This window comes from Mercenaria mercenaria, chromosome 6 (genome assembly GCF_021730395.1).
Source record: "Mercenaria mercenaria strain notata chromosome 6, MADL_Memer_1, whole genome shotgun sequence".
NCBI lineage: Eukaryota > Metazoa > Mollusca > Bivalvia > Venerida > Veneridae > Mercenaria > Mercenaria mercenaria.
The window spans coordinates 69178310-69250398 of NC_069366.1; the positions used below are offsets into that span (position 1 = coordinate 69178310).

General features: G+C 34.3%; 1 protein-coding gene across 3 annotated transcripts; it reads left to right on the forward strand.

Annotated features, from left to right (window-relative positions):
• The first annotated feature begins 30812 nt into the window (after positions 1-30812).
• Positions 30813-59138, forward strand: LOC123548675 (leukemia inhibitory factor receptor-like). Of its 3 annotated transcripts, none has more exons than XM_053546261.1 (13): positions 30813-30938; positions 35051-35181; positions 36070-36212; positions 36661-36829; positions 37189-37286; positions 37626-37851; positions 38013-38146; positions 39117-39276; positions 39558-39713; positions 40224-40373; positions 48802-48889; positions 49605-49692; positions 58940-59138. In XM_053546261.1, exons 4-13 carry the CDS (start codon positions 36661-36663, stop codon positions 59054-59056), a joined length of 1386 nt encoding a protein of 461 aa, XP_053402236.1. In that variant the 5' UTR covers positions 30813-30938; positions 35051-35181; positions 36070-36212; the 3' UTR covers positions 59057-59138. The 3 variants fall into 3 exon arrangements, with proteins under 3 accessions (XP_053402236.1, XP_053402234.1, XP_053402235.1); XM_053546259.1 differs by lacking the exon at positions 58940-59138 and adding an exon at positions 50218-54877 and having other exon boundaries at positions 30815-30938; XM_053546260.1 differs by lacking the exons at positions 30813-30938; positions 58940-59138 and adding exons at positions 31083-31212; positions 50218-54877.
• The last annotated feature ends 12951 nt before the right edge of the window (positions 59139-72089 follow it).

Consider the following 72089-nt stretch of genomic DNA (forward strand, 5'->3'; position numbering starts at 1 on the left):
GTGATGACGGCTTCCTTGGCTTTATTTTATAGCAGTCAAACAGCTTCCAACACCTGGGAGCGGCTTTGGCGCTTGGATGGTCATATATTGTTTCCAGGTCTTCCGAAACAGAAGTAGGGAGGATTTTTGTGTTAAAGTTTTCTTCATCGCATGTGCTGGAAGCCATATTTGTATAAGAGTAGTATCCATCTGTACCGATTCCATGTTTTGCCATGAACACCATATTATTTACAGAGCATGTCAACAAAAGGTTGCATTAAGTAAATTTGATTTTATCCTGAAATAATAAAATAGATTATTTTGTTGATTTTGCATATTTATTGAAAATTTCGTCTGAATTGTATAATTGATTGTGTTAGGAAGCTATCCTGCTGACTTGAGGAAGGTCGGTGCTTCAGGCCAATTGCCTGTCCATGCCTAAAACAGTGAAGCACTGGCCGGAGGGGCACACATCATTAACCTCCAAAAAGTGGAGATTTCGTAATAAGTAATTCGTAATAAAATATATTATCGACTGATGGTCCTTGCACGATTCCGTAGATTCAGTATTTTTTATACGAACGTCATTTAGAAAATATGGCTGATATGTCCTGCTCTTAAATGTAGAACTCTCTGACATCTGAGGCATGTACTGACACTTTGAGGACACGTCAAAGCTTATCTTAAGAACGGTTAACATCTTAATGTAGTGATTTGATATGCAAACAGTTTACGTCTTCGCACAAAACAAACTTAGTGGTCATTGATCAAGTAATTCATGACTGTAATTTAGTAGTATCTGTCCTAAATCCCATGAGTGTGACATCCGGGCATTCGATGCGTGAATTTGTTGCGCACAATAAGAGGCTCGCAATTGGGTTTGTTTTCACATATTGACCATGCATTCGAAGGTAACGGCGCATGTTAACCTTTGTGGCAAATAAGATGTTTGGCATGTTTCAACAACGCCACTTTTCCATCCTCGGGTTTAGTAATATGTAATACGCGGAGCGCGTTCAGCCAGAAAATCGTTTCCATTTGGAAAGAATAATTCTTACGTCAGAGGTTATTTCTTAGGTCACGGATTTGTATTGGCCAACTCGTAACGACAACAGTTTTTGCGGCCAGTTGCTCAGTCGTGTGTGACTTAAAAATTACAAGGTGTCTTCAGTCAGTACATACGATTTTTCTACTTTGTATACGGCTTTACCTCATAACTTAATAAATGAAAAACTAACTGCCCCGATTCAAAAGACTTTTGCCAGGGAAAATGCTACTTTTCTCGCTTGCAATCTCGATAAAGAATTTTATACTAGTTGCATTGTGAAGAATTGTACTACTATGTAGACCTGTGACGAAGTTGGTAAAGCCCTTTCCTTTTTATTGAACAATATTTACGTCAGGTTTGAGAATGCAGTTTTCAGGCAAGTAATTGGTATTCCCATGGGAACAAATTGTGCACCCCTTGTCGCAGATTTGTTTTTATATTGTTATGAAAGAGATTTTATGTTGAGCCTTTCTCCAGATACACAGGCAGACTTTATTACTGCATTTGATAATACATCACCCTATCTGGATGATATACTTATTAAGTACTAAGTTAATATGGATAATCCGTTTTTTGATCAGTTAGTGGAAAAAATTTATCCCAGGGAGCTGCAGTTAAATTAAACTAACAACTCGGAAAATACTGCTTCATTTCTAGATTTACATCTCTCTATTTACGACAATTTTATACATACCAAAATTTATGACAAGAGGGATGATTTTAATTTCAGTATTGTAAATTTCCCCCATTTGGATTGGGATGTACCCCAGGCTATATCTTACGGGGTATATATTTCTTATTTAATTCGGTTTGCAAGAGCGTGTACTCATGTTGAGGATTTTAATGAACGTAACTTATATATATCAAATAAGCTTATTTAACAGGGCTACCGTTATTATTAATTACGTAAATACTTTTCCAAATTTTGCTATCGTAATTCAGATTTGATTTTTGAAATACAATAGCAATTTAAAGACACTTCTGCGAAAAGGTATATCAAAATCCGCTTTTTATGGGGATGTGGTTTACAAACCAAGATTTTGGATTATGGCAATTTTCTAAATGTATTTAGTAAAGTCATTAAACGTTTTATGAAAAGAGGTTATGACTCAACTGTTTTGAGACACACCGCATGTTTGGTGTTCAGCCCATTTACAGTTGGACGCTACGTTTTCCTCTTTGATTGTGTCTGACGGACATCATTAAAATTGGAAAGTCACCATATGACCTATCATGTGTCGGTGCGACGTTAAATCTAACAAAAAAAAATTCACACTCGACATAAATATAACAGGTGGATGCCATTGCTTTTGTTTGTATTGTATACTCTAATAAAGATTATTTAGAAGAACAATTATTGTACATCACAAATATGTGACCTTACATCATAAAAAATATTTAGAAGAAAAGTTATTGTATATCACAAATAATGTTATCTTATAACTTACAAATATAGACATGGCAGTATAAATCTGTACCAGTGTCTCAATAGCCTTACTTGCCAGGGTGATTTTTTTGTAAATTTTAACTATATGGCTTGTGTTGAAATATATATAATATTATACTATCTGCATAGTTATACATGTGGCACCTTAATAAACAATAACATTGTAAAACTGTAAATATATCTGAATATACTATATATTATATTGTTTCATATAACGCAGATAAATTGAAACATACAAAGATGATCGTCTGATGGTAGAATGCAGATAAAAAAAACTTGTAATGCTCAACTAACACCTTTTTGGCGGCTCGTATAGTTGACACCTTGTCCACCCGTCAGGTATCCTGGTGGTCTGTCCGTCCGTCCCGAAATCGTTGCCCGGATAACTCCTTGTACAGTTTTCAAGGGAATTATATACTTATATAGTATTGGAGTTAATTTGGATTTCAAACTAAAGCCAGGACATATACATTATTGTGTATGATGGTATATGTTGAGGAAGTATAGTTACTTCTGGAAGGACATAAACTCATATGTCCATATGTAGTATGGATACTTGTTCCGGTCGTAGATACTCAAACCTAGTTGAAAATCGTACAGATATACCTCTGGAGCAATTCCAGTACTGTCCGCTTGCTTAGCTTAGTAGGGAGAATGCAGGTCTACGGATCGCGGGGTCATGAGTTTGAACACGAGGCGTATGTTCTCTGTGACGAAATCATTCGCCCACCACCTCTGATTCGGGTGGTGAAGTTGGCAGATACTTGCGGAGAACAGGTTTGTACTGGTACAGATTCCAGGAACACTGGTTAGGTTAACTGCCCGCCGTTATATAACTGGAATACTGTTGAGAAATGGTGTTAAAACCCAAAACAAAAACAAACAACTTTTCTGTGCATGATTTTTGTCTCAAACGGTAGGCAGTACCTATAACTACACATTCGTGTAGGGCTTCGTATAGGCTATATTTCCTTCGCAAAGAGAACCAAACCGGAACGAAAACAAAAAGTGATATGTTTAAGTGCTTACACTACTCGGTCATTTTCTATGACCTAAGACCGGCCAGGATATATACGTCTGCGTATATATGTGATATTTATTAAGTCGAAATCTCGAGTTGTTACGTGGAATTTTCGAGTTTCGAGTTAGATAAAAACACATACCTGGTAGTTATTACCTAAGCAATAATCTATGCGTACTGTAGTTCACTATGGCGTGAACAGAAACGGGGAAACTAATTTGAATTTACTTTCCGACAAAATATGACAGAGTTACAGTTAATTACGCATTGTATTGAAAAAAAACCCAAAAACACACACACACACCTGATGCATGGCGACCGAGAACGTGGTTTTTCCGTGTAGGAAATCTGAAAACCAGCGAGACTGTTTAGAACAAGAGACGAAAGAAAGTTTTCGGATTTATATTGCAACGTTACGTTAAATCGCGCGCGTAAAAATATCATGTCGTAATTTACATAATTCCATAATCAATTATACAGCACATGTACTGGAGAATCGTATGGTGTGAGAACTTCGTGATATAATAAGATAATATTACTGGGTATTGATCTCCCGTTTAGATACAGAAAAGACTTCAGTTATAAGGCTATTATTAGAACCTTCGTCGCAACTCATTAAATGCATTTTCTCATTTTCGCATTAGAAGAGATCAGTTTCAGAATCTAATAAGGAATATAACGACTACAATTCGCAATTTTTCTGTAAGAGAGATTGTGCGAATCATCGACAAATATGTAATTCAATGTCAGTAGGGAATCTTAAATTCTAAACAAATGGTCAAAATGCATTAGTTTTACATCTATTTAGATGTTTTCCGATAATAACACGTGCAGAGCGGAAAGAATTGATATTAGAATTACGTGACTTGCTCAGTTTTCTAAACTTTTTAATTTAAGAAATTACTCAAGGCGAATGTGCATTATTTCTTTAGTAAAATGTTCAATTTAATCAACTCCATAAGTATAAAAAAGTAAACTTGTATGACCGCTTTTTATCGGTGGAAATGTATAGTGGACGCAAGTTGTCCGCGGTGGTTGACCTTTGTATCATAATACGTAATGAGGCAAAACCTACTACTGAAAAGGAGTGTACGTAAAACGCTTGTACGGTAACGCTTCTATATACACAGTATTGTCGAGCAAAATTTGTTGGAAAAAAACACGAGCTGGACGAGAAATTGAAAAGAAATGTACACATTGTAAAGTTTTAACTGATCCAATGTAAGGACATATTTGATACACTAATCTGATATACGGCTACATCCCTTATTTCTACAATGAAATGATCGATATGAATTATCAGCCAAAAGACAAACCATCGCGGTCAAGTGTGCGACTACTATAATTGTAACTGATTGAGTGTTTTTTTTTTTTTGCAAACATAAAATTTACATTAGTCCTTCTGCATATGCGCAAATTTGTCAGCGCATGTTTGTGTGTATGTGTATGTATATCTGTCAGCTTTATCGCACTTTTCTTTCCATATTGCTGTCAATAAACAAATTTAAACCTTTAGTTAGTATATCTACGTTTTTTAAGTAATTAGTAGCTCTAGCCTCAAGCTTTTATACTTGCTTGTGTTGTAAACAATATAACTGGTGTAACTCGTGCCAATCTTTTTTCTCTCCCACATAAAATTAAATAGTCCTAGCTTTAGCCGAGTACATGCTTTGTCTTTTTTCTAAATGCACCTGAAACAATTAACTCACCTCTTAGACTGCATCGCGAATAATCCTGTTTGTAATATCTAAACTTAGCCCTGAATCACACACTAACGCACATGTTGACACAGTAACGCGAGGTCAAAACTTAAAAGTTTATTTCTATATAATTCTACTTAGTTTAGTATTTTCTTGAATTAGAATCAGGCTATTAAAAGTTTACCATTGGTCGCGGGATAATTACCGTAACATTTCAGCATCTCTGTTCGTTCCATTTACCGTTACATTTTATATATAAACAGTAATTTATACATCAGACTGATAAGCAAAACAATTACAATGATTACTATACATTTTGTTATTACATGCATTTTGTACATATGTCTTCTTGATAAAATCACCATGTCATGTTGAATATGTTTATCTCTTGCATTGTATCAGGGCGGGTGATTACGTGACTTTTGTTTATGATCACATTGTGTCCTCCTTAATGGCTGTCCCTATATACTAGAAGGTGTTTTTGTATTTTTCTGCAATTTTCCATCATATTTGAATATAGTTTACTGACCATGTTCCAGCCAACAATTTTCCGGTTCCAACGATGTATCATTTTGCTATGTGAGTGTTGCCGTTTTTCCATTTACCCTTTAGAGATTTTCGAAGCGGTGATTTTTCTTCTGAAAAAGTGTGGTCACATTGAGACCAAAATAAAAAGAAGAAAACAACACATTTTTATGGATTGTAACAGGTTTGTTGTTGATAGTCCACTGAAAATGCACCGCAATCGTGTATTTTGCTTCACATGCGACTTGTAAATGTATATGCCTGTTTTCTACAATGTTCCAGGGATTCATGTCTGAATGGTCACATTATGTCATGGTCACATTGTGTCCAATAAATTTAATAAATGGTGTATATAGGAAGTTATTCCAATCTTCTACATAATAGAAGTAATGATGTCCAATGTTTATGTAAATATTACTTCCTTACGCACTATTCTGTAGACTTAATAGGTATATCTATCCACAAAATGTTGCCCACGTTAATGTTAGTGACTACATTTGTATCGTGTTTTTGTATGTATATACAACTGGGAGTATATGAAGAAAAAAAACTTTGTGATTTGTGAACTTTGTGTCCAACCAGCACGGCATCTTCGTACTGAATTTTCAGTTAAAAGCTAGTTAGTTTTTTTAAGCATTGCAAAATTATGTTATATATCGAACACCTGATATAAAATTAAACATTATTTCTTCCCGGAACATTATACTTCCAAAAAGCAATGACTGATCAAACGAATGTTTTTTCATATGTCGATATGGTTAAATTGTTCGTATATCGTCGTCATAGAATAACAGTCGTGTTTGGTCAAATAACAAAACAAAATATCGCTAGCACTGCATTGAAGTCTTTCTAAATTCATTTCAGAGCTAAATAAATTAAATAAAATTTGTAAAAAGATCCTTTGGAAAGACAAGTCGTCAAAGTGTATCCGGCGAAAACATATACATATTCATCGCCAGTACATACTCATATCACAGAGAAGTATCAGTCCTATATGGTATGAGTGGAAAGAACAATCAGCAATACATATAATAGATATACATAAAAGCAAATAGCATTGCATTCATTACATTATCATAAAAGTTGTCATCCAGTTGCTTTATTTCCCTCAAGCGTCGCGAAGTAAATATCTTTTCGTAAACTGACAAGCTTAGTTCTTAAGCTGAACTCATAATAGATTTGAATTTATGAATACTAGGCCACGTTTCCTTAAATCATAATAAAAGGGACTAACCAATAAAAGCAAAAAAGTTTAATTTCAACCCTGTAATTAAAAAATAGGATTGAACCTAGGTTTTAGTCCTGTTAGTTTGCATTTAGCCAGTTCTGACCGCTTGTAACGTTATTTTCAACTGGCACGGTCTACTTGATGTGTTTTAGGGAGAAGATTTTGACGCAAAAAAGGTGCGAGATTTATTCGGATAAAGAGAAAACTACTGCTTTGTACACCGTTGCTCGCTTGTTGTGCATAGATGGTTTTCAACTAGGCTTTGAAGTTAACTTTTTCTGAAAGATTACTTCCTCGCCCAAAAGACAGTCAATCATTGATAAGGATTTTTTAAACTGCGGATCTGGAAACAATAGGCATGCCAAAATGCTGATTTACTAATGGCTCATTCTCACTGGGGCAAAAAAAAAAACACATCAAAATTAAGTTTTGGACTTTTTTTCTCTCAGGAAACATTATCATTATAATGTATTCAAGTGTATATGGCGCATGGACTCATACTGTATCCTAGACACATTACTTCCAATTGTGAGAGCATAAATACAACTTTGAAAGACACATCATTAAGCAACTTGAACCTAATACCATTCCCATATATCATATCAAAACATTTTTGGAAATCTATGAATGATGAATAAACCTTCTTTTCATGTTTAACAACTTTATCAATAATAGAGCATAGACCAAAATACAATCTACCGTACTTTTATCTTTTCTACAGCCGTATCGAAATTTGGTCAGTTCAGCCCATTTGCGCAGTCGCATATTTAACAGTACAGAAACTGTTTTAGAAAATATACTGGTAAGAGTAATACCCCAATAATTATTTACATTTTTTAAGTTGCATTTTTAGGTACTTGTACTGCAAAACCTTTACGTCAAGATTCAAGATAAGTGCATGACTTTTTATTGTATTAAATGTATAATTGAACAACTTACATAAAAACAGGCAATATAACGGCCTTATCTTGTATGAATAATTCAGAGACGAGCTTATGAAAGTGCCTGGTTTACATAAAATATTGGTTAGTTCCAGTCATCTGGGTCTTATAGCCGCAGACCATGTCTTGGCTGGAAAGCACTATTGAGGAATGAGAAATGAGTGGTCAGAGAGAGAGAGAGATGAGGAATGAGAAATGAGTGGTCAGAGAGAGAGAGACAGAGAGAGAGAGAGAGAGAGAGAGAGAGAGAGAGAGAGAGATTAACTTACATGCGACATTAATGGAAATGAGGTATTCTGAGAACACAGGAAATCTCGTTGTTGAATTGCAAAACAACAACTTTGGAGGCCACTTTGACAATGTTGTTAAGAATAATCAAAGTCCTAACTTTCAGTTTTGATTGACATACCTGGAAATGGTTTCAGTGTTTGTTTCTGCTGTTCACGTCCGTGTTTACAAATAGATACTAATGTGGCTATGATTTTGTATTTTGGAGTATAATGTGGCTAAAATATCTTAGGTGGCTAGCCACATAAGAACCATATACAAACTGTATAAAACAGCTAAGGGGGGTAACCCTTGTACATTAAGAGTTTAGCATCTTTATGTTATGGTGTTTATGTTTCCATCTAGTTGGATGTGCAAAGTGTCCTTAAAGATCATTATGTGGCTGTCTATCCAAATATACTGAGGCTAGCTAGCCTCAGAATATTTGGACTGACAGCCACATAATGGCAGTGACCATAGGAAAACAGAATTTCATTCAGTGCAAACCTGCATTATCTACTAACCTTTACCTTAGCAACATAAATTCTTCTAATAGCAACAACCCTAATCTTAATTGGGGTACTTAAGCTTAATTTTGAATTGACAGCCACATTAAATATTTCTATTGATGGACTTTTTGGCTACTTAAGAGATATGGACAGTGGAAGCCACTAAAACATGGATGGTTTAGCCACATAAAAATAGTAGCCACATGATATCTTTTAGACACATAATGTTTTAGATGTTGTAGCCACCTAAGTACTTATTTGTTAGTCCGTGCGAGCTATAATGGATAGTCTTTTGAATCTATATCTCTACGCATTTTGGTGCATGCTGCTTTTTATTTCATAGATATGATCATACAAATTGTGCACATTTGGGAACTGTATATCTTGCCGATGCACATTAGCTGCCTCAAAAAGTCATGCAAGAGTTCAGAAGTGGAAACTTTATGGTAAAGCGGTCAAATACCAGATTCATTCAGGTGGATCCTGATCAAATCCAATAATGATTTAATTCGATTTGGAATAAACATGGGGGAGTAATTGGTAAAACTAGAACCACATATGGTTTATATCATACAACCCGAGGTCTCACATAAGCCTTCTGACCAAGTGTATGTACAAATTCAATGACAAAGATATACATGTGCACAAAGAAACATCAAAGAGTAGGCAAGCTGTGGACGAACAGGCTGAAGAATCAGTGTTTCTAATATATTACAAAGATATATTGTGGCTGATTCACATTTGTAAGGTTAAACTTTGCTGAATGTAGTAACTAAAGCCATTGCCACTGACACCATAGAAAAGTCTTTATTGTCTACCCTGAAATTAACCCAGGAACAAGGTGATAATTTTGTCACAGAGAAACTCGGTGAGAATGTATCAAAAGTTCGGCTATGTGATATTTGCATCGTTTAGTGACTGATAAACACAGAATAAAACTGACTGTGTCAACTTTTATTGTATGACAAATGTAGCTGTGTTTGCAAACTTTATTTATATATCTAGTAAAGCATAATACTTTGAATGAGGATTTTATAAATTTGAAGTAAATATTTTAATAACAGATGGCCATTTGATATCTTTAAATAAATAGGTAGAGATAGTTTAAACGTTTGTATATCTGCTATGTTCGGAGAAGAATGATAATAAATGGTGTTAAACTATATCAATAGGAATAGCGTAGCATGTTTGCATGTAACTTCTTCTATAAAAACAATAAATAAATAAAAAGAAATAAGAAAAAGTAATAGTAAATGTAAATAATAATAATAATAATAATAACAAGAACAACAACATCATAAAACAAAAAAAAAAAAAAATACAACTAGTTCACTCGCGTACAAAATACAACCAGTCGCTATTATTTAAAGTGAATTCTTTGATTTTCGAATTTTGTCATACTTGAATACTGCCTTTCCTTTTTTACATACAAGACGCTATACGAACTAAGATACTGTCGGTGTGTCCAAAAAAAAAGAAAAGAAAAAAAAGAGAAAACACGAATGAAATCAAGTCGGTCTAAATTTAAAGAGAATACATTATCTTTCAGCGGATGTTATGCTTTAATAACGGAAAATGTTCGCACCTTAAGTTGATCTGGAAACAGTGACGACAAAGGCGACTTTCATTTTTTGTATTTTACTTTAAAAATGACTTTCATAATTTAGTGCATGTTCTATAATGTACAACAGGATAGGGTAAACGAACTTTCATTTGCAGTTGTTATAAAACTTGTACTCTGAATATATATATATCTGAATATATTATAGTCAGGCAATATGCTTTGAGCTTATTTTATTTTCCCATCGCCGTTACAACACTAGTCACTGATAAAACTTTAATGGGACAACACAACTATGAAATGCAACTGCAATCCTTCAAACTTTCAGTTTCAGAGTGTTTTTGTCCTTAGTTACTAGGCGTGTGCGTTGAATTTCTAACGATATTGTTTGGTGTTCACCATTGCTTTGATTGGTCGTTCCTTTCCCTTGAGAAAATTTTACTACAGATAATTATAAAAGGGAAACATGTCCAATATAAAAATAATAATGAATAAATAAATAACTAGAATGTGTCTGTAGGACATAGGGTGTGGTCTCTATTGGTACATTTGTCACAAATAAGGGGCATTAATTCAAATGTTTGCAGTGTTAATGGGGTTTGGTTTACACTAATCAAACATTTTATGACAAGGACTAATTATTCTAGGCCATATACTTTTTGAGCTATGAGCATCACAAACAAAAAACCCACTGTTTTAGCTACTTCAAGGGCCATAACTCTGTAATAAGCGCAAAGATTCTCAAGAAGAATGCCACATGTGAAAGGTCACATCATGATAAAGATTCAAGCAAGGTTTCATGAATTTACATTAAACACTTTTTGAGCCAGGCACATAATTATTATGAAACTGTGCATATTTTTACTATTTCAGGGGCCATAACTTAAAAAATAGAGGGTGGAGCCGGCCGAAAAGTAAGAGGTGTGCAAGTTTATATCATGATAAAGACATGTGCAAGTTTTCAACCATTTATATTAAATGCTTTTTGAGCTAGGTGCGTCAAAAAGTGAAATTGTGCATTTTTGACTATTTTAGGGGCCATAACTCTGAAAATAGGGGGCGGAGCCAGACAAAAAATAAGATGTGCGCAGGTTCATATCATGACAAAGATTCATACAAGGTTAAATCAATTTATATGAAATACTTTTTGAGCTAAGCACTTCACAAGGTGAAAATGTGCATTTTTCAAGGGCCATACAACTCTGAAAATAGGGGCGGAGCCAGACAAAAATAAGAGGTGCACAAGTTCATATCATGATAAAGACCCATACAAGGTTTAATCAATTTATATGGAATACTTTTTGAGCTAGGCACGTCACAAGATTAAAATGTGCATTTTTGCCTATTTCAGGGGCCATAACTCTGAAATAGGGGGCAGACCAAAAACGAAATATAGAAAGTGCGCAAGTTTATATTATGATTAAGACTCATGCAAGGTTTCATGAATCTATATTAAATGCTTTTTGAGCTAGGCGTGTCACAAGGTGAAAATGTGCGTTTTTTTACTATTTCAGGGGTCATAACTCTAAAAATGGGGGCCGGAGCCAGACGAAAAATAGGTTGCGCAAGTTCATATTATGATAAAGACTCATGCAAGGTTTCATCAATTTATATCAAATACTTTTTGAGCTAGGCGCGTCACGAACTTCGGACGGAAGGACGTGCGGACGGACGCACGCACGGACAAGACCAAATCTATATACCCTCACCACTCGTGGGGGGCACAAAAACACGATGTTAGGACGCAGCCCCTTGGAACCGAAACACTACAGTTACTGTAGTGTTTGTACGAATATTATTAAGCTATACACAAAATACATAGATAAACAATAAAGGCAATTTAGAACGTACGAAAAAATAAAAACAAAAACTGGTAGGCATCGTCATTAGCAAGTATGATCCACTAGTATACATCTATATAGAAATGTGATAAACTAAACTATCCGCCTATTAGCACAATATAGCAACCACTTAATACTCATCCTATCACTTAACTTTATTCTGACAGATCATGGAACTATCCCTTCCACGAGAAAGTGCTAATGGTGAATTTAGATGCTTCAATGAACGTGCCTCATGTGATACTGAAATAATAGCAACCCACTCTGAAATATTGTAGGAATACATTAATCGAACATGGAATAATGAATTCAGTCTCACTGACATTTTCCATAACAAGCATAGATTAATGAACTGTATCCTAACATACATGTATTAATTACGGTTTCTGAGTTCATAGGATACATTTTCATTTGACGACAGAAGACACTGTCATGCTAAATTCCCGCGTGCAAATTAAAGTTTAACTGTTATTGAAGCTGTCGCTGTATGTAAACATATTTTGTGCTGCATTTGTAAAAGTGAAACAAGGGCAGGAAAAGACAAAAACAGACATATTTACACTTCAATAAAGTACTGATTAAAATTTAAACTGCAGCAAAAGAGCAGTTACATTATTCTTGTATAGAAGGAGCTCCATTTGCTACCCGTGAGATCTAGAACTCAATAGAAACTCTGGTACAAGTACAAGATATACATGATCATTCCAAGTTCTGTATAAGGGGCATAATAGAAGCATGTGGGCTGGGCTAAGGTAACTCTATTCAGAAACTATGGCGCGCACACACACACATATACGCACTCGCACACATAAAAACGAGATATTAGAATACACTTGAACTTTGAAGTCAATTACATGCAAATCCGAACTTTGGAATTAAAACAGACCAAATGATTTTTAAACTAGCAGATTAACATGCAATAAGAAACAGGAAGAAAGTAAACCAGAAGCTAAATATCAATGTAGAAAGGCACATACAGGCGTACATAAAGCTACCTAAGAAGCTACGGTCTTTAGAATATACTTTTATTTGATTAAAAGACATCTAACTACCTCATTTCAATGATTATGATTTAGAACTGCCACTGAAAAAAAAAACAACTACAAAAAAAACAACAGACACAGGTTACTTAATATAAAAACACATTTATCCAGCGCCAATCAGTAAATGCACCAGTTTCCAAAAAAAAAAGAGCATTTATAATTAGCAGGTGTGAAATCATTAATTAAAAGAAAATTTGTGAAATTTTCAAAACTTGACACTAAACAATGTAAAAAGGTCGGTTGGAGGGCCTCCGTTAATGTCGTTAACTTTAAACCAGTTGCCCCTCACACTAGGCGCATTGAATACTTCATGCGAGGAAGCCATCTAGCCGATGAAATAATGCAAGGAGGGGCTTCCACCGTCAAAGCTGGGAAGTCGCCATATGATTTTTATGCCGGTGCGACGTTAAACCAACTAGGTTCGGTCTAAAAGCTGATATTCAGTTAATAGCAAAGACGTTTATTATAGGTGGAACTGGTTCAGTAATTTTGAAAAGCATTTCTGTTCTATTTCCTTATTATTCATCTGCATCAGAATCTTGCTTTATACCTATAAAAATAAATGTATGAGAAAAGAGGGTTGTAAATGTTAAGTTAAAATATTCCGTAATTTAAACGTACAGTTTACATAATGTCACTGTTCTAACTTACATGTATATATTATTACTGATTTTAGAGGGACTCAGTACAAGCAGTTTCAAAGGAATTTCATCTTGTTCACTCTAAATACCACAATTGGTTTAGTAAAATGTAAGTCGGTACATGTTTCATACCTTTACAACAAAAGCGTGATTTATATATAGACAAGCATACAGTTATGCAAAGGCAAAAAAAGAAGATTGAGTTTCTACGATCAAAGTTTTCTAAACAGTCGATAAATTACAATGTGTTTGCATAACTGGTGTGCGCCTTTTTCAACATTTACTACACCATAACCATAGATACAAACGATCTACGTCAGGCTAAAAAAATGCCTACAATTTTCCACAGACATATACCGATAAAATAACTAGCAACTAACATCATATGTACTTTTACAAAATTTCAAACAACGTAACTCAGACATATCCCAGCGAAATTTCAAACGGTTTACTAGCATTTAGGAGTGACCTGTCGCTTTTATGTTTAGATTTGGATTTTCCAGACTGTTCCATTGATTAAATAAGGGGTTGACAGATATTTGACTTATTTAAAACTATAAATATAGTTCAAATAACAGATCGAAATTGCCTCGATAGCCTAGTTGAAAGAATTGAGGAATCTTGTTACTCATTGAACTTTTGCGATTAGGAGGCTGTGGGTTCAAATCCCACACAGGGAGATTTGTTTTATGATTGAATTTGTTTTTATTTCATTTTATTTTATCATTTCAATTACATTTTTGATTTCATTCATACAATTTCAATACATTTAATACATTTCAAACACACTCGCTGGCGGTGTCGGTTTCCTCCGAATCAGTGTCATCAGCTAGTTGAATAACCAAATTGTCAAGAGCTATGTCAACCGCAATGTCCCTTGACCGGTAGCCGTCTTCAACTTTCTGTGAATATTCACAAGCTTTTACCCAGTGATATGGACCGATCTCTTCAAACACCTTGCAAGTACATACCATGTTGAATAATTCACAATCAAGAAGATATTTGAAAAACCTATGTTATATGCGAAAATAACAAAATGATACAAATAATGCAATTCAAATACATATTTAAAATTATCATCATTTTAAAGCGTATGATAGCAAAATATAAAATGAAAAATAAAAATGATCTCCGTTGGAATTCGAACTCACAAAAGTTAGATTCTAGAGACGTCACGCTTGCCACTGCACCACGGCGTCTAATTGTCGAAGGAGGCAGTCATTTAAATATTTATTATGAAAATAAGTTATAGAAAAGGTAGGGTACCCCTTTACTGAAGTGGTTTATTCCAGTAACCGTTCAAATCTATTAATAAAAGCGACAGGTCACTCCTAGATGCTAGTACGTCAGGCATACATAAAACTGTATTAATTATTTATCTTACGAATAAAGCAACATATTTTCTAGCGCTAACGCTTTATCTCAGGCATACACTTACAAAACTACTAACGATTTATAACAAATCTGCAAGCGATTTGCCTCAGGCATACACGAAGTTCAACATAATTTGCTAAAGATTTATCTCAGGCATACAACAACAAAACGGCTAACGATACTCCTCAGACATACACCAACAAAACGGCTAACGAAACACCTCGGACATACACCAACAAAATGGCTAACGAAGCACCTCGGACATACACCAACAAAATGGCTAACGAAGCACCTCGGACATACACCAACAAAATGGCTAAAGATTTATATCAGGCATACATTTACAAAACTGCTAACGATTTATCTCAAGCATTCCCCAGCAAATCTGCTAACGATTTACCTCAGGCAATCACGAAGTTCAACATAATTTGCAAACGAATTATATCAGGCATACATGAACAAAACGGCTAAAGATTTATCTCAGACATACACCAACAAAAACGACTAACGATTTATCTCAGGCATACACCAACAAATCTTCTAACCAATTACCTCAGGCAATCACGAAGTTCAACCTTATTTGCCAACGATTTACCTCAGGCATACACCAACAAAACGGCTAACGATTTATCTCAGGCATACACCAACAAAACGACTAACGAAACATCTCAAGCATACACCAACAAAATGGCTAAAGATTCAAATCAGGCATTCACTTACAAAACTGCTAATAGGCTAGTCAACGAAACAATTGAGGTAGAACTAATTGCAACAGAATTTTTATTTACACTGTCCGAAAGAACCTACATTTATGTATAGTATGTAAAAAGTCCTGCTCATTTTCTATGTAATAACTCGGGAAAAGGAGTTTAAAAATGAAAAATACCAATTTTTTTAAAGATGTCGTGAACGGTACACCATACCCGAGATTTTTACTGTCACGCGCTAAAAGAGATGACGTCATTGTGAAAGTATCATGGCGGCACCCGTGTAAAATTTTGAAAGGTTCCCATATCATCGTAGAAACACCACATTTAGCATAAAGTGAAGGTATCTATAGTTATAGAACTGTTTTATATAACATATGAATATCTTCGTTTCATTATCAAGTCATTTCTTCTAGGAATGAGAAAATGATGAACGATCTTCAATCGCACAGAGTTGTACAGTATTTGTTTATATTTGAGATTAATATTGAGTTTTAAAAAATATTTTTATATGAAATATAATTAAATAATAATTAAGCGCCATGTTACTAAGCTCTATTGTATATTTTTTGAAAAATCCGCAATTTGAATGGGTAATTCTTGTCCGATTTTTTAAACTACGGAAGCGGATACGGACCATAATTTTGTTATTTATTACAAAATATAAAAACGTCGATTTAAATTGTTTGTGTGTCATCTTTTCGGTAGATTAACACTCTTACATTCTTATTCAGGTAGAAGAAAGCTGGTATCGAACAGAACTGTTTTGTGAATGTGTAGAATTTGGCAATACAACGAATTATTTCAACAAAATGTAAGTTAAATATGTAAATTTGGTGAGCGCCACTACATATAAAAGTATAACTTATCAGAAATAATAATTAAGGAGGCTACACAACAGGGTATTCCCAATCTTTCATATACAGCTTAATGCATTATTTACATACTAGATATTATATATTAAATCAGGAACAATGTACGCAATGTAAATGAAAATCTGTTTTAAAGTTTATTCGGAACGTATCAACATGATGAGAATTTGAAGATAGTATCATATTTATAAAAAGCAGTTTTAGGTCTTTCTGATTGTATGTTGAACACTTGTTGATTTTTCAATTTATGGAAGCGTGTATTGACCATAATTTGTTAATTTTCAGCAGAAAAATAAAAACATCTATTTAGATTATATGTATTTGTTCAGTATTTACACTTATACATTTTTATCTAGGTAGAAGGCAGCTGGTATTGAAGAGGATGGTTTCGTGAATGTCTAAGATGTGGCGAATCAGTGGAAAAGATGAATTAAATGTAAGTTCTGTAATGTTGAGTTAAAATGTAAAGAATGGGTATTGCCAAAAGTCATATTAAAGTTCACTTAAAAACATGAAAAAAGACATCAATCTGATAGCAGCACATTATCTGGAAATCCGTTTCATGAAAGATATTTGATAAAAAATGTTTGTTTAAGAAAAGTATATGGTTTGAAATAAAGACACAACATGTATATATATTGTACAGTTATTGTTCACTTTCTAACAAACCTATTCTTGAGAAATTAATTTTTTGGACATTAAAGTTGTTTTCCTTCAATATTAAATTGTAAGAATTATGCATTGTTTCAGGTGAGAAACGTAGATGGTTTAGGAAACGCTTAAATGTCATGAGAAGAGAGATTACAGCAAGAAGGTATATTTTGTGTCATGCAATTATTTTTGTCTCATATTTAAAACGATTAGTCGACATGCATTATCGAGTTTATGAAGGTCACCACGTAGAGTCAAAGATGACTAAATTCTCTTATTTCCATTTGGTACACAAATAATAAATAATCATACAGATATGTCAGATTTCATTGATATAGTAGTAACGATATATGCCAACTATACTAACCTCTACACAACCGACTACTGTTTGAAATAGTTTCACAAGCCTGACTTTTTTTGTATTTTAACCTTACCTTATAAGGCATACTTGTATACTTACAGATGGAGGACTGTCCTATTTGTCAGAAAAACATAGAAGATTGTGATTCACCCACTGTGCGTCTTGGAGAGAAAGGCTGTACTGGAATTATCATTGCCAACAGCAGAAATGAACGTCCGGTGGAGGTGAAACCTGGGGATATAGTCCACACTCAATGTCGGAAAGACTTTACAAGACCTCGAAAAAACTCGAAAGCATTGACACCTATCATTTTTTCTCCCCCAAGAGTTCTTAGATCTGACACTGAACAATTTGATTTTAAATCAAAATGCTTATTTTGTGCTTCATTTGCTAAATGTTCTTCATTTTCAAGAAAAAGATCGCATGATGTCTATCTCGTTCGTAGCTTTGATTTTCAAAATAAAATTCTGCAACATTGTGTGGAAAGAAATGACAAATGGGCAAATGAAATTCATTCCAGGTTGATTCAAGTGCTGGACCTCCCGGCAGCAGAGGCAGTGTATCACCAATCATGTAGTGTGAATTTTAGGACAGGTAAAAAAGCCTTTAATTCAATTGACCAAGGTCCGATTGCAAAGGAAATGAAATCCCCTGGTAGACCACAGGCAACAGATCAGGCAATGGCTTTTAAACAAATAATTGAAACAATTGAAACTTGCGAAAATGCAACATTGACTGTCAATGAATTGGTAAGGCAAATGTCGGAAATATGTGGTGATAATTGCTATTCATCTAAGCACATGAAAAAGAAGATATTAGATCACTTTGGCGAGTCAGTGATTGTAAGCAGCATTGGTGGAAAAAATGACATCATAACTTTAAGGCAAAGTGTATCGTCTATTGTTCATGCCTTCTATGAAAATTCAAGAGAGGTGTCTGAAGTAGAACAGAAACGGAAAATCATTGAAACTGCTGCCTTATTAATCAAAAATGACATCAACAATGTAGTAAATGCAAAAGACGTCTATCCTTCCTTTACTGACATATCATCAACAGAGAAAAACATTGAGTTCTTACCAGAAAGCCTGAAAACATTTCTCGGAAAGTTATTTCCTGAAAAGTGTACTGTAAAAACAGCTTCAGTTGGACAGAGCATAATACAGTCATGTCGCCCTAAAGGTTTGCTCACTCCTCTGCAGTTAGGTCTTGGCGTGCAGCTACATCATCATTTCGGATCAAGGTTTCTGGTTGACACCTTGAACAGTCTTGGGTTTTGTTGTTCATATTCTGAAGTACAGAAATATGAGTCAAATGCTGCTGCTGTGTTATCAACACACATACCATGTCAAGAAACAGGCATACCCTTTCTGCAATTTGTTGCTGACAATGTTGACCACAACCTTAGAACATTAGATGGGCATAATACATTCCACGGGATGGGCATCATAGCGACATCAACACCAGGCTCAGATGTTTCAGTTCCAGTCCCAAGGAAAGATGTATCAATGGATGAAGTATCTTCACTCGGCAAGATTAACATCCAGTACTTTGTACAACCGCCATTTTCAGAGGGCATTCAGTTTCAAGAACTACCCGAAATGCAGCCATCACATCAGTGTGAACCATTAGACTTGCTGTGCAAATTTGTTTGGCCTTTAAGACAATCCAGACCAAGCTGGTCAGGCTTTATGCAGATGTTTGAAAAGCCTTCAAAGTATTTCTCGAAGAAATCAGCCATCACCTTCATGCCAATGATTGATATCAACCCCAGTGATGCCACATGTATATATTCAACTCTTCATTTTGTTTGTGCCCAGTCTAAAAGGTATGGAAAGACACCAGTGCTGACGTTTGATCAACCTCTCTATCAGAAGGCTATCGACATTGTCTGTTCCCAAGTACCATCAAGTCCTCTGAAGATGATTGTGTTACGTTTAGGAGGATTTCACACTGAAATGAGTTTCCTTGGAAGCATTGGTCATATAATGACAAGTTCTGGTCTGCAAGACATCCTGGAGACAATATATGCCCCAAATGCAGTTACACATATGATGTCAGGAAAAGCCGTACAGCGAGCCATAAGAGGTCACATGCTATTAGACAACGCGTTAACTATTTTGCTTCTTGAGAACGGTTTTCAGATACAAAACCAGACTGACAGTGATAAAGTACATACTTTAAACATTCAACAGTTACCCAGTACCTATGATAGTGAAATAGGAGCCAAGGCACAACTTTCTCAAGACATGTTACAAGACAATAACCTTATTAATTTGACCAAAGTGTATGACAGTTTGGGAAAAGAAAACTCAATCATGCAGACAGTGGGTGAATGTAAAAATCTACAAACCCTCAATAATATGATTCATTCTGAAAGACAGCGGCTTTCCAGAAACCGTACTGCCAGACTCTGGATACAGTACATGGACATGGTGTCAATATTACAACAATTCATACGAGCTGAAAGAACAGGGAATTGGGAGCTCCATTTAACCATACTGCCCAAGATGCTTCCATATTATGCAGCCTCAGGTCATAATCTTTACCTGAAGAGCGCCCATATATACCTGCAAAGTATGCTTCAGTTACCTGAAACCAATCCAGATGTGTATGAAGCCTTCATGGCAGGATACCATGTTATCAGACGAAGTGATCGCTATTGGGCAGGGCTTTCAACCGATTTGGTAATTGAACAGGTGTTGATGAGGTCAATCAAGTCTACGGGGGGACTTACACGGGGAAGAGGGATGAGCGAAAATCAACGAGCACTATGGCTGTTTTCAGTGCCGATATGTTTACAGATGAATAATGCAATGCAAGAATTTAGCAACACATCATACCAGACGAGTGAGCAGCACAAGGAAACAGGCAAATCTAGGACCACAAGAGATTCACAGGATATGACCGTTATACTCTCCTTCCTACGAGACCGAAACCCATTCAATGACCTAGACACAGAATTACGCAATATTGAGACAGGTGTAGTTGCAGACACATCTGTGAATGCTGATCAGGCAGAAGCAGTAGGGGAAACAATAGTGAAGGAAATGAGCGGGCAGACTGCAGGCAAGTTCTCATTCAAGCGATCCAAGCAAGTTGTAACCATGAGTTACAAATCAGACGTTAAAGTATTTGGTGAAGGAATTCACATTGATACACAGCTGCTGTTCCAGCGATTAACTACAGCAGCAGACAGATATGTTGACGATGTTTCAGAAGTGTTCAAGTACGAGCTCAGCAGTATTCCATCTTCGCTGTTTGACAATGCAGGTTTGCCCAGGGAGCCACAAAAAGCAACACTGGCAGATGCCCTCTGGAAACAAGGCGAATGTGCATCTATACCTGATGAAAACGTCCATACGCAAACAATTTACGTCATTGACGGAGGATCTCTGCTGCAGCGTCTTCAGTGGGCCAAAGGTTACACATTCGGGGAGATTTGCAAGGGCTATTATGACTACCTGCATCGACAATATGGAAACAACACAGTATCAGTAGTCTTTGACGGATATGAGCAGGGACCCAGTACAAAAGATGTCACTCACTTACGAAGGTCGAAAGGTCGAAGTGGGGCTGTTGTCAAGTTTACCATTGAAACTCCCTGTAGGATGAAGAAAGAGGTATTTCTTAGCAATCCGCAAAACAAACAAAACTTCATCTTCATGCTCGGTGAATGTTTGATGGGAGAAGGATTTTCAGTTCGTCACGCTGACAACGATGCTGACCTTTTGATTGTCCAGACGGCTGTTGAAATGGCAGAAACAGGTAACGTGACTGTTGTCTGGGAAGATACAGATCTTCTAGTCCTGTTGTGTTATCATTACAGAAATGATTTAAAGAATGTAATTTTCAAATCTGGTTCAAGAAAATCAACTGACATGAAAGGAAAGATATGGGACATTCGGAAAGCTACATCTCTGTTTGGAAATGACTTGTGCACGGTTCTTCCGCTGTTACATGCAGTGACAGGGTGTGACACAACGTCTAGAATGTTTGGAATAGGCAAACCAGCTGTACTTAAATTGTTCAAAAAGAGCCCTTTATTCCGCCAAAGATGTTTCAACTTCCTTACTGCAGATTATATGTGTGATATTCACAGGACTGGTGAGCAGCTTATTACCTGTCTGTATGATGAGCAGACCTGCCTGAAACTTGATGCATTAAGGTTCCAAAAATTTTCTGGCAAAGTTCAGGTGCAACAGTTACCACCCACATCAGTAGCAGCAATGTTCCATTGTCTCCGGGTGTACTATCAGACCAAGGTGTGGATGGGGGAATACAGTATTGAATCCCCTTGACTTCGGTTGGATCATTGTAGATAGAATGATGACCCAGTGAAAAAAACACTGCCTCCTGCACCTGAAAACCTTCTGAAGATAATCCGTTGCAACTGTAAGGCGAATTGTGACTCTAAGAAATGTACATGTCGTAAACACGGCCTTGAATGTTCGAGTGGTTGCGGTGATTGCAAAGGGGTTTCGTGTTCCAACTCCTTAGCTTTAGAAGAGTTTGTAGATGACGATGTGTGACAAACTGAATTAATGTCTGTAATGTGCCCTATTATATTTAGGGTTTGTTATATTGAAATAAGAATACAGAAAATATTAAAATGAAAAACACACAATGATAGTGGGTAAGGATATTTTAGCAAAGCTCAATTTACTAACATTTAAAGCACCAAGTTCTGAAAGAACACTTAAATTTAACCCATCTCTTTCATACTAATGGCATAAAGTTTTCATGTTTGAATAAAATTAATTTTAATAGAACGTTCAATATGTACATGTATTTTTTCGCATGATAGGTTTTGCATTCCTACTTTATACATAGTATACGCTATTTAAGCTTTTTATGTTGTTGTGCACCATGTACCTACCTGCTTACTCTGTACATGTCAAAAAGCTTATTTCTTGTATATGTTGATAATCAAATAAGAATGTGAGAAATGAGAAATCAACAATGGTAAATGGGAAAAATACTCTGAAACCGTTTAACCAAAAGTGGGTGGGGTAATTTTATACCTCATTTTTATGGCTCAGAATTGTAAAAAAGATAATTTTGTCATTTTTTATCTAACATACTCATTGGATTTTGTTATTGAATTAAATTTAGCATGTTTGAATGAACACTGCACTTTCAGTTTAGCTTATTGTACATTCTTACTTTGTTCTAAGTATAAGCTATTTTAGCCTTTAATATAAGTGAAATTAATACACTAGTTTCAATCATGTTATTTTATATTCTGTATGAAATATGTACTCTGTATATGTTAGAGAATTTTTGTTCTGGTATATGTTGATAATGAAATATGAAAATATGAAAAATCAGTTACATTAAATGTGAAAAAAATGAATTAACATTATTTTTAAACAAAGTGGGTGGGGTAATTATACCCATATTTATATATTTTCAAGGCACCAGGTATAAAAAAAACTTAATTTGATCAATATGTATGTTTAATACAATGGTATGTCATTACTGAATAAATTTTGATTGAATAAACATTGTTTTTCTAGTATAATTCATTCCCTTGTTACTTTATGCACATCATATGCTAATTTAAGCCTTTAAGATTTCTGAATGCACCATTTTCAATCACAACAATTTTTCCAAAAAACTGCAACAGCAACAGACCGGGACTCTTAACCAGTGAAAGTACAACAAATTTTCAACAAACTTGACGAGGAAACAGAAAGAATGAGTTTCGACGCCAAAACTGTTTCTTAATTGTTGATAGATAATAATGAGTTCAGTCAAGAAAATATGTACCGAATCCCCCTGAAAAAATATAACTATCACAATCTAAATTAGGAGGTTCTGAACATTGAGATAAAATGTTTCTTTCCTTAGCAAAAACGTTAAAATGAGTCATATTTATCAATTTGTTGGAAAACGATACTGCCTTTCTCTTTTTTAAATAAAAGTTTTGTAAACCTTTTAAATCCCACAAAACGGAATCTGTTCAATGATAAAAATTGTTTATAAGCTACGAGACAGTGACAGATCCGGATCACAAGGTGCGTTCTAATATCAAATTGTTAAAGATCCGGGTACTATGTCAGTTCAAATCCACAACACCCGAGGGAATAAATTACCTTGAAGTAATAACATTATTGTGTATAATCTTAAATATCTAAAGAAAATTCATTTACATAATAATATGTAAATGTAAAATTTAAATTGAAGCTATTTTGTTACAGCCTTACCCGTTTATAGGGGTATTTATAAAAATTCTTGTTTACAAATCCATGAAAAACGCACTGGATTTAGATAAAGGAAAATAAATAGTTTGTGTCATAACATGCAACCTACACGAGACATGTCGTAAATGGATATGAAAAGTTGCAAAAAGATTTTACTCAAGATAACAAGAAAAGATGCAGATATCTATATAAATGATTTTAGTTTATATTCATAATTTCAAAGGTAAACCTCAAATGCTTTATGATATAAAACCAATTTACTATACAAAATGAAATATTATTTTTTCATCACACCACAATGCAATTAGAAATAAAACTCTAGAAGAAGTGTAATATTTTCTGTATAGAGCTGTTATTAAAAAAATAGGCTGAACAAATAGAATATCATTTAATCATTTATTATGTAAATATTGTGCACGCATTAACAATATTGTAATGTTAGAAGTGTATGTTTGCATTTGTTTCAGACGAGCTTTGGTGCTGGCTGCTTATCACGCTGGTATACTTTAAGCTCGGGCATTTGGTGTTGCACATGGTACATAGTCATACTAATTATTATAGGACATATTTGTGCCGAGCACTATTAAAACTCCATCAATGGTTGGCACAGTAATGAACCGGACATAGAACATACCCTGTTAGTACTATGTTAACCTTTGACAGTTCAATTGTGACATTGACATTTGAGCTAGGAATAAAATGGTTGCACATGACATATCGTCTTGTTCTCGAAAAGATTAGATATTAGAGATAGCTTATATTAATTATGATATCTCGATTGTATTGAGTTATGAAGCGGAAAAACACTGTTGGCATTTAAACTGACTTTAGGTCAGTGGTCTATGTTTTGCACAATACTCGTGTTATTATGCTGAATATTGTGGCAAAAATACTAAAATTCGTTTGTTATGGACTGAGCACGACAGTGTAGGTGAACTGATTGTCGGGATGATCCTACACTTGCAGAAACGCTGGTTTTAAGACCGATAGACGAGTACTAAATTAAATTCATTCAGGTTAATAACAGAAACAGAGCGTAGTTAACACGCATGCATAATTCCAAGCCGTGGGTATTAAACATTTACCTCAAGGACACTAACGAATTGAGAAAGTCATTGGGCTAACTTGAGAAATTATTACTAGTATGTGACCTAAAGGGTTAAACCACAACAGTTTTACTTAGTTTTTCATTTCATTAATAATCTTTAGATAAAAAGTAAAATCAAGTGATTACGTCTAATCTCCTTTCTGTTCAATTCATGTACAAAGTAAAATAAAACAATGAAAATTGCGAAATAAATCACATGAACCAATTAACCTTTAGCCTGCTGGCGGCAAGTGATTCTGCCTTTGCGACCAGTGCAGACCAAGATCATCTCCACACAGGCTGGTCATGGTCTACACTGTTTGCTATTCTGTCTGTAAAATTTCAGTAAACACCACTTTGTTAAACAAGTGGTACTGCCCAAATTGAATGATAGACCAGTCCATTTTAGAAATTTAACAGGACAAAGGTTAAACAAGAGGGTCATGATGGCCGTATATTGCTCAACTGAGTTTAATCGCTTGCTTGAACAAATTTCTTTGCTAAAGCTTCTGAAACAAAAAGCAAACTAATTGAGAAGGTCATGGTAAAGAATCTTCAAGATTAGTACTAAAATCTGGTAAGAAAATATACAAATCTCTTTGCTGTAGATTCAAAAACAAGAAAGTTGATCAGGGCTAAGAGCATTAAAGATGAGCATTGAAATCTTTATCGAAAGTTACTGACGTGGTCCAAATTTCTATGCTGCTATGATCGGTGTGCAAAATGTCTGCTTCTTAAAAAAGAAAAAAAAAAGAAAAACAAGAACAAGAAAGTAGGTCAGTAGGTCAAGCTCACGGTCAAATTACCCCTAATTACTTGGAGTCATCAGTTAATGATTAAACGATCTAGGAAATATGATTAGATAATTTTTGAAGTATTATGTCCTATAAAACTCATATACTACGAGTGACCCCCGGGGCGGAACCTCTTTTAACCCCAGGGGCATAATTTAAACAATCTTGTTAGAGAACCACTAGGCAATGCTACATACCAAATATCAAAGGCTAAATCCTTGAACTTTCAGACAAGAAGATTTTATTTTTTTCCCCATATAAGTCTATGTAAAACTCGGGGTCACCGGGACAGGGTCTTTTTTCACCTCAGGGGCATAATTTGAACAATTATGTTAGAGGACTATTCGGCAATGCAACATACCAAATATCAAAACCTAGGCCTTGCAGATTTAGGCAAGAAGATTTAAAAAAATAATCCTATGTAAGTCTATGTTAAACTTGACACACCCTGGGTGGGGTCTCTTTTCACCTCACGGGCATAATTTGAATAATCTTGGCAAAGGACCACTAGGCAATGCAGCATACTAAATATCAAAAGCCTAGGCCTTGGAGTTTCAGAAGAAAATATTTTTTAACATTTTTTCCTTTATAAGTCTATGTAAAAGTTGGTACCCCCGGGGCGAGGCCTCTTTTCATCCCAGGGACATAATCTGAACAAACATAGTAGAAGACAACAAGGCAATCCTATACACCAAATATCAAAGGCCTAGAACTTGTGGTTTCAGACAAGAAGATTTTTAAACATTTTTCCTATGTAAGTCTTTGTAAAATTGGACCTCTTTTTACCTTAGGGTTTTAATTTGAACAATTTTGATAGAGGACCATAAGGCAATGATACATTCCAAATATCAAATGCTTAGGTCTTGTGGTTTCAGACAAGAAGATTTTTTTCTATATAAGTCTATATAAGATTGAGACGCCGGGATGGGGCTTCTTTTCATCCCAGGGTAATAATTTGAACAATCTTGGTAGATGACTACTAGATGATGTCACATACCTAATATTAAAGATCTATGCCCCTTGGTTTTTGACAAGAAGATTTATAAAGTATTTTCTAATATAAGTCGACATAAAACATGTGAACCCCGGGGCGGGACCATATTTGACCTTAGGGGGATTATTTGAATAATATTGGTAGAGGACCACTAGATGATGTTACATACCAAATATTAAAGCCCTAGACTTAGTGTTTTTGGACAAGAAGATTTTCAAAGTTTTTCACTATATGCCTTACACACCGTAAAGTCAACACTTTTTATATTCTGGTTTACGGGAGATTTTTCAAAAAAATTGGGTCTTGGGGGACAAATAAAAATAAAAACCCCAAGTTTGAGCAGTCGACCAAATTAATAAAAAATAAAACGTCCAAAAGGATACAATTTTTTTATTTTTTTGTACACCACAGAAAACAAAAGCTTGCAAGCTTAAATTGCATACAAACTCACAAATGAACTATTCTGAACTGGTTTATATACATTCATCACAGTATATATGTTTGTTTTCTTTATGTGTAGCTTGATGCATAATGCCATTTTAAAGTCACCAAGGATAGTTTATTTTGTGTTATTTGTTATGTATCTATTTGTAAAAATACTTAAATTCTTTTTAATAACTACACACAGTTACGTGAACAGATTGACGGATTACCCTACACTCTGAAAATGTTTATTAACTAGAACAGACTAATTAATCATTAAGGTTAATCAGAAACACTTAGTTACACGCATACATAATTCAGCCGTGGATAAACATTTGACTCAAGACATAAGAATGAAAAGTCTTGCTAATTGATAAATTATTACATGTTTGAATCGTGTAACCAAATGTTAAACACACAAATTTTTTAGTTTTGTTAATTTCAGTAATCTTTGAATAAAAGTTAAATTTTGATACGTCAATCCCTTTTTTCACGACAAAAAAACAATTGAATTTGCGAAATAAAAATAACAAACCTTAGCCGCTGATTTTCAACACTTTGCGCAGTGAGAAAGATCATCTCCACTGGTATGGCACTGTTGCATCTGTCGTAAGATTATGCAGTCAAAAACACTATACAATTACTGGAATGTGTACCATCATTTAGTTTCACTAAAGTCAAAGGGCCATGGGGCCCGAATTAATAGTTGTCTGACAACTTGCACCTCAAACACAAACTATTGAAAGGTCTTTCTTCAGATTTACTGGAAATTCAAGTTGAAAATGAAAATCTCTTTGCTGGAGCTTCAATAAGAAGTTATCTTGGTTAGTAGCAATTAATACATGATATCGAATCTATGAAATACTGACGGAGTCCAATTTCTATGGCAATATTCGGTGGGGCTAATTTGCTTCAAAAAAAAAAAACCACAGATAGGTCTGGCACGTCGACAATTACTAATTACTAGTCTATTAATATTTATCACAGAAATATTTTAGTCAACTTTGCAAGTATTAGTCTTTCTCATTGACAATGCGGCGGTATTCTTTAACCAGTGCATTAAAATTTGGTTAGTATACCACTAGGCAAGCCTTAAACTCAAATTTCAATGTGCATAAGACTTTGCTTTCCAATTGATTTTTTGTTTTTCCCCTTTTAATCAATTGTAAACTTCGGCAGTCCCCGAACAGGTCGTTTTCCAAATCACATATTTAGAACAATTTGTTAAGGATATCGCAATCACATACTCTATCAACTGGACCTTGAATTAGGCAAGAAGTAGTTTAAAAAATATCCTAATGTAAGTTTTATGTCTGCACCTGTTCTCTTTCACTCACGGATAATTTGTTTTCAATAGACATCTGTGCCAACGCATCCCAAATATTAAGCCTATCTGAACTTTCAAAGAAAATTATTTTTACCTATTTTTTCCTTTAAATTTGTAAATTGACCACCGGCCGCCATTTTTCATGCTCAGGTGAATATTGATAAAAACTACAGTAAGTACAACTTAGCAATCTGCAGAACAAATTATGACGGCGCGCGTGTATTCAAAAAAAATATAATAAAATACTAAATATTTCTATTTTCTTTGTTTGGCCCGGTGGACTTCCCGTTAATCTTGAAAATATAAACATAAGCTGCTACATCAAATTTCAACTAGGTCTTGTGGTTGACAAGTGCATTTATAAATCAAAAGTAACCGTGGTTTTTACCCCGGGTAATAATTTGACATCTTATCGACTACTAGATGATGAATACAATTAATGACTTATCTTGGATTTTTGGAAAAGAAATTTATAAGTTTTTCATAAATGCATCCATAAAAACATGTGTCGGAAAGACCTTAGGGTTATTGAATAATATTGTTTAGACCACTAATGAGTTACATAAAATAATTAAAGTAATTAGTGTGTATTAGTTACACAAAGATACTCAAATGTTTTTCACTATATAATCTATTTCTAACCTGACACTCATCACCGCCAAAACCATGCGCGCCATATTTGACCGTGCGAGAAGAGAATTGAAAAACTGTAAGACATAGTGAACAGCATACAAGTAATAACAACCCAGATTGGGTTGGAAAAAATAGAATTTAAAAGTATTTCCCTTTCTTGCTAGGCTACCACTGTAGAAATTCGTTCCTGCGGTAACCAATGGACATGGCCGGGACATAGCTCGAGTTCATCGAAATTGACGCCGTTTGGCTAATGGTGGACGGACGCGACATACGAAGCGACAACATGCCACTCACAACACTCTGGAGTCATTCATGCTCAATAGTAATCAAACTAACATGGCCTTCTTCTAATACTGTTGAAGGGTAAAAAAATACAAACATTCCATGCTTTGAATGATTCAGTGAAAATCAGATATTTGGTACATCTGATATCAAACAGGTAGTTATATGAGTAAGAATTGTAAGTTGGGTTTCTGGATGCGAGATTCAAATGTTTGCCCATTAGAGGTAATTCAACCTCGACGGAAATGACCCGCTCTGAGGTGATGGGTACTATATATTTAAATGCCTTACACCCGTAAGGTCACATTTTCACTTGACGAGTTTTTAAAAAAGGTCTTGGGGGACAAATAAAATAAAATACCTAGGTTTGAACGTACCAGGGAGATATAAGCGCTGGTCTTGGTTTCTCTAGAGGTGTTCCGTAGGTTGCGCCGCAGAAAGCCGAGCATGTTGTTTGCTTTCTTGGTCACTCGGTCGATATGTGGTTTCCATGAAAGTTCAGAGTTAAGGTCACACCAAGGTACTTAGATGTTTTTTTTCACTGGATAGCTGGATGTCTTTCAGTATGTAGTTAGTTGAAATGATATTGGTTCTTGTCTGTGTTGCACGTAGAACACTGCACTTTTGCGGGTTAAAGTCCATACCCCATGTAGCTTCCCATATAATATAGTTGTTGCTTCAATCTGTGCGTAATGAAAGTACACTTTAAAGGCTGATAAAGTTTATACTTTTGTAGTGTCGCATTTATAATATAATAAATAATCTGACCTATAAAACTATTTAAGCAATATTTTTTGAAACAATTGGAATAAAGGAATACAGACCACTGACGATATCGTAAAAGATGGCTAGGTGGAAACGTATCTATTTATAGTCGTTTCTTATAAAGGATTAAATGAATGAATAAATATGTAAATAAATAAAATAGATAAAAAATAATTACACATACATTATGCAATTTTGTATCTTGTAATTTGCTTTTTACAGGATCTCTGGTGAATACACAAGTATAAAAAAAATAGTGCCTTTAAAAAAATACAATATTATATTTTCCAGTTGCTATCGACATATTGCTACCTCATTCACGAAATCAAATAGAAGGATAAACAATTTTAGTAACATTTTATTTTTCACAAAAAAAATAAATCATATATATGATCTATAATTAGACATTTATCTGATCATGATAAATTAATATCTAACATTGATTATTTTTCGTGTAAATCAGTTAAATAAAGCATTGGTAATGGTAGTAGAAATGGACCATATCGCGACAGTTTACAAAACAGGGTATGATTTTTTTAATATTTACTATTCGGGTTAAGGTAAATACTACTACACGTGGTTTCATTTAAATGCAGACATACGCTTAAATTTAACAGTATATATGACGGATATAAATGCATTGTAACAAAATAGGGTTATCATTCGTACCTGACAGCAAGCAATCGACCGGGTGTACTGAACTATTTAAAGGTATGTTGCATTTTTTTCTCTATAAACAAATATTACTTATAACATATTACTGATATGTTATAATATTGTCATTATAAATATAATAAAAAAAACATGTATTATCTTTGAGTACATACGTTCAAAACTAGTATGGTAGTCTGTATTTGAGAATTTTAAATTGCTTCATTATTTAGTGTTACAAGAAGGAGATTTTTCTTGTTTTAATTTTTTTAAATGTTACTTTCAACGCTTTATACAACAGAAGAAAGATTGCAATAGTACATTGATGCTATCGGTAGGTTAACTTTCGATTGAATATCTAACTGAGATAAATATTTCTCATTATCTTATACTGATTACTTGGGACATCGTTATACGCTCAAAATCACAACTGAAACAGTTCATTCATGCAGAGAAACTGCCAAACTACCTTGTGGTGGATCTACCATAAACAATATCCCGAGGATCATATCAGTTTTTCAGTCAAAACTAAAGAATGAATCTGCCGCAATGCCGTCAGGGTATGCGACACGAAATTACCGTTGGCTTTATTATCAATATGCGTATATTTGAGTTTGACAACAACCTTATCCTATTGTTTGAAAATAACTTTTTTCATACAATTTTATGACAGTAAATACATTTTATTCTTAAACCGCTCACATAATTCTTTCTGGATATCCATTATGAATGCCTAGACTACATCTACTGCGGCATAGTTTGCATGTACCTAGAACCACTGGTTGCTTAAGAAATCTTAATTTTATATTTGAAAACCTCTACGAAAATTGTGTTTTCCCTATTCCAGGTTTTTATGGAAAAAAAAGAAAAAAAGATTATATATTCATACTTCCAATGTGACTATTTTTTATAGCATGACTATTGTTTGTAGCATAATGATCAATTTTAATAGTTTCATTTCGGATATGAAATGTGTGAGCGTGTTTAAAGTGTTTAGTGGTCGCAGATAAAAACTGATAAGAAACTGGAAATTTTGAACCTGCTGGTATATAAATCTGAATGTAACTGAAATGATATAGAGTATCGTGTCAGACAGTATTAGCGGTTAATATATTTATTTAAATATCAAGGTTTAATTCTGAACGAAATAATCAATCATTATGCTTTATACAATACTGAAAAGGTATGTTTTTCTTCTACACTACATTAAAACATAATACATACTATCAAATAATAACTGAATTAAGTACTACAGGTGATACTTCAGTTTTTGTAAAAGATACTTTATATTTTGATTCAGAATGTTTAGAATTTTTCATTCAGTTTGTTTCCTGATGTTTCCGACAAAAGCTATTGCCATTGTTGTTGATGAATGAATGGTTCATCCGTATGCAATGTAAATATATCTATTCAAATTACAGGCTCGGTCTTGATCGTCTTTTTGCAAAGCTGAGACCGGAATACTAGTTAAACATAGGTAGTTGTGTTGCTGCTATTGTCAAGAAGTTTATCCATTTTTATCCCCTGCCGATGAAATCGGGAGTGGGTATTGAAATGGCGTTGTCAGTCCGTCCGTGCGTCCGTCCATCCGCAGCCATTTCTCAGTAACTAGCAGGCAGAATTTCATGAAACTTGAAATAAACATGAACCAACATACTGCGATGATGCCTGTCAAGTTCTTTTGGATTGGTCAATTTCCTTTAGAGTTATTGCCCTTTATTTACTAAAAAATGCCCAAAAATGCCCGTTGGCAGCCATTTCTCAGTAACTAGCTGGTAGAATTTCATGAAATTTGAAAAAAAGATAAACAACATACTGCAATGATGCCCGTCAAGTTTTTATTATTATTATTATTTTTTTTTTTTTTTGACTGGTCAATTTCCCTTAGAGTTATTGCACTTGATTTAATGAAAAATGCCCAGAAATGTTCGCCTGCAGCCATTTCTGTCAGTAACTATCAGGTAGAATTTCATAAAACTTGAAATAAACAGGAACCAACATACTGCAATGATGCCCGTATTTTTTTTTTTTTGATTCAGTTTCCCTTAGAGTTATTGCCCTTTAATTGTTTAAGAATCCACAGACTTGTACATAACAAACCAGCCAATTGGTAGAATTTCATTAAACTTCTTTCATTCTTTTCCATGAACATTTTTTTATAAACAGGTGAAGTTGTGTACCCAAACCTGGTCACCACCTTGCCTTGGTCACACCCCCTCTCTCTCCCCCTCCCCCTCCTCAAAAAAAAATCCTTTTTTTTTCATGAATATTTTATTAACATGCAAAGTTGTACCCAATCTCCACTCAGTCATGCCCCTCCCCGTGATCATGCATCCCTCCCCCCCCCCCCCCCCCCGATTTTTTTTCTTTCCATCAATATTTATAATCAACATGTGAAGTTTTGTACCCTCACCCGGTCACCCCCCCTGCCCCCCCCCCCCCCCCCCCCCCCCCCCAAAAAAAAAAGCATTCATTTTCTGTTAAAATTATGTTGACTAATGAAATTATTTGCTTCTTAGTAACATCCTTAACTTTTTGCCGGGTATATTTTTTTGCCATTCCTCACCACAAACCCTTTCGGCGGGGGATACCAATTCATTGAATTTGCTTGTTAATTCAGTTTTAGTAGGCCCAGGAACACACTTCCTTGTTGCCTTTGTCATAAAATTGTTTGAGACGAAAAAAATGCACAAAAAACACTGAAAAATGAGACGTGTCAATGGCATTTATTACTTTTATAATAGGTTCAAATAATAAGATATTTGTGAATAAGATGTTAAATTGTCGGTTTATTTTTCTTGCGTGTTTTAGGTTAAAATCTCATCCAAAATATCCTGATCATTTCTAGCGAATATGACTTAATCTGCCAAATGGTTCCGGTAATTAGATATGTCAGCGTCCAATTACTTCATTTGATAACTGTTTATCTGTTCGATTTAACTTTAAATTAAAATAACACGTAATATATATAATAAACCTTATAAGTGGCTTAAGTAATTTGATATGTCCGCTGTATGTAGAATTATTATATTATCTTTAACTATTGAATACTTTTGTTCGCTGTTGAAGCAGATTACTGAGAAATGTAATGGTTTTGATAAGTTGATAGGTCCGATTCTTAAAACATCTCATGATTTATGAATTCGTCATTTTGTTTGGTGTTTCATCAGAATAGCATGAATGATATACTTAAATATGTCTTTTGCTTTATACAAAGAAATATTCGTTTATCTTTATCTATATCTGGTATACATTCCTCAATTAAAGATAAAGAAAATTATCTTTAACTAAAACTGGTATACATTTCTCAATTAAAGATAAAGAAAATTATCTTTAACTAAAACTGGTATACATTTCTCAAATAAAGATAAGGCAAACAAAAAATCAAATAAAGGTAAGACATTTTACATAAGACTGAAAACACATGAAACATAGTATTCAAAACGGAAAGATTGTGGAAATATGAAGAGGATATATAAATTAGGTAAGGTAATATTTAAAGAGTAATAAATGAAAAACAAATCAAACGTAGCAAAACATTTTGTGATGACGCTAAGATATATGTATAAAGCAAGTGTCTGGACTATTCGACTTAAATAGAAATAGGGCAAAACCATTGTTACTGAAACGTAATGTAGGAAAAGTGTATCCTGTATTATTATGACTATTCTTTCCTTATTGGACAAATAAATTCTAAACTAGAAATATAATCATTATAAATCTGTTCTCTGCAAGTAACTGCCAACTTCCCCACATGAATCAGAGGTGGAGGACTTATGATTTCAGACATAATGTCGTTTATCAAATAGTCACAGAAAACATATACCCTGCCCGTGGATCGAACTCGCGACCCCGCGATCCGTAGACCAACGCTTTTACCTACTTATCTAAGCGGGCGGGCTCCATTGTTATAGTATGTTAATGAAACACAAATCTTTCGAGATTATTCGTTTTTTAGTTCAGCTGATTTATAATTAATGGTTGATCAAAATAAACAAATGGAAAGTATTGATGTGGCTGATCATTATAACACATTATCTATGAATGGCAAACAACAAATTCATACATCAACTTTTCAACAATGCTTTTCATAATTACCACATGCACTGTACAATATGCATCAATTTGATAATGAGAACAATAGTTAAGCCATTTCTCGCTTCCTGTTTCAGCAAATTTGAAACGTTGCAAAGGGAAATCGCTTATAGAGAGAAACAGTTCAGAATGAGGACAGCGGATAAAGTGTTCACAGTTGCGTTGCTAGCATATTTTATTCCATGCTATACTTGAGTTTTACATAATAGTAAGTAATTTTATCTTCTTTCATTTGCTTGCTTGAACAATTCCTATCTTAATATAACTTCCCGTTACTTTACACACAGACTTGTTAGATGAAGTCATGATTCAAATATATTTATATTTTTCACAAATGTATTTTGTTATCTGATTTTATATGCATCTATTTTATACATTGCCTTTCCTTTCTTATCAGTCTCAGTGGATGGTGTGATTGGATCTATTATTTATGCATGGGAGACTTTTAGAAAGAATGACCAAATATGTCTATATTCCCGCGAAATTTGAAGTTAATACTAAAATAGATTTGTTTTATTTATCAAGATATTTACGTTTTTCATTAGAAACTACTAGGAAATTCAGCGGCCAACTCACGCCTGTAGACGCTAATGTGTGTACAACACAGAATATTACTTTTACCAGTAAACTTCTCCAATCTCCATCGCTTAACTTCTCCATCGGCCTTGCTATTAAATATTCAAATACAAATACAACATACGTGGCAGTAGATTATGATAAAGTAACAGAGATCAATGAGACGATGTCGCAATTTACACTGTACAATATCACTTTGGATACGGAAAATGAGTCAGAACCTGTATATTTCTATGTTAAGAGGTACTTTTGGCAATGCACTACTTTGGTTATTTATGGCGCGGCTCTAATAATAAGCCTTTCAATTTGTGATCAATGTCAGTAATTAGAAATAGAATTGAATATAATGGCACAGTCTGTAAATATTGATTTGAATCTGAACTAAATAGAAAGCAAATTATGCATGCATTATTCAAAACAATTAAGTAAAATTAATTCCCTATTCATTTAGATATATATCAAATCCTTATACAATTCTGTTTTCCTAAGTATCCTAAGTATCTTTTGATCTTTGTTTCAGTCAAGCCAAATCCAGTTTCGAGCATTTCATCAAAGGTTATCAACAGTACGTGCATTCAGGTATTTTGGAATACAAGTGATTCGGAGCCACAGCATCCTAAAGAACATAGAATTATTGTATTCAGTAAATGGGATAATTTTACGGTAAATTACGAAATTCTATCTACTACAATGCAGTCTTATCCAGTTCCATTACCGGCTCATGCCTTAACTAGGACAAAATCATCGTATCAAATTTTATTTTGTAATCAGGTAGAACTCTGTGTAAAACTAAATATTATACACAAATCGCACATATGAAATCTGTAAGAAGATCCTGTTGAAGCATAAAACATTACCAAGCAAAGCAACAAGCAACATCAGACTGATATTCATTTTTGAAAGATTGATACAGGAGCTATTTTTCGATTTTATATCAACATTGTACTGGACATTTTCTGTTACTTTCTACTTAAATGTGCAGATTGATGAATCTAAAGCATGCATACATTTCTTGAATAAAATCCCGCGTGTTTCAGCACGATGTTTTTTTTTTATAACTGTGTTTAAGGTACTTGGTGCTTTGGAAATCTATCTATACTTTTTTTTGTAGATGACTTTTAAAACATCTGAGACCACTGAGCAATTTCCACACAGTCGGACCTTTTGCAACCTACATCCATACACTGAATATACATTTAGTGTAAGTATACAGCCGATTGGCCTCTACTCAGGCTTTTTCAGTGACGAGACAAAAAGTGTATCAAGGACGTTCTCTGACAGTAAGTAGATTTTTCTACATTTAATTACATGTATATTTTTATTACAATCATAGTCAAGAAGACACGACAGAAAATTGAATTTTATAAGAATGAATTTAGCATTCATCGTAAATTATTACGGTAGTTAGTGTGTTTGATGAGAGAACATAAGTTATAGTAAAACTTCAACATATTGATTTTGGAAACTGATGTATCGTTAACAAGAACAAGAAAGTTTTACATATTGAATTTTGTGTTAGTATCGTTATATCTTTATATTATTTGAATTTTCTTTATCGTATTTCATTTTCTTGTAAAAACCTATATAAACACGTCTCAAGAACTCTAGTTTTAATGTTCTGTCGCTATCAAATTTCCAGTTCCAAGTGCAAGTCCAGAGTTGATAGAAGGGGGCTATAGCTCTAATCAAAGAGGCTGTGATAAAGGTTGTCAGAGAGTTGTTTGCATATTTTGGAAGGTAGGCTTCTTTCATATTTCACTATTTACATCGAAACTCCGTCTTTCTTTATCAGTAAGCTCAGCTTCTTTGTTCTCAACCAGATTATTTCTCATTTAGATAAACACAGAAAGACTACATTGTATATGTGCATAACTCGGAAGAGGTATATCCCGGTAGTCAGTTTGAATTAGATCCGCAGATTAGAAATACAATATAACTGTTGTGAAATAAAAAAAAAATATGAAGATATATTAATTGCCACTATCTACGGTTTAAGGTTTATATGTAGCAGCTACTTGTATAAATAGTTGTGAATAGTACATTAATGTTGTTTTGAATAACTTTACCATGTTTTAGTCAATCAAGGAAGAACATAAGAATGGACAAATGAGGAGTGTCCAGGGTCTGTTTACTGCCATTAATGCGAAAATACCACCTCTACAAGATGACTGGGCCACAGATTCCACGTATAGTTGCTCCTATTTATTGTGTAACACAAACTATAACTACACTATTAAGGCCAGGAATGTAAATGGTACATCAGACAATGGCTCGACAATCACAATACCATCATTTAATCCAGGTACGTTTATATGACACATAAAATGCAAAGTGCTTTAAATTAGTAAATATTACTTTACATATTGAAAATTGAATATTTATTCATAAAGCCAATTTTATTAGTATCACTTAATAAACTACTCATTTTCACAAAACTACTGAGCACCAACGTTTTTTATCTAGGGAATATGCCGCCACAATTTGTAGTGGAATCAACTAATACATCAGAAGTTTACATCAGCCTTGACCAACGAGAAGATCGCCATACCAAACAGTATATTGTAGCGTGGTGCCGAAATAAAAATAGAGATTGTCAGGTATGAGGTGTCAGAATCTAATAAATACTGAGAAAGTACAACAGATTTAAGATCTCAGAACACTGGTTTAAAATAATTTAAAGCATTATTTTAATTTTACTATTGCAAAGCTAGAACAATTTAGCACAATTTGTTAAGATACACATGCTTGAAATGGTACATGAGATTAGTACAAAACCGTTATATTAAGAACAGAACACCCAAATAGTTACGAAAAACAAAATCAATATTGACAAAGGTAAGAGGGATGACAAAACCAAAGTACATGTATTTACTGTTGTAAAGTACTGTCAACACAAATTGTAATAACGTAATTTTGAAGAAAGGTCTGAAGACTCAAAATATTCAAAGATAAACGATAAAGATAAAACCAACATCTTTAAAAAAACTCCCTAATAACGATAAAGGTGAATTTAGTCAAATGCCTTAAGATTTAACGACGCCGTGCTTTCATTGTGATGCTTTCATTAAGTTTGCGTTAATTCGTATTTGTAAATTTCTTTTACAAATTTCATGAGCGATACTTTAGTCATAATGAGTCGTTTAATTAAAATACTAAAATGTGTGAACACTTATGCCATGCATCTCGGACAGGGTACTCAAAGTGAGTACTTGATCTTTATCTACAGTGTCATACCTTGACGTTAACGTCCATTCGTAGATTTCCCATTTTCTCCCTCTATCTCCGCTGTCTTTTAGCAATTCTGGACCATTTTAGAATCTTTTGTATCACTTGAAGATAAAAGTTCAGAAAAATGTCGATGCAGTAAAAGTTCATTGGCATATCTCACATTTCCTGTTGGAGAAACTTCAATATGTTCTAGGTAAATAATAAACACTTCGATGCCTACGGCGTGTTTTTAGAGATATTAAAAAGCAGAAAAAATACAAGTAAAAGAAATGTGATATTTTCATCGTGTGGATTTTCTTCTCAGTACTCTATTTTATATGGCTACTTTAATATTTTCAGCCAGGTGATGAGTTCAGTTGGAAACACTTTCCTTCAAACACAACAGAAGCCGTTTTACATATAAAATCATCACAGGACTTTTTGTACGGTGTTAGTGTATTAACAGAGGATGGAAGCAGTGGTGTATCGTGGCAGGATTGTGTATATCAGAAAAATATACGTACGTTTTATCTTTTGCAAATATTATATAAAATACACTAAGCTGTTTCCTTGGTTGTAAAATTGTATCTATAAATTTGCAGTATTTCTCCACGAATATCATTTGACTGGTAAATGCTTGTGAAAAAGTATTCCTGTGCATACTTATGAAATAGTTAGAAAAACTAAACGAATTACTTCGCATAGTATTTAGTAATAAATTACAAAGATAGTTAATTAATTTAATTAAGAAAGTTAAGGACAGTCGACTTGTTTAGTGGGAGTGTATTCATTTTACAACAGCCCCAAAGAGGGAGCCTCAGAATGTTGTGGTGTCGGCGGGATCTGATGATAACACACTGGTTGTCAAGTGGGATAAACTGGCATGTGAATCAAATGAGCCATACATAGCCATGTACAATGTGCAATTCAACAAATTAGATGATATAAATCGGAAATGTAAAAACAAATCTAAATCTAGACAATAAAGATGTTTTAAAAGCAATATTCTGCTTTTGCACTTGTTATACTAGACCCAAATTTGAAATTTGTAATATAGCTTATTTAAATATGAAACTATGCATAAGGTAAACATTTTATACATATAGAGTAAATGTGTACTAGCACTTAGATTTGTTTTAAGCAATGTTTTTACTACACGTAATTTTGTTATGAGGGTAACTATTTATGCACTCGTATTGTATATTTTAGTAAAATTGAATACATTTGATGAGAATTTAAAGTATTTGAAAATCTAAACATATATATCTTATTGAAAGACTTGCATTCGGTAACTGTTCTATTTATTTCATTTTTGTGTTATCAGTAACGTTAAAACTGGTTAAATGTATGAACATAGTACACAGCTAAATTAAATCATGTAGAAAAAATGAAAACGTATAGCGAAAAACATGAAATGTTTGAAACTAATTAATATATCTTCACGTCATTAAATGTTTTAATAAACAGCTATCAATGTGGCTGAGTCGGACGAAGCGAGAGTGGTGTTAAGAGACATGGAGGAAGATCAAACTTATCTTGTGACGGTGAGAGGAATCACAAAAGATGGACGTTATGGACCTGAGAGTCAACCTCAGAAAGGCGTACCAGTAAAAAAAAGTATGGCACTATATATTTGTGTTGGACATTTACGAAACATCAGTTAAACTGTGTGGCACCAGCTATATGTCATTGAAAGAGGGGGGGGGGGGTCCCAGTTAGGTGTCTGCGCAAAATGTTTTTTGATTTTATTTATTCTTTGTGGTAATATACCTACATGTATTAAGTTTCATTAACAAGTGTTACTGTTACCAGTTTTGACCTACTTTTATATATATTCACATTTAAAGTGGGTGGGGTAATCTGACATGTGACCAGCCAGGAACACAATTTCTGTTTTTTTTTTAAATGGTTCAAACCTTTTACCTGAAACTTTCATGATAAAATAACTATGCAATGGGCATTCAGACAATATGTTGCATTTTAAAATTGTACTGAATACTTTTTTCATCACAGAGCCACCAAGTGGTCTAATCAAATTTACTGATTTTCAATGGACGAACTTTACCAAAAAGCTAAAACATTTTTCATTAGTTGAGATATTAAGGTGTTATTTTCAGCAGATATTGTAAACTAATAAACATTAAAATGACAGTATATCAGTGTACTCTGATTGATATTGGAAGAGTGGTACACTCTCAAATTGGGAAAACGTGGGTGGGGTAAATAAATATTCGAAGCAACACTACAAAAATTGTGGAGTTGTTACGAAATGACCTCAGATTGTCTATTACTATCTTAATTGTGCCCCCATGAGTGGTATTTATATACTGTCATTTTAATGTTTATTTAGTTTACAATATCTGCTGAAAATAACACCTTAATATCTCAACTAATAAAAAATGTTTTAGCTTTTTGGTAAAGTTTGTCCATTGAAAATCAGTAAATTTGATTAGACCACTTTGTGGCTCTGTGATGAAAAAAGTATTCAGTACAATTTAAAATGCAACATATTGTGTGAATGTCCATTGCATAGTTATTTTATCATGAAAGTTTCAGGTAAAAGGTTAGAACCATTTTTAAAAAAATAACAGAAATTGTGTTTCTGGCTGGTCACATATCAGATTACCCCACCCACTTTAAATGTGAATATCTATAAAAGTAAGTCAAAACTGGTAACAGTATGACTTGTTAATGAAACTTAATACATGTAGGTATATTACCACAAAGTATAAATAAAATCAAAAACATTTTGCGCAGACACCTAACTGGGACCCCCACTTTTCGGAACTTTACTTAAACCTGCTTTTACCTTTAAATTTATGTTAATGGATTTTTTAATATTAGTTGTTCTCTTGATATAGTTTAAAGAATATTTTCTTTGTAATTTTATAAATTTCACTTATAATTATTCAATATATTAGTTAGAACTTATTTGCTTTGACATGTGGAAGATAAGACTGTTTCTTCTGTGGCGTATAAGCTATGCACAGGAGAATAAGTCACCCATACTTTGAAACGCTACACTTCTGTTACAATATTTTGAACTAAGGTTTTGGTTTGTTACAGAATGGATTTGCTACCTTGTTATATTGGTCTGAGAGCTCGCAGGCTTTTATTGCAACAATTGAGGCCAAAAGAAGTTTATACTTTTTTGGAAAGAGTATTTCATGTTCTCCATGAAAACCCATTTCTTAAGTGTTAAAGCCGTGCCTATCTATTTTTTGTTCACTTATGTTTGTGATAGGTAAAACTTAGTTGTAAAAATATTAGTGGGTAGGGTAAAGTTTTTTCACTGTTTAATTACAGTAACTATCTGATTGTAAGTACATGTATATATGTCAAACAATGACAGCAATAAGAAATTCATCAAAAAGGTATGAAGGGAAAACTGGATATGTAGTGTCAAATGTCAAATTTATGTAAAAATCACAAAAATTGGCATATCTGAAATTTTTTTTTTCCTTAAAAAATAGTTTGTCATCATAAGTCACTCATCATTATTTATGTAATGTGTATATACCCGCCAAAATCAGAAATACAAATATTATTACGAAAAGTCTAGGTTAACCATGATAATTGAAGGTAAAAGTTCATTTTTATGCAAAAATGTGAAAAATGTTACCTTTACTTTTTCTAATCTGTTTAACGTCTTCACATTATTAGTCGCTGAAGTTAAATCTTTTTAATGTTTGTATGTCAGGCAAAGTCAGCATATCAGATGTAACCCCAAAACTGCCAAGGGTAAAGCTAATATCAAAGGTAAAATTTGTGTGTAAAAACACATGAATAGCTTCCTGTTTATTAAATAACAGATACCTTTTTTCATCATTAGTAACTGCTCGTGATTTATTTTAATGTATATATGTCCCACAATGTCAGTAATAAAAATATAGTCTGTAATCAGTCAAGTTCAAATGTGATATTAAGGGTCAAAGGTCATATTCAAGCGAAAGAATGAAAAAATAGCTCTTTAACTTTTCTCTTTGTTAATAATATCTTGTCGATATTAGTCAATGATATCAGTTAATTTTAATATATAAATGTTAGGCAATGTCTGGTATCCACATAGAATTTGAAAACATTCAAGGTCAACCATAGTGTCAAAGGTTAAATGTCAAAATAGTGAGTAAAATGTTGCAATTATATCATCTATTTGTAATATTTTTTATTGTTTAAAAGTATTTGTTTTGTCACTGGCTGTTTTTCATTTTACTGTATATGTGTCAGACGATGTCATGGAAGAGAAAATAAGTTAAGGTCAAACCTGGTATTGAAGGTCAGGGGTCATTTTGTATAAAAAATAACAAAATGCTGCAATACACATTACTTTGTTCAAAAATAGCTTGTTGTTATAATTCACTGGTACCAATTTACTTTGATGTATACATGTCAAGCAAGGTTTGCATATCCCAATAAGTCAAAGGCAAACCTATTATCAAAGGTCAAAGGTCAAAATTCGCAAAAAGCAGCATTTTGCAATAATTTTTCTTTATTGTTTTAGGGTATGTTTGTCACTACTAATAAAACTGATCATTATTCATTTTAAAGTATATATACGTCGTAACAGACAATATCACTGTTGAAATAAAAATGAAAAATTTGTCAATTTGAAGGTAAAACCTGACATTAAAGGTCAAAGGTCATTTTCATGTAAAAAATCAATATGCAGCATTTACTTTTTCTTCGTTAAAATTATACTAATATATATTTTTTTTTTCATTGAAAATAATTCTTTCTTATGTATATTTGTAAGGCAATGTCAGCAATGCAGATCTAATTTCAAAAACAGTGATTGGTAAAGCTTATATCAAGGGTAAGAGGTCAAATTTGTGTGAAAGATCGCAAAAATAGCATTTTTGCAATACTTTTCATTGTTAACAGGTAGTTTGTCATTATTAGTATCTTATAGTTATTCCTTGAAGTGTCATATATATATATATATATATATATATATATATATATATATACCAATGTCAACAATGAAGATATCATCAGACGTGAGTCTAGATCAGCCCTGATGTTTAAGGTTCAAATTCATTTTCAAGTAAAAATTCAAAAGATAGCACTGTTATTTGAGCCGTGCCATGAAAAAACCAACATAGTGGCTTTGCGACCAGCATGGATCAAGACCAGCCTGCGCATCCGCGCAGTCTGGTCAGGATCCATGCTGTTCGATAACAGTTTCTCCAATTCCAATAGGCTTTAAAAGCGAACAACATGGATCCTGACCAGACTGCGCGGATGCGCAGGCTGGTCTGGATCCATGCTGGTCGCAAACCCACTATGTTGGTTTTCTCATGGCACGGCTCATTTTATTTCTTTGTTCAATAATATCTTTTTATTATAACTTGATGTTAATTCATTTTAATGATAACCTTTACTTACTTACTTACTGCGTTCTATGTTCTTATGGCAGTTTTTTATATTAAGATTATATGCGGCAATGAACTGCACCCTATTCTGCAGGTCGCTGGCATCTCCCTACAGATTGGTCTCAAATTGGATGTCTGTGGGCCAAACTTTCTGGCGTGCTCCTTCCAGATAGGAACAGCTCTGCAGGATATGGAATGGTGTTTGTTCCTCTGATCCGCACTGACATTTGACTGCTCTGCAACACCCAGATTCTTGATATGTTTTTTCAGGCCAAAGTCTCCAGTGCGCAGACGGAGGATAGTTGTTTGGTTGTGCCTGATTAGCTTGTATAGACTGTCACGATTGGGCAGGTAGCCTCCATTTATGTTCTTCCAGTCTGACGTAAAGCTGTTCTTCAGCAGAATCTGAGCTTCTCTATATGAAGTTAGAGGTTGGGGCTGTATTTGCTTGGTTGCTTCCTTTGCACGTTTGTCCGCAGCTTCATTTCCGGTTACGTTCACATGTGCAGGAGTCCATTGAAATGCTATATTGTTGTTCTCAGACAGGAGATTGATCTTTTCCAGCAGCTGTCTCGTTAAGTTGACTGATGAACCTGCTGAGAGCCTAAAGAGCTGACTTGGAGTCTGTTAGGAAAACAATATTTTGTTCCTTTTCTCCTCACGCATACTGTTGTAGTATGGCTGATGTCAGGAGCTTGCATTTCAGCTCTGAAGTTCGAGCATGACTTGCCGACTGGATGAGAGAGTGTGAGAATGGAGCTATCTGGAAATTTTATGTAGGCACCACTCCCAGCTTTTTCCACTGATCCATCGGTGTATGCTTGGAAACAAGAGTGTGCTGGATAGCGATCTTTGATCATTTCTAGATTAAGAGATTTTTGGTGAGCCTGAGGTTGTTTTTTCCATTTCTTCTATTCCTGGCACCTCCAATCTGATCTTGGGAGCACATTGTCTAGAAACTCATTCATCGGGCACAAGCGGCTCTGCCTCTGTGCCTAGTGCTGCTGCTTCCTTTTTTGCAGTTCTTTGACGATATGGTTGAGACTCTGTCATTTCAGTCTGTTCTTGGTTCTATTCTCGACTTCTGAGTGGAGTGGATGTGATGGTAAACTTTTTGCCTTCTCTGCCTGCACAAGGGCTTTGTACTCTCAACTTGTCTTTAATGGCTCAAGGTTTGATGTCTTTTCCATTTTATTTTATTGTTTTCATTGCTCCGAAAATTATCCTCAGGCCTGAATCTTGAACCTTTATCCAGTTGATCTTTGCTGGTTTTGGAAGCAGTTACCCATCAGGTGGATGCGTACTCTGATATTGGGCCGTACGGTGCCTGTGCAGACTTACCGTAGGATCTTTTTATTTGCTTCCCAACTTGCTCCAGCCAGTTTTTTCATAATGGCGAGTTTCTGGAAGACTCTCTCCTTTGACCCTAAATGTCAGGTTTGACCTTGACTAAATTTTCATTATTAAGGAAGAATGATATCGTTTGTTATATATACTTTAAAATGAATAATGATCAGTTACTAGTTTTGACAAAAATATTCTAAAACAATCAAGAAAATCCATTGCAAAAAGGCTGTTTTTGCGATTTTTTTTAGAACAAATTTGACCCTTGACCTTTCATAACATGTCTGGTTTTGACTTATTTGAATAAGACTACATTGCTGACGTTTGACATCTATACATTAAAATAAATTGCTAACGGTGAATTATAACAAGCTATTTTTGAACAAAGTAATGAGTAAGTATTCTACATTTTGATATTTTACGCAAAAATGACCCCTGACCTTTAATACCAGGTTTGACCATGGCTTTTTGTCTCTTCCATGACATCGTCTAACATATATACAGTAAAATGAACAACGATCAGTTACTAAAATAATACAAATAATTCTAAACAATAAAATATATTACAAGTATGTGATATCATTGCAACATTTTACTCACTTTCTTGACCTTTGATATTATGGTTGATCTTGAATGTTTTGAAATTCTATGTGCATACCAGACATTGCCTGCTATTCATACATTAAAATGAACTGATATCATTGACTAATATCGACAAGATATCATTAACAAAGAGAAAATGAAAAAGCTATTGTTTTCTTCTTTTACTTAAAAAATGACCTTTGACCCTTAATATCACATTTGAACTTGTCTGATTTCATACGATATCTTTATTACTGGCATTGTGGGACATAAATACATTAAAATAAATCACGAGCAATTACTAATAGTGATTAAAACATATCTGTTATGATTCCAAACAGGAAGCTATTCATACGATTCTTTTACACAAATTTGACCTTTGACCTTTGATATTAGCTTTACCCTTGGCAGTGTTGGGGTTGCAGTTGCAATGCTGACTTAGCCTGACATACAAACATTTAAACGAATTAACTTCAGTGACTTAATTATAATGCGAAGACATATCAAACAAACTAGATAAAGTAAAATAGGAAGTGGAAACTCCACAGGACGCTCAACACAACAAAAACAAAAATGTTGCAGGCTGGGTTTGAATGATCCTGTTCATGGACGGTAGTGGAAATGCATGCTACCGTCCACGCCCTCTAGCCCTGGGTTGAGCAGAACTCAACATTTACACATGTTAAAAGTACAAAAAACAATTTAGATACACCCACAGATGTGTTCATACGACAGAGCACATGGAACCTTCAATGCTACACAAGTGTGTAATTCCATGAAAAGCGGCGTATGGTCCCCAGTTAAAATAAATAATGGGTTTGACCTAAACGAGAAAACAATGGGCAGAAGTAAACAAACTAGAATTTAGAAAGGGGATCTGAGGTTATGGAGCCTGCATATCACAGGAACTGCCAAAAGACAAAAATAAAAAGCAGGCACCATATCCAAGGGGTGATTATACAATACCCAAAGCTATGAAAGCGGGATTATTGGAACCACCCAGGCCGAACTGTTCATGCTGAGAAACTAAACAGTACCAGTAACACGACATAAAAGTCGTGCTGAACAATCTGAGAAGATTGAAATATAACAGCCCTGATTGAATGTACGGGGAGACTTTTTGCGGCCGCCACACGGCACAAACAACGCTGCTGCGATAACACAATAGGAAGTGGAAACTCCACAGGTCGCTCAACACAACAAAAACGAAAATGTTGCAGGCTCGGTTTGATTTAGCCTGTTCATGGACGGTAGTGGAAATGCATGCTACCGTCCACGCCCTCTAGCCCTGGGTTGAGCAGAACTCAAAGGTAACATTTTTCACATTTCTGCATGAAAATGAACTTTGACCTTCAATTATCAGGGTTGACCTTGACTTTTTTTGCAATAAGGTTTGCATTCTGACTTTGCGGATATATACACATTGCATAAATAAAGATGAGTGACGTATGATAACAAACTATTTTTTTAAGAATAAAAATAAATTTCAAATATGCCATATTTTGTGATTTTTACATAAATTTGACATTTGACCGTAAATATTTAGTTTGTCCTTCATTCTTTGTTGATGAATTTCTTATTGCTGTCATTGTTTGACATATATAGATATACTTACAATCAGATTGTTACTGTAATTAAACAGTGAAAATAAATGGTAGACGAAAACTTTACCCTACCCCCAAATATTTTTACAGTTGAGTTTTTCCTCCCCTATCACAAACATAAGTGAAGAAAATATAGATAGGCACGGCTTTAACACTTAAGAAATGGGTTTTCATGGAGGATATGAAATACTGTTTCCAAAAAAGTATAAACTTCTTTTGGCCTCAGTTGTTGCAATAAAAGTCCGTGAGCTCTCCGACCATATCTGTTTCGCTTACTTTAGGTCAAACTCCTTGTTCGTTCTACAATCACATAAATATTTTTCATAAAATTTAACAGTTCTGGATGCTTCGCTAATGCTGTAAAACAGAATCTGAATAAAGGCTACAAATTGTATTTCAATTTTGGCTATAATAAGCTTTTAGGCGAGTGTACATAAACAGAGAAACATGCGCTTTTGCAGGACAATTTTTTTCGACAAGTGCCTTCTAACCTTATATTGTCCATGTGATACATTCATTATGCATTTTAAACTTGAAAAGTCGTGTTTTTGTCCATATAAATCAAAGTTTAACAAGGCTCATGACTTTTACTTTTGTTAACGCAAAACAAAAACCAACGTTTTATAAGCGAAAGAGTCTACTAAGTTTCAGTTTAGTTTTATTATCGTTAGCGTATCGTATAACATTTTTCAAATTATTATTTTTGGTATGAAGGAAGGAAATATGAAAAACAACACATCTATAAAAGTATTGCTTTTATATCGGTTTATAAACTAGTAGATCAACGCTATGTTAGGTTAGCTAGGAGCTTAAAAAAATTTTGTTTGTTTGTTTTGGGTTTAACACCGTTTTTCAACAGTATTTCAGTTATGTAACGGCGGGCAGTTTACTTAACCAGTGTTCCTGAATTCTGTACCAGTACAAACCTGTTCACCGCAAGTAACTGCCAAATTCCCCACATGAATCAGAGGTGGAGGACTAATGATTTCAGACACAATGTCATTTATCAAATAGTCACGGAGAACATACGCCCCGCCCGAGGATCGAACTCACGATTCCGCGATCCGTAGACCAACGCGCTACCTACTGAGCTAAGCGAGCTTTAAAAATTGAAAAATAAAATCAAACCTTGATATTCTACAGGTTTAAAACCAACGGTAATAGTAGGAATATCCGTGGCTGCGCTAGTATGTGCAATATTTGCGGGAGTTGGACTTTTCTGTATAGTCAGGTATACTTTCTTATTAATGAAGTATTAATTAAGTATTAAGAAATTGTTTATTGTAAATATTACTAAGGATGTTCTTAATCCTCAAATGACATAATAATCATTAAAACTTGGTCCAGTTATAGAGTAATGTCATCTGTTTCGTATCTACATATCCAAAATTGGATTTTCATAATGCAATTTGCAAAACTAAACGTATCTAAATTTACGCAATACTTCAAAAGGGTATATAGCGAAATAATTGCATAGGAATGTTATCTGCCAAAACACAGTTTAAATAGTTCATGTGGTAAGATGTTGGTCTGTCTTCCAGTTGAAGAGGCCAACCGATAATATATCAGTTTTTTTTGCAAACAAACAGTTTTGTAATGCATATGTAGCCTAAATTGCCAATTGTACTTACAGCGTAACTAAAGCATAGCATGTTCTTGAACAGCTTGGTTCTTTCGTTTGATAGTCCATATTATTTACATCTATATTTGGTCTCAGTAAACGATGTTTTTTTTTAAAAACAACAGGCACTCTTTCTCGATACATTTTTAATTTGAAGCACTTTTTTTGAAAACGACTCGCCCCAATAATTTTATTTGAAACCTAATGAATACACATAAGATGTAGTGTCACTGCATTTGCTTAATATAGTATCATATGCAGATAGTATTTTGAATCTATTTCAAATCTACTTACGTTTTAGGTAAAGTTTTTGTGTTGCTTGCAGGGTATGTAAAATGAAACCAAAGAAAGCTATAGAAGAAGCGGGAAATATTACCATTCCTGAGATGCCTGACTTAGTATTCAACAATGATGTAAGTGTTCTTTATAACAGATATATGAATAATTTAAATTTCAACGGAAATAATATGGTTTCTACTCATATGTCATTACATTGTGAATGTTTGACCAGGGTATACGTTTTGAGCGTTGTTTAAAAAGCGTCGAGTCTCACCAAGGGTTACAATCAATAATTTTCATAGTGCTTATAGTTTGTATCTTTACTTCTTTCTTCACTTGAGGTCGACAGAATGTTTATTACCCATGACTGGTAGTACAATCTTAAACATTTTTTTAACGGAAGACCATCATGTTCATATAAAATTTGAAACATAGCATTTACTTTACATAAATGGTACAAATTTGGATTAAATTTGAATTTTATCGCTACTCTTTCGAGGGCCTAATTGCTAATTATTTAACATGAAAGTCCGGACACGCACAGAAGACGCCAAAGTAAGATTTTTTTTATCCATGCTCTCATTTGTAGGAAACATAATTTGTAAACTTGCGGTGATACTGAAATAACATCTATCTTATATCTTTTTTCACCGTTAAAGCGTCAAAACAGTTACGACATTGGATATGATATGACACCACCACCTGAAAAAAGTAAGAACGCAATACAGTTAGGCAGCTCAGAATTTGTTCAACTCTACGACTGTCGCGTTGCAGACTATGGTGAAACAACTATCGGCTATAGCGAATTGATTTTAGGTCATTGTGAAACAATAACAGACCATGGTGAAACACCTTTTGTCCATGTTAAACATACAAGGTACCAAAGTGAAACAACGATAGGCAATGGTAGATCTATAAGCCATAAAGAAGCAACTAAAGACCATGGTGAACAAAATATCGGATATGGGGAAACGACGAATGGTAAAGAAACTATAGGCAGTGGTGAAAATACAGGCACTCCCACTAAAACAGATGATCTTGAATCTGAACCGATTCATCAAAACTCTGACCAACCCGAAAGGCTTGCATCCAAAAGTACTAAGGAATCAAAACTAATGCTCATAATACCAAAACCTGTTGCATTTACTATAGCCTCTGATAGCGAGATGTCATTTTCTGCAAAAGTAAACATTGTTTCCACTGATTCTTCGAAAGATAAAATTATTGACTACGTAAAGTGCAAAGAGGCATCTTCTGATTCCAGAAACATCTTAAACCCCCTCCCAAACGCAGAACCTTTGAGCAATAAAAACATTGAGGAAAGTGTAACAGTTGGTAACAGTCAAAAGGTTAAACATGGATTGCACTTAGCCCCTCTCAGCAATGACAACAGTGAGACCAGTGTAACTGCCGGCGACAATTATTGCCGAGACCTAAATAATGAATTGCACCAAGGTCAACTGAGCAAAAGTAACATTGAGACAAGTACACAAGTCGATGACAATAGCAGTCAACTGATTGAACATGAAATGCAATTAGCCCATCTGAACAACATAAACAGTGTGACAAGTGCAGCAGTCAGTGACAGTAATAACCAAAAGCTTACATATGAAGCTCACAAAGCTACAACCAATATATCATTTCCTTTAAACAATGTCCCCCCACTTATCAATATTCCCTGTCCAAATGAAACGCAGAGAAGTAATGACTCTTTCGCAGACGATGACATTGAAATGTCTCCTATGAACACTGATAGTAACTGTCGACAATCCAGGGGTGTTTTTTATTCACCCTCAAGTAGTATCAAAATTTCTACATTAAAATGCCCCAAAGATTATTTTCCTCACTTTAACTGTATTGAAGACAATTTGTTCCGTGAAAACATTCTGGATTCTAGTAAGATAGACATTTCAAATAAAACCAACGGCTATGTGCCTCATGCAAATGCCATTACAGATTACATACCTTCTTATGCCGTTCAAAGCTATATTCCTCATGATGGAATGGGAAATATTACTATCCATGAAAAGAATATGGATTCAAATTCTACACCATCATCTTGTGCAATTCAGGATTCAATTTCTACACCATCATCTTGTGCAATTCATACCAATATGGATCCAGGCTATGTTTTCTCCAAAACCGAGTTTCTATCAGATACTGGATATGTTGAACAAGGAAACATACTACCAAGGGCCACGGATGATAAACAACCTGTCTCTTTTCAAGATTACGTAGATAATCAATTCATAGCTGCTCCACAAAAGGAAACGTTAAATTCAGAGAATTGCGCTGACTCTTGTGAAGTGACTGAATATGAATGTTTATTGGTGAACAAGGAGGACTATGTTTCTCATGCTGTTTTGAAATAAGAGAATAAGCAGTTAATTGTAGCATTTCCTTTAACATAAGAAACCCATATTTTGCCTAAATATTTATGCATTGTTTACTTATGCCTCGTTTATCGTTATTATTTTCATACATATTGATTACCTGATGCACATATCGTACAGCCAGCGTATATTGAATTGTTAAAGAATTTTGTTCCTATGACTATACTCTAGTATTGAAAGTTGTCTGTGAAGAGATTTCTGTAAGTGGGGAGATTTTCGTATGGAAACAAGAAAGGAAGTAAATAAGTATCACATGAATACAACGTCCATGGAATAAGGACCATTGAGTATAATACATCCCAAACAGTGGTTATCTCTTAAAGGTCCATTACTAAGGGAAAGTGAGTTGTCAATTTTTTTCATAGCCAGTGCATAGACTTCTGCAAGACACTAAATAATGAAGATTGGCAGGTCAAAATTTACAGAAGGTCTTTGGAACTCAAAGAAATGTATGTGTATTATGTTGAAATTTCAATGAATCGACAGAATGACCCCCCAGGTCTTTTTAACTTTCTTCATACTTCATAGAAAAATAATTGTACATATACTGCGATTTATTTCGAATTTCTACATACCAACTTTCATTTTCCAATAAAATGAAATAGTTTCTGTGCTTTTTAAAAGAAATTAAAATGTTCACTTTCCTTAGTATTGGACCTTTAAACAAAGTCATAGTTTATCGTATTTAGCTACGCTCTCGTGATTTAATTCCTTCCATTTTGGATTCCAAACAGCGATTCTATCAACGACTAATATCTGTTTGAGATATATTATTTCTTAAATAAAATTATGGATTCAGAGAACACTTTTGTATATCTGTAATATTCGAAGAAGAATAATATCAAATGTTGTTAAAACTATATTTTACCGGCTTTTATGGTGCTTCTGAAAAATCTTGCAGAACACAGATACTTATGTTTACCACGAATCAGATTGTCTTAAAACTTGCTAAAGGTGTTAAATATTGTGTCTGGGACTGTTGTTTGTCAATAGCTGCTCAAAAATAATAAGATTTACACGCTCTGAAAATGACCTTTTTGTCTTAAAATCTGCGAAAACATGGCCGCGATGTGCAAATAATAAGAGGCTTATTTCAAAACTGTCCTATTATTCTTCAGTGAAACTTTTTGTCAATTTATGACTAATAACTTGCTTGACATACCCATGGGCAAATATGTTATATCGGTGTAATTACACTTTTGGAGAAAAGTGTGATTCGCACGTTTTAAATTCATCATTCGCCGCCTAGAAGAAACAAGATGGCGGAGCTTGCGAAATCGAAAGTAAGAAGATTTCTTACTTTTGCACTTTTGAAATTAAATATTGTAGATTCTAGATCTTTCTGACTGGCAGTCACTTGTTTATCTTATTTATCTATTTCCACATATAGTATAGGTTTAGTAGATTGCATATAACCAGTTAATAACATCTAGTGTGACGAGACTGGCCAGTGTCAATGACATAACATTTCAATAATTATTACTAATCTAGGTCTACTAAGCACCTGTAATTGTGATAGATTAGCTGTTTTCAACTTCTGAAAGTCGTATAAAGTGACCCGTAATTTGATGTAATTTGATGTTCAGTTGTAATGTAGTCTAACAAATTTAAAACGGGATCCTTCACTGTCCTAGGAATTACAGAGGAAAAATATTGAGATATTTTTTGATATGGGCAATATCCCCACTTGCGTTAAACACTCAGAAGACCAAAATAGTGTAAGCAGTTTCTGATGAAATTTATATCGCTGCTGACCCTTTACATGCTATATGTTTAAAAGCCGATAATGTCACAAATTTGAAATAAATTCAAATAAATTACATTTATCGAAAGGAGATTCAGTTCCTCATTGATTTATGTTAAAATTATGGAATAATATAAACAAGAAATGTCTTTAAAAAGACAAACGGCGTAGAGGTAATAATGTTTGGCGCATGAAAAAATCAGAATTAAACTGAATGTAAAGACAGAAAATATTTGGATATGCATATACGAATACATTATTTATTTGCAAATATTCCAACTAAGCAGCAAATTTAAATGGTCTTGAGGTATCCTTTCAGTGATAGAAGGTAAAAATGATTTGACGTCCTGGGTTGATTCTGAAATAACTTCGTGTTGAATCAGAATCCCCCATAAGTAACCCACTAGCACAATAAGTCGACAAGCCTACAATTAGTTGGACTGGAAAAGGCTAAAGCAGTTGACATGAAAATAAAACCCTAGCTTTTAAACCACTAGTAGTGACCTCCATAACTCTAATTACTTGATCAAGTTCTTAGTTAAAAAAATTAAAGCAAAAGATCAAACATTTACAGATTTGGATACCTTCAATAAATGTTGAAATCTTTTTCTTGGATAAAGTAATAGGTAGATACTTAAATAATATATGAACGAAAAGTGATTTTTAAATTTAATTTGCAATTGTTGTTTGCATAGTCATTATTTTAATAAAATTTAAAAAAATTCAGCTGACCTACTGGCCTGCATTGGTGTTGTTATTGTTTTTGTCTGCACTTGCCAGAGCGAGGCTCCAGTGGGGAAAAACCCCTGGTGTCAAATTATGTAGGGAATAACTCAAGTTTCGTGAAATAATAACAAAGAATTATTAGCTTTTCTGCTTTATTTTCACGAAGAACATGAATTTGCCGTGTGTGCGAAACCGCGTACAGTCCGACCCCGGGTACACTGACTCTACAGTTACAACCAGCCACAACTCATTCATCCATAAGCGAGGTACGCAACGGGTGAAGAAGTTTACTTTCGATTTCTCTAGCGGTGATAAATTACTAAAAACTTTAAATTAGAATATATCGTTTTAGTTTAGGGTAACAAAACTACTAAATATGTTCCATTTAATACGTGCCTTCTGATAACCAATGTCATTTAAGACTTAATAAATGGTTTATCTTCTCAGAGCGCCCCTGTTCCGTGTCCCGATTTTATTTACCATCGCTTTGTGAAACAATTAACATTGGCTTTGGAGAGCTTTTGAGCGACCCTAGTTTAAGATCAGTTAGAACCAGTTATACCTTACACAGAGCTGACTTAATTTTGTTTTACTGTTACAGTAAGTAATAATTAACAATTCAGTAAACCCAGCGAGTCTGAGGACAAATCTCATTACAGCAAGGTTTGTACATACTATATGTAAACAGATATATTGAAAAATCTGTAAATTACGCCTCTAGTGTGGCTCAAACCCAATTTCAGTTAAGACAATGAACTAGAAGAACTTCATGCTAACATTGGCATCAGTGGATGTACTTCATATTGGATAGAGAACTTTTCTAGGTCAGTGATATTTAATTGTAATGTTTTATGTGTTAGTTTTGTACATTATGTAAGTTATTGTACCGATACCGTTCTATACACACGATTATTTTTCTATACCTGTCCATTATTAACCTTTAACTGTCCATTCTTAAAATAATGGATACTTTAAGAATGGACAGGTACAGGTTAATAATGGACAGGTATAGTAATAACGCCCCTGTTCCGTGTCCCGATTACTACAGAATCTAGGTCAAAATCCATGTTATTCAGCTAACGCCGAAAACAATACGAATTTTCTTCAAATTAAAAAATATGTATGTACTGTACATGATTAATGTGTGCACAGTGTCTACATGCCAATACGACTCGTATGTGCAAGCGGTAAAACCAAATTATAACTTTACATGACTATGCCTGCACTGTGATTTGTATTGAAATTTTAATCAGGCCTCTATTATTTTGGTCCTTTAAAGTCTTAACAGTTAGAATGCCTGATCACAAATATAGGGCAATCTGGTCGAATTATTTTGAATAAGTTGGAATAGGTAAATGTGAAGGTAGATTTTATTTACCGTCGCTTTGTGAAACAATTAACATTAGCTTTGGAGAGCTTTTGAGCGACCCTAGTTTAAGATCAGTTAGAACCAGTTATACCTTACACAGAGCTGACTTAATTTTGTTTTACTGTTACAGTAAGTAATAATTAACAATTCAGTAAACCCAGCGAGTCTGAGGACAAATCTCATTACAGCAAGTTTTGTACATACTATATGTAAACAGATATATTGAAAAATCTGTAAATTACGCCTCTAGTGTGGCTCAAACCCAATTTCAGTTAAGACAATGAACTAGAAGAACTTCATGCTAACATTGGCATCAGTGGATGTACTTCATATTGGATAGAGAACTTTTCTAGGTCAGTGATATTTAATTGTAATGTTTTATATGTTAGTTTTGTACATTATGTAAGTTATTGTACCGATACCGTTCTATACACACGATTATTTTACTATACCTGTCCATTATTAACCTTTAACTGTCCATTCTTAAAATAATGGATACTTTAAGAATGGACAGGTACAGGTTAATAATGGACAGGTATAGTAACAACCTTCTACGTTGGAAGATGTGAGTACATCAACCTATGAAATTCGAAAGTTTCGAGATATAAACTGCAACGTTTTACGGAACTTGTAGCTGCAATAAAAAATACCTAAAGAGAAACGTATGAGATTAACCCAAATCGCCCCATTAATAATCAGTCAAATGAAAATCAAACAACGTAACAAAAGTAATTACAGAATGTTAGTTTAAATCTTCAACCGTTACAAAGTAGGAAAGTCCTCTTTGTGTACTCCTAAATCGCAATAGAAAAGTATCGCAGGTATACACCTCGTATGGCATTATCAGTCGAAAATAGATGGAAATAGGCAACGTAATGTAAAAACAAGAGCTGTCGGAGGACAGCAACGCTCGACTATTCAACAACCTTGTCACTTGAATGAATATTAAAGTCGAAAAGGGAGCATAATTTTGTAAAATTGCAAAAAGGGTAATGGAACGTGTACAATGCATATCAGCTCGTGACAATTGAAAATTGTGCAAGTTTCAATCCATTCCCATTAGTGGGTACTGAGATACTAGCTTTCATACACAAATTTAACCAACAACGGTTTAGTCGAAAAAATAGCATAATTTTGTAAAATGCAAAGTAGAGTTATGGAACGTGAGCACTGCATATCAGATTATCACAGTGAACAAGTGTGTGACGTTTCAATTCATTTCGATTAGTAGGTACTGAAATACCAGCTTACATATAAAACCTTAATAAAGAAAACGTCGAAAAAGGGACATAATTTTATACAAAAGCAAAATAGAGTACGGATCCTGTGCAGTGTAAATCAATTTATCACAGAGAATAAGTGTGTGAAGTTTCAATCCATTCCCACAAGTGGTTACTAAAATAACCGAATCGTGACGCCGACGCCGACGCATAGATGAAATAAAAGTGGAAAACCGCAGGCACAGGTCGCCAAACACGACATAAATGAAAATGTTGCAGGCTCGGTTTTCTCGAGCCTGTTCAGGGACGGTAGTGGAAGTGAACGCTACCGTCCACGCCCTCTAGCATCGGGTTGAGCAGATCTCAACATTTACACAATGTTATAAGTACCAGAATGTAATTTAGATACATACGCTGATGTATTTACACGTCCTTCAATGATGCACAGAGTGCAATTCCATGAAAAGCGGCGTATGATCCCCAGATAAAATAATGGCTGTGCTCTAAACGAGAAAACAATGGGCAGAATTAAACAAATTGGAGTCCAATAGCTCCACTTATTCTTTGAATGGTCGAGCTAAAACATAATCAAATGCTGCAGATCATGCAGTGTTCGTGTAAAATTGGTTATTTTTTTTTGCCATAACAGACATTTGTTGCAGTCCTATCCAGAAATGTGCAATTTCACCTTTCTACTACAAAAAAAAAAAAAAATAAAATCCCTAAAGTTTTACTGCACGTTTCGGTATTACCAGAAAATTTGGCCGTAATGATCTTAATTTAACAATACAATTTTCTTTTAGTAACGATGTTATTTATTGTAATAACGAAATATTATCTGTTCAAAACGAGATAGGCTCATTACCAGAAATGATCTCATGTGATACGGGTAATTTTCTTCTAATAACATTGATAGAATATCTCGTAAATACCAGATAAAAACGATTGTTTTGTAATAACGATATAAAATACATACATACGTTTAAGAATGTCTTCATCTTGATCCATCATTTATTAAACTACTTGCTTTGTATAAAACTGCAAACTCAGCACGAACAAAGTATGGAAAACTATTGATACATACATCATACGGCCAAGTTAAATTGTACTTTCTGTAAAGGTACTTCAAATCATTCATAAATATGTCAAAACGAGATATGTTTGAAACTTTCCTAAACATCAGCACTGAATATCATTAGTGTTTAAAAAACTTTTAATTGCAATAAACATTTATATGCAATCTAATTTAAACTCCATTTGACTCGGTATTTTTATTTAGCACTGAGACACAAATCAAGGAATTGTCTTTGCTCCAAAGAGGACAATATTAGAGACATTATATAATATCACAACATTCTTGATTATTTCATGAGGATAGATGCCAGTCACATTACTGCAAAGACATCTGGAAGTACAGAAGATGTTAGTGACGCTGCGAAAGCCAGGTATGTTGCAGGTTCCTGCATGTCTAAACTTTCAGTTCGTCTGCGTAAACAGGCAATTCGATGTTTATCCTCTGCAAAACTTCAGAATAGCAGAAGAATGGCATACAAAAAGCAACATACGCTGACAAAATTGCGTATTCCTGAGGCCGTGATATCTGAAAAATCAACAGAGAAAGCATCCTTAGCCGAGATCACATACAGACAGGGACAATCAAGAGGGTTATTTTACATCAGTGTTCCATTGTTTTGTTTCTTCTTAGAACTGCATTTGATTCTAATAGATTTTCTTTCAAATGAGAATTTTACTGCCTTTGGTAACATGATATACACGAAGTGTAGACATCACATTTTTAACCAAGAATCCAAGAAAACCAAGAATCCCTGTGTCAAGCGTTATCCGCTATTTTAAGCGAAGTCAATGACAACAGTATTGACAAAGATGTTTTTGATCAAGTATGTCATGACCTGTTCTTATCAATTTCAGAACAGTATCTCCGCATTGTTTTCGTTGATCGGCTGTATTCTGTCAAAGAGAGCCTCCCAAAGAAAAAGAAACAAGCGTTACGAGCCAACATTGAAGGTGCTACTAAAGCTACAGTGAACAATCGTAGAGGTAAACGGAAGATGCAGTCTTCGACATGATCATGAAACAGTTTCTAAATTTCAGTAAGTATCATTCCGGAGCAAACAGGTAATTTATAAATGTTTATCCAGAGCATAATATTTTAAAGCTTCGTAAGGATGATGCAAGGTGAGTAGGAACTTGTGCACATTCAATTATGTACGTACTGGAATATTGTAATCATTGGCGGGTAGTAATATGCATTTAGACGTAGCATTTAGATCTACTAGGTAACATTATTGTAGTCGCAAGTATCCATTAAGTTGTTATTAGTAGAGATGGTATCTAAAATTTCAAATTGCACCTGATATTAATTTCTGTTGAAAACTTAATACCGGAGTACCTCAATTATATAATGGTTTAACTTTCATACTTCATTTTTCATGCTGAAAGGCAATATTTAATCCGAAAAAAATGATCCTACTTGGAAAAGTGAAGCCAGTGACAGATAACTCTTCTAGGACTATTTAGCTATGTGAACAAAGTATGCATAGATTCGGATGTGTTTCCCAAAAATATAGTTTACTTCAAGATCTATGAATAATCATTCAAACAAAAAAGTTGAGCATTATCTTTTAATTTTAAACAAAATTATTCAAAGACAATTAATTTTATTCATTACTGCCGATAATTTACAGGTATTGTATGATCACAGGAAAGAAATCATTTTTTGTGAGAAAAAATATAAATTGACTATAAGAATTTTACGACATCGAATCCCTCAACATTTTACAAAATTCGTTTGCCAAGAATAATCAAGGCCTCAAAATGTATGAGTTAAAATCAGAGCGATTTTAAAATGTATATTCTAGCTGATGGTCACACCAAAACCATACCAAAAACTGTGCAGAAAGAAGTTATTTCACTTTCTATGACACGCACCTTGTGTTTACAAATGTACCTAATTTGCATATTGACCGAAGCGCGCGGAATCGCATTTACCTTGCGGAATCTACCGAAACTTTTGTTAATATAATGCAGACGTTCTTTAGTATAAATAAAATGGTTGTGTTAGTTAAAAAGAAATAACAATCACCTTTCTTTAGCTAATCCATCAAAATATATATACCTGTAAAGTGCATGTCTATTTTATTTAAAAACGTACCCGGGGCCAAATGCGAAACTGGCCCCTGCCACTTAAACGCAGCTTCTTGTTTGATTGAATGTAGGTACCTCTGGATAATATTTAACATTCGACTCGCAAATTCATTAAGTTTACACTATATCGCGCGAGGATTTGTAAAGATACTTTAAATTCGTCATAGATAACACTTTGGCTATAAATGCTTATTTAGTAGTCTTCTATTTTCGCCTGAGAATCGTTTGGACAAAATATTTTCCGTTGTAAAATATTTGTAGCACTACTTTTCAAAAAATTATATACGCAATACAAGCTATTTACTTTAAGTTAGCATTACTAAAATATTGAAAATACGTTTGTACTGTATACGGAAAACGTTTCATCGGTCTTTTCTATTTGAAAATTACACTGCTGACGTATCATGTTAATAAATAAAAATGACTATATTTCATAACATATAATGTACTTTGCAAGTAGATAGTTACTTGATAATCAGCTTTGCTACACATTGTGAATTATAATATCTGTTTCTTTCCGTATAGCCAAACTAGTCTGTTATATCCATTATAGATTATATCTGTTTCTTCTTAAATAAAAATACGATACTGTCTCGTATTTTGAAGACTCACACAATTATATATAATACATAAATTTTTAGCCATATGCATTAAGGAATTGATATCATGCAACATTTTAAGTAAATTGTTTTCGGAGCGCCTGAGACAGCCGTAGAAAGCACAGGTGGCAGTAACGTACCTAGGATACAGTATGGGTCCATGGGCCATATGCACTTAAATTTATTACAATTATAATGTTTTCTTAGGAAAAAAATGACAAAAAGCCATTTTGAAAAAAATTTTGCTCCTGTGACAATGAGCCATCTACAAGGTAGATATGAACAGTTTCACACGTGCATTGCTAGCAGGTCCGTATTTTTTTCAAAACAATATTTCCTTATCAATGATTGGCCGCCTTTTCGGCAAGAGATTAATCTTTCAGAAAAACCTTACTTCAAAACCCAGTTCCAAACCGTTTACGCATCACGAGCGAGCAACGGCGTACAAAACGATAGTGATTTCTCCACCCGAAAAAATCCCACACATTTTTCGCAGAAAGTCTCCCCCCTAAAACACATCAAGTACTCCGTCCCAGTTAAAAATAACGTTATAACCGGTCAGAATTGGCCAAATGCAGACTAACAAGACCGAACATCAGGTTTAACTCTTCGTAATTACTTACAAATTTGCAATTTAACTTTTTCGCTTTCGAAAATTACCTTCGCATGCCATGATTACCGTTGACAAAACGGTGGTTGTAAAGAACGTTTTCATTGGCGGAGACAGTTTACGTATTTCAAACGTAGCGATAAAATCCATAGAATACCCGAATATAAACAAGCAGCGATGGCTCACGAAGATTATTTACCAAATTTAAATAAATAACAACTGGTAAGTAAAAAAGTAGAATTGAACCTTATTTTTAGTCTTGTTAGTTTACATTTAGCATATTCTGACTGCTTGTAGCGCAACTTTTAACTGACAAGGTGTACTTGATTTGTTTTACGGGGGAGACTTCGGTGCGAAAAATGTGTGGGATTTTTTCGGGTGTAGAAATCACTATCGTTTTGTACGCCGTTGCTCGCTCGTGATGCGTAAACGGTTTGGAACTGGGTTCTGAAGTAAGGTTTTTCTGAAAGATTAATCTCTTGCCGAAAAGGCGGCCAATCATTGATAAGGAAATATTGTTTTGAAAAAAAATACGGACCTGCTAGCAATGCACGTGTGAAACTGTTCATATCTACCTTGTAGATGGCTCATTGTCACAGGAGCAAATTTTTTTTCAAAATGGCTTTTTGTCATTTTTTTCCTAAGAAAACATTATAATTGTAATAAATGTAAGTGCATATGGCCCATGGACCCATACTGTATCCTAGGTACGTTACTGCCACCTGTGGTAGAAAGCAGAGAACTTGATTACCAATCAATATCTGTTTGCAAGGGCAGAATGCGGATTTCTTTTCTACCTGTTCATATTTAATTGTGAACTCTAGCCGATTTTATAACAGAAGTTATATAGGTATATAATAAATCTGGAGTTGGCCGTATGTGTATTTTGTGTATTTTATACATGTACTTGTATTGTACATTGTAACTAAATGACTTACAATTTGTATATTGCAATTCGTATATTAGTTGGTCAACAATAATATTTTTACTTGTTGCCACATCAAACTGAACTAGTACACACAAAAAGACTTAGTACATTTTGCAAAGTCAACCACTGTTTACAGACACGTGGTCCCATAGTCCGTTAACTGTTAGATCTAACTTTACTATACCGTAGAAGTGGGCAGATATACGTTTGATCATTAGATTCAATCCGTAAAGGACCGTAGAAGTGGGCAGATGTACCCGTAAAAGTGGGCAGACTAACGGTACTGGAATTGAAAAGAATCTGCCCAGATTTACGGGCTTGGTGATTTATATATACATGAATATATATATATATATATATATATATAACATTCCTGAAAAACTCTCCATGCCTCTACACACACTTTGACCTGAGTTAACCACGTGACCTGTGTTAACTAACACCTCATTTATTTCCTCCATCGCACTGTCTATAGTCTATTTCAATTACCTAGTACTCTTGTGTCCCGGATTAAATTTGATAAGGTCATTTGGACATCCAGTTAGCTCGTGCCGGGTTAAAGTTTAATAACGAAGGTTAATACGGTCATCATACAGCGCATTCATCCTGTTTGATTTTTCTTTTATCAAAATTAATGCTGTAATGAATTCTCTGCAAACGTTTTAGATAGTGGCCATTACGTTGAAGTTTGTCTCTACCTGAGCTTGAGGAAATACCATAAATTACACAAAATTCACTAAAAACGGAACGGTAAAAGTTGTTTCAAATTTGCATTACAGTGCGAAACATAGTCAACTTTAAGAATATACCACGCAAATGCTATTTTTTAAACATTACTATTAGGGGTCCAATACCTTAACTGACGACTTAATTTACGACTTTACATCTTTCTGAACCGGGACTCTGAGGTGGTCACAACACAACACAGATGCTTGACACTCAATGAATACTTTTATGATCGTCTCCCAGTCCTCTTGTAATGACTCACAACCTTCAAGAATCTTTGATAAGACGTATGTTTTGATAAAGGCTGATGTTTGCACGAAAATCTCGGTAACCGGATAAAAGACATTTAGACTACGATAATCCGTAAATAGCCAATCACAGAGCAGACTTGTACCCGTCTATATTTCATATACAATAGTAGCGTTGTATATATGTATAGGATAGACAACGAGTGCCGTTGTCTACGGGATATATACAACGAGCAAAGCGAGTTGTATATATCCCGTAGACAACGGCACGAGTTGTCTATCCGACTTAGACCACGTGACATAAAAACTGCAATTATTGAAAACTCTCCCAGGCGTTCAATAGAAAGGACTAACGTGTTTTTATAAAAGTAATATTATCTTTGTACCGTTAGCGCTTAATTGTCAGTAGGCCATATGAAATAATGCAGGTTATTTGTATAAATTCAGTTTTACTCAAATACCGGATTTACTAAGATTTAACGTTCATTAAAACTTCGAGTCATTTGCAATCACAAAACTAATGCTATTCTGTCTTATTTTTTATCCCATTGATAACTGGTGAGAATATTGCAAGGCCATTTTATTCCGGCGTTCGCCTGTATTGTTAGATGGTAAATTGACACGAAATTCACGCGTTTTTTGCCCAAGTTTCCCGCGATATATATACAACGCTACTGTTGTATATGAAATATAGACGGGTACAAGTCTGCTTTGCGATTGGCTATTTACGGATTATCGTGGTCTAAATCGGGGAAAACTTGGGCAAAAACGCGTGAATTTCGTGTCAATTTACCATCCAACAATACAGGCTAACGCCGGAGTTTAATGACCTTACAATATTCTAACCAGTTATCAATGGGATAAAAATAAGACTGACTTGGAGGTAAATTCAGTTGACAACGTCTAAATATTAATATCGTAAAAATGACCCCATATTATTGGATATCAATAAAATTGAATTACAATTATAAACTACATATTTGTAGTGTAGAACCAACTGGGTAAAAACGTTATTTACACATTTACTGAAACGTTTCCAACAGTTGTAACTTTTTATGTTCACTTATTATAAAATAGACATGTCAGCACGATCCTTATATTTGCAAACAACTGAATCCAGTTGTTCAAAACTTTAACAGGCGATTGAGTTAACGGTCGCTTAACTTTATCAGTGGAATTTCGACACTTTAGAAAACTTAGAAAATCAAATTTACTTGTTAAGGATTATAAACACTAAATCATCTTTACAGTAAAATTAAAACACCATACTAGTGTTTCCCACCTACCAAGACTAGTGTCTTGAATAGAAATTTAAAAAGCGGTTAGTTTAACAGCTTAATGCAGTGGTCGTAGGTTCGAGCATCACTGGGGTCATGACCATGACTTCCCATATGACCCCAGTACTGGTTTTCATAGGAAACGGACTCGAGAGTGGTTACAGCAGTTTTTATGTCACGTGGTCTAAGTCGGATAGACAATTCGTGCCGTTGTCTACGGGATATATCACCCTTGTTATCCGGATAATACGAAATGATGTGATAAGTCCAAAGTGCTACAAACCGAAGTAAATGTCAACATGGTATGGACATTGTTTTGGTCAATATTTTCCTATTACTCACTCTGATTGTTTAAAGTATTATAACTGATTCAACATTGTTTAGAAGCTGTACCATTTGCACTAAACAATTTAAATATGGGACATACTGTTCAGTATGGAGAGCCCCAAACAATGTGTACATTTTGCTTTTGAGAATGAGTTTGGCGATTCAAAGCGTTGTCAACCTCATTTAATAGACTTTCGGAAATGAATATTATTTTGTATTATTCAGCTTATTATATAAACATTAAATGAACATGTTCAAAAGTTTTTATTTTAGATCAAACAACCCATATTGACAAATATATAAGCTTATGTAGTAGTCGATGGATACTGACCCAAGTGTTAATAGAAATTTCGAAGGTAAAGCCCGAAATGTTATGAGGATAATAGCCAATATTGTAGTTTGCAATTTTGCATATGCTGTTCTAAAGGAACCGATTGTTGTATATTGAAGAAGTATACTCATAAAATGTGGTAATTAATGGCTGTAGCATGCCCAAGGTAATGTTTTAAACACATGGTTAGTACCAGATGTTCCTGAAATATTTTATCAAAAGGGTAAATGTCTACATCTTTGTAAAAATTTGTTTTAGAACTCAAGTCCGCTGTCAGAAGGTTCTAAAGCTTACACGCCTGTATCTTTTCTGCTAGACTTTGGTAAAAAATTAAACAAGCCGGAACAGGTACATTTTTACTGAATCTAAATGTGCTGAGATTCCACAGGGTGAGGGGGTACACCCATATTTAGAAACTAAGTATGCTATGGGTCTGTTAGCATTTTTAGAGTGTGAAAATAATAGCACTTTAACAGGTCAGTTTTGCTGTAATATGTTGAATACTGCTATGAATTCATAGAAGTACATCCCCTTAATCCCTTAACTGATAATATTTTGATATTGTACTTAATAATTTAGTACACTTGTTAAGTTTTCCATACAAAGTTGTCCCCCTTAGAATGTCCACCAAAATTTCATCTGCAATACAAGACTCACATGCATTTCTATACTAAAATATAAATAGTTGGTCCCAGTGTATAGGATAAGATCTACGTTCATTAACTTAATATTTGTTTAATATCGCCTTCCCTCTTCTGTTAGTTCAATACATGAAGTTGGTGTTATGAATTGTAACTAAAATCATTTGTTTTTGCTTTGTTCCATGGACTATAATAACCATGGTATTTTGACTGATGTTCACAATCTGTGGATGTTTTGTGGTGTTGAAAATCCTGGGCATTTTTGAAGACAGTATTATACGTCTTGTAGATCTTGGTAGGTTGAAGATAACCTCCAGCCAAACTCTAAAAGTCATTTTTTTAAAGGAGCCAAAATTCTGTATAGACTGCCGGGTACCCCCACCAGCACTGAAACAAGTGCCAATATATGGCCATAATTTTCCGGCATTCTTTATCAGGTCTTTATCCAAAGTCATCACTCGGACTATCTCTGTAATTGTAATAATTACATTCATGGAAAGAGAGTGTTAAAATTTCTTTCCGATGATATATGAGGCAAAAACTCTTAATCTGCGATGGGTTTCATATGCGCTACTTATTAGTTTGCTGTCGGAGGACAGCAACGCGGACTATTCAACTGCCTTGCCAACTGAATGAATACAAAAGTCGAAAAAGGGGCGTAATTTTGTAAACATGGGGAAAAGGGTTATGGAACTCATGACTGAGTGTGTGAAGTTTCAATCCTTTCCCATTAGTATGTACTGAAATACCAGCTTACGTACAAAAACTTAAAACCAAACACTGCTAAGTTGATAAAGGAGCATAATTTTGAAAAATGCAAAATAGAGTTATGGGACCTGCACAGTGCATGTCAAATCATGACAGTGAACAGTTGTGTGAAGTTTTAATTCATTCCCATTAGTGAGAACTTAGATACCAGCTTACATACAAAACCTTTACCAAGAATTTCTAAGTCGAAAAAGAAACATAGTTTTGTAAAAAAATGCAGAACAGAGTCATGGTGGAAGCTGTACAATGCAGGTCAGTTTATCACAGTGATTAAGTGTGTGAAGTTTCAATCCATTTCCACAAGTGGTTACTAAGATACCAGCTTACATACAAAACCCTCAACCAAATCGGGACGCCGACGCCGACGCATGGGTGAGTCCAATAGCTCTACTATTCTTTGAATAGTCGAGCTAAAAATCGTTAACAAGTTCATATCATCATGTTGTTACAAACTCATTCACCAAAACATGTCCACACACATAAAACTAGTCAATGTGTAATGGTATGTAAAGTCAATGACGGCTATTATCCACTTTCAAAGACAACACATTTAGGGCATTATCCATGGTCATTTTCGGCTATTATCCATTTTTCACAAAAGGATCAATATAAATGGTTTTGACATAAAATCGGCAAGCGTAAACAACTTTCTCTAAACTATGTCAGATAGTGAAACGGTAGAGATGTATATACAGTGAATAACAAGCATAAAAAAACAATTCTAAATATTTTTTACGAATTTTCAAACTAAACTTACATGGATTTTGTAAACTATTTAACATATTGTGTATTGCATTCACCAAAAAAATGAAGTAAAATAGTTTGAGTTCCATGGAAACAAATCACCATTCGTTCTTTCTGCAACATCTGTTGGTTAAAATCTATCAAGCCACAGCAATTTACCGAAAATCCTGAACTTTTCAGAAGCGTTCATCTGTCATTTTGTAGCATTTTGGAATTATCACAGCATTTCGTATTATCCGGATAACAAGGGTGTATATACAACGAGCAAAGCGAGTTGTATATATCCCGTAGACAACGGCACTCGTCGTCTATCCTATACTTAAACAATAGATGTGGTTTGGAGCTGGTAATTTTCGCAGTTTCCTAACTATTGGTTGGCGCACAGGGTGATTGAAACCAACCAATAAATTTAATGTTAATTCATATCGTAAGAGAAACGTTTTCGTCGGACGCAGGGCCGGACAGGGCTGAGGGGTGGGGCGTGCCTCCCCTCCCCAGTTGTTTGAGAAGTGACATATATTCATCAAAGAGGGCCCCTATCTACAATTTTGGAAAATGAATATTTTCTCTACATTTAGACCTAGGAACGCACTAGCGGCCACCATTTCACATAGATCTATATCTAAAAGATTTCCAGGGAAGAGCCCGCTGACTCCCTCCCCCTCCTTCAAGAGGGAGTAACTCATCCATTACCTCAGAATTTAGACCAAAAATGCTAAAGAAGTCACTATTTCATGCCTATATTCCAAAAAAATCATTTAAAATTTTTTGTTTTAAATTATATTTAAAGGCTGATATCATAGTGTCTGCATTTCGGAAATCTGTGTCTAGATCATTCCAAAGTTTGATAGATGACGGTATTACAGATTTAGCATAAATTTCAAGTCGGCGTGCCATAGTAGCATAATCTGCATTGTTTCTCAATGTATAGGTATTGGTTTCAAATACGGTATTGGGGAATTGCTGAGATAGATAACTAGGTAAATCGCCGCGGTTATGTTTTTAAATCAAAATTAATTTTTGCATATGTCTTCTGTCGGATAACGAAACCCAACCTATTTCTCGAAGCAATCTTTCTACTGATACAGATCTCGTTAACCCTGTTACTATACGTGCCGCGTCATACTGAATTTTGTCAAGTAATTCCTTTTCATAAACCGTGCAGCTATCCTAGACAATAGATGTATATTCAACTACTGGTCGAAGATAAGAAATGTATATCTGGTTCAAAGTTCTTCTTTTAAGTTTAAACTTTAACATTCTCATTGTTCCTAAAACTTTTGATGCTGATAAAGTGATATTAGAAATATGTCCGTGCCATGAGCCATCTTTACTAAATGTAACCCCTAGATGCTGGTGACTATCAACGTAAGTTAAATGAGTATTTTCAAAATAAAGTGAAGGCAAATTCAGATTCTGTTTCGCAAGTGAAAGAAATAATACATCGGTTTTGGCTGGATTAAATTTAACAAGCCATTGTTTAGCCCAACGTGATACGATATTTAAGTCATCAGTTAACGTTGTCTCTATATAATTGATATCATTAGAACTAAAAGATAATGAACTGTCGTCAGCAAATAAACGTGTTACACTAGATAAAGAATCTGTAATATCATTTACGTAAATGAGAAACAATAAAGGCCCAAGTACCGAGCCCTGTGGCACGCCGGCATTGATAATTCTTTCTTCAGAATAGGTTGATCCAACGAAAACGTTTTGTTTACGGCATGTAAGATAACTAGAAATACAGTTAATAATATTTCCAGTAAATCCGTATTGTTTGAGTTTGAAAATTAGTCCCTTATGCCAAACACGGTCGAAGGCTTTGCTAATATCGCAAAAAACAATACAAGTACATTTCTTTTCATCAAATGCTTTACAAATTTGGTTATACATATCTATTAATTGATACACTGTAGAATGTCCAGGAAGAAATCCTGACTGATTTTTATACATAAATTTCTTTGCGTGAAAATAGTTATATATATTCTTAAACATTACACGTTCCATAACTTTCCCTATACAGCTAATAAGAGAAACTGGTCGGTAATTGGAAGGTATGGACTTATCTCCCTTTTTAAATAAGGGCATGGCATTTGCGTTTTTCCAACATGCTGGGTATATATTAAGATCCAGAGACCTGTTAAATAAAGTTTTCAGTGGTTCACAAATAGTAAAACGTGTCTCTTTTAACATACGGTGACTTATTTCATCAGGTCCGCTTGCCTTGTTAACAACAAGGTTGGAAAGTACATCAAGAACATCTTGTTTAGAAATATTGAAGCTACCAAACTGTTTATTGGTTTTACTGTAAAATGGAGGTAAAGAAGCTTGTGTGTCATCAATGGTTGAAATAGAAACGAAAAAATCATTTAGAACATCGGCTTTGTCTTTATCGGAGAACGCAAGGGAGTCATCATCTTTTATTAAAGGAGGTAAACATTTACAATTTGGTGAATTTTCCTTAATTAATAATATAATAGAGAAAATTTGTTTTAATGTATTCAAATTTATTTCTAATGCTTCGTATGTTCTGGTGAAAGACAGATAAGCATGCGTCAGTAGTAACTGGCCCCGGATTTTCTTCGATATCGCCGGATAAGATCAATAATATTTTAGCAATTAATAAGGAATATGAAACAAATATTATGTCAACAATAACCGAAAATCCTACGGCTGTGTCTCCGTGTTGGCTACTGCACACTACTAGCGCGGCTGATAAAGAAAAATGGTAGCTAACAACACTTTGATACAAAAATTTCTTAACGATATAATAATAACGCAAGATCAGTGTGACAAGTTTTACAAACCAGGTAATGAATGCTTGGAAAACTCCAAACTCAATTCTGAACTTTATACCAATGCGCTATGTTCGCATGTTGAAAAGTCCAATGGTCGATCTGTAAGATATCAAATCATTCACCTATATGGATAAAGTATAACAATTATTCTTCGACAGACCGACCAATGGACCAAAGTCACAAAAATGGAAATAGAGTATGGAAAACATGAGTCACAAACACAAAGGGGCGGAGAGGCGAACAAAATACTCAAATATATGAAAAAAAGCAACATCACAACACTACTGCAGTGTGAACTACGACAAAAATGCTTCAGCGGCTATTTTCTGGAATATTTTTCAATGATGCACTGATTTTATGACATAACTTAATTGAATATTTTAATACATATAAGTGAATTATACTATAGAAAGGTTTTTTACATTGTGACTTGACGCTGCCCCAAAAAGACAATATTGATATACTAACTAGAATACATGATACATTTACGTGACCAAAAATTTAACTGATAGGAATACAGACTTACTCGGTTATGTAGACTTGTCTACAAACAGACTTTTATGCATACACCGGCAACATGACACATTATTTTGATTAATAGGAATACAAGTATATTAAGTCAGTTATATGTTATGTAGTTATATTTAGACGGTCAGTCGTGCGGACGGACTTAATACAGACGGACATACAGGCAAGATAGTCATGCAGCACATTCAGCTGCCACAGTTTAAGATGGTTAAAGATCAGTAACTCTTACATAGAAGAAAAATTGTTATCGTAGGAATTGTTTCCCTTGTACAAACAGAAGGTACTGGTGTGAAAAAAAAATAGTACTAGGCATTATGATTTTACGTTGAAAAAAAAAAACAAACAAAAAAAAAAACACACAACAAAAAAACAACTCGACATTAATATTACAGCTGAAAGAACAAATATTTACATGTACAAAAAAAAAACAACAAACATTAATATTATAGCTGAAAGACAAATATTTACATGATCGATAGGAATACAGACTGACATAAGTATGCGGACGGACATACATGCCTTGATACGTAGCGTATTATAATATTATTTCAGAAAAGTATTGAAATATTGAAATATTAGATTGAAAATAGATTTGATTATTATCTTTTACAGTGAAAAATATCAAAAATATTTTTCAAAGGTATGAAGTTATAAAATAACTACAAAATATGTAAAATTTGGTCAAAACAAAGAAGAAGAAAGTTAGAACTATTGTCGTATGAATTGTTTCCCTTGACCTTGTCCAACTCGGAGAAAGTGTGAATTTCGCAAAAATAAGAAATGATTTACGGAGTCTTCTTACATTCAATGAAAACTGGAATAAGTAAAAATGTACAAAATGTGTATACATATGAATTAAAGTTTTGACTCTTGTTCATTAAAAGTGGAGTACGTATGACAAATATAGACATCGATTTCAATTTCGTCTGCTATGCTATACAATATACATAATACAGGTATGTAAACTTTCCATTCATGATTAATATGTACTGAACCATGTCGGTATCGCTATATATGCAAATTAATACACTGTATTTGTAAACAAATGTCACAGTATTTGACAGCTGTCAAACTAAGTACGTTCACTGGGTTGCGAACCTTTGTCTCTAATCTCCTGGATCGCATCCATGTCCATTATCACTCGGCCCTGTTTCTCATTTGGCAGCTGAACATACATCTTACAGCCTGCGACCCAGCATTTTTCTCTTTTTAACTGTCGTGCATGGAAGGCCAAATTTTCACGATAAGGAGTCAAATTTTCCTGTACAAATATACCATCCGCTAATTCCTTCCTAGAAGCATACAGGCGCTGTCTAGCCTTCGAGTTCGTGAATTTGATAATTACTCTTCTGTTAAAGTTATCTACGGGTTTACCCTTCCTATGGC

Excerpts from the sequence above, each read along its gene's own strand:
- LOC123548675 (XM_053546259.1), top strand. The coding sequence starts at position 36,661 with ATGACTTTTAAAACATCTGAGACCACTGAGCAATTTCCACACAGTCGG. Across the intron at positions 37,852-38,012 it reads AATACCATCATTTAATCCAG|GGAATATGCCGCCACAATTT; the intron begins GTACGTTTATAT and ends TTTTTTATCTAG. Across the intron at positions 39,714-40,223 it reads AGATGATATAAATCGGAAAT|CTATCAATGTGGCTGAGTCG; the intron begins GTAAAAACAAAT and ends TTTAATAAACAG.